Source organism: Wyeomyia smithii, chromosome 2 (genome assembly GCF_029784165.1).
Source record: "Wyeomyia smithii strain HCP4-BCI-WySm-NY-G18 chromosome 2, ASM2978416v1, whole genome shotgun sequence".
Taxonomy (NCBI): domain Eukaryota; kingdom Metazoa; phylum Arthropoda; class Insecta; order Diptera; family Culicidae; genus Wyeomyia; species Wyeomyia smithii.
In genome coordinates this window covers 193195554-193266303 of record NC_073695.1, presented here as the reverse complement: position 1 = coordinate 193266303, position 70750 = coordinate 193195554, and the positions used below count along the sequence as shown (strand labels likewise).

The window sequence follows — 70750 nt, the reverse complement described above, 5'->3', positions numbered from 1 at the left end:
TTGAATTGAATTTCCCATTCGTTCCTCGACCGGCAAAGCGGAAGGTTCTTTCTGGAGCAGCAGAAAGCGGGTGGTGGCAAAAATATTAGTCGCTTATAAAGGCGCACGCCATTGAATTGAATTTCTCATTCGTTGATCGACTGGCAAAGCGGATGATTCTAGAGCAATAGAAAGCGGGTTGTGGCAAATTTTGATCGCTTTTTAAAGCGCATGGGACTAAGCCTACGTTTGTGCACTTAGGCACATACCCTTTAACTTCTCTAATAGTTTTATACCCTTTACATGATCCTTTGAGAGTATTGTCTGTAGTTTTGCCACATCTGTTTTTATTTCTATGTTTTCACAATACGCTCTTCAGTTTCATTTGGATTTTCTTAATTAAATGTTGTAAGCAGTGAGAGTCTTTCTGTATTGGTCCCCAATTTCCAGAAGACTTTGCTTTGTTTAGAAGTTTTCTAGATTTTTTCCTCAATTTACTTAGAGTTTTATGCTAGCAGGGACCATCCCTAATTGAGTTTTCTTCCTTCACGGGACAGCTGGCTTCATATGCCTGAATTATTTTTTCAGTAATATAAATTGTTCTGTTGACAAAATTGTGAAGTTCTAAGTTATTGGTATTAAACTTTTCTTGAATATATTGGGGATTTGTGGGTAAAATGAACAGGAGTGGTAAAATGAACACCTGCTCAAATTTCGACTATTATGTTGAAAAAAAGTACAAACTCCATTGGCCCCTTATCTTAGATGCAATAGAAGTTATTTAAAACAAACTTTGCGACATGAAACAGTCAAACAACGAAAATAATAAACAAAAACAAAAAGCACGTGCACATTCGTGGTAGTGATGGTATTTTTGGCTCACAAGAAATAACCTTTTTTTAGTGTAAAACAGTTTTTCGTAAGGACTATTGTGCATATATCTGTACTCAGACTACTAACCACCAGAAATCATTAAAGGGTTGTTTGAATGATTTTTCATTATTTTTGAGTATTTTCCATAGCACGTACTGTGCGGGTAAAATTGACAGCCCATTGTGAAGGTAGAAAAATTGTGCAAATTTGCATTTGAAATTATAGATGCTTTGTGTTTGTATCGGAAAACGCAAAATTAAACCTGGACCGATGAACAGACTGCAACGGACAAGCGTGCCGTTGAATGCGGCATGTCCATGAAACAAGCTTCCACCATTCCCCAGTTTCTTGCAGATAAGGTCATATATTGTTATTAATTCTACGACAAACGGTGAAAATTAAACTGTAGGATGCATAACTTTGTCACGTGTAATCGAACAACATTTTGCTACCAGTAAAGCGATAATTAGCGTTCACGTCCAAAGTGTTCATATTACCACCTCTCTATGTTCATTTTACCCACACGTGTCCATTTTACCCCCAAAAACTATTTTTGAAAAAGCTCAAGAAAATCTCAAAAAATGCTATATTAGAGTATCTCTACCTATTTTCTGCATCAATCATTAGTTGCTCAGTTAATGTGCGCGATCGACTCATGGTTTTAGTTAAGCTCAGTCTTGGTATTACCGTTCAACCGGAGATTGCCTGCTCGTTGCGTTTATATAAGCGTGTCGCAAATTGAGTTCGGTTGATAAATATCGTGATTGATCTAATAACTTCGAAATGTATACCTATCGAAGAATCGCGTTTTCCGAAGTGCTTTCACTTTTTTAAGAGTATACGGGATTGGACATTAACAAATGTTAAAATATGTTGGACAACAACAACAAATATGTTGGACAACAAAAACCTCCTTCCTGTGACCTTTGTGGAGATGCAGAGGTTAACACGGTCGCCAAACAGCAAGGGTTACACTAACATCCCTTACCTCTTCCCACCTGATTGCAAGGACGTGGCCGGCGTCGTTATTGATCCTTCAAAGTATAGAGTCACTAAAACTTGTACAATGAGAATGGTCGGTCACTCCCAACCCCATTCAGTTGATTCACCGTGCAATTTTTCGGATCAATCACGGAGTGCAACCATTGATATGTGCAGTCAGTCAAGCTAAGCAAAGCAAGCTAAGCGATCGACTCATGGTTTTAGTGTTTAATTGCGGAGAAAATTGAGAAACAGCTTAGGGTGTCCATTTGATCACCTCTTCCCCTTCATTTGAATTGAAGATTATTTTTCATCAATTTTTTTCCATTTTCACGACTGTGTCACTTTCTTTCTGAATGATTGGTTCAAACGACGTGTAAATTTGTATTCCCATTTTTATTGAGTTACCTGAATGGGCGTTCGAATTGGGGGCCATCCACATACCACGTGGACAGATTTCAAACGATTTTGATCACACCCCCCCCAGCTGTTCACGTCGTATGTGGATGGCCCCTTGATTCCAACAAAAATGAGAATACGATTTTTGGATATGAGAATATAGATATGATGATACCTCCGTACGAACATGAATGAACGAAAACAAGAACATGATGTGACTATGTTTGTTGTCTTTAGAGATCTATTGCATATTGAGATTCATTTTTATAACGAGATTGATCAACAGTTTTAGTAAAATTCAATAAAAGAAATAACGTCAGTTTTGTAATTTTTTCAAAAAAATGTAGAATATCATTTCCGAACAAAGTTATTACCATATTTTTGAGAAACTTCGATATTTATTACTCAACTTGTGCTCATTATCCTACATTACACCAGGCAGAAGCAACAAATGAAACACTCAGAAAAACCGGCTGAATCTACTCCTCCAACGCCGACATCTACGCATTCGTCATCTCCATCGCACGCAGCAGCGCTAGAACGCGTGGAGGAAGATTTTGGTGGAATGAAAATCGGCAAGCAAAAGTTACATTCGTCCAGTCTAATGCAAGTGCTAGAGCGCCCCAACGCTTACGGAAAACAAGGAACTCGAATTAGGTTGGAAGTGAACTACATCGAGCTGCTTGTTGAAAAGCTCACTGGGACAGCTTATCACTACGATGTGGATATTAAGCCTCCTGCATCCCGCAAGTGGCAGAGGGCTGCCTTTCAAGCGTTTGCTAGGGAAGTGTTTCCTGGGTTCAATTTTGCGTTCGACGGTAACAAGAATGCGTACTCGGCCAAGCGAGTGGAATCGGATTTCTATGAGAATGAAGTGAAAGTGAAGGAAGATGGTCGAGAACGCAAATTCACTGTAGCCATGAAGGAAGCCGCTGTGCTGGATATGAGTAGTTTAAAAAGGTAGTATTATTCGGCATTTTTTTCTATTTAGCCTTTTACTAAATAATTTTTTTTGCAGCTACCTTAAAAGCAACAATTACACTAAGCCTATGGCTGCAATTCAGTGTCTAGATGTAGTTCTTCGCACCGCCTATGAAAATGATCCAAAATTTGTAAAGGTAAATAAAGTAAAGTGAGGCACAGTGTTTATTATATAGAAAGTCAAGTTCCGAATTCTAATGTTACTGTTACAATATTTCTATCATTGCAGTTCAAAAAATCCATTTACGTCGTCCCGAGTCAACCACAAAGTGTCGGTGAAAATCATGAACTATGGTACGGATTATTTCAGTCGGCTCTGCTAGGGTCTAAACCATTCTTGAATATCGACGTATCTCATAAAGCCTTTCCATCGGGTGGAAAAATACTAGACATATTACGCGATATGAACAGATCGACCCCAGTTTCGAACGAACCGCTACAACCTTGGTTAATGAATAACATCACAACCTACTTAAAGGGAATGGAAATAAGTTACACGGGTCCTACCGGAGCCAATAGAATATTCAAATTCAATAAATTTAAAAACGCTGCTAACAAAGAAACCTTTAAAACGGAAACCGGACAGGTTCTCACTGTCGAGCAGTACTTTCGCCAGCAAGGTTATCCACTCAAATATCCAAATCTACCTGTTATGCATGTGGGTAGCACAGTGCGGAATATACTGTTACCGATTGAACTTTGTAGTGTTCCTCGCGGACAGGCGCTTAACAAAAAACATCCTGACTCGTGTACTCAACAGATTATTAGAAGTTCGGCAACTGACACTGCAACGAGAAAGCGCAAAATAATTGATTTGTTCAGTCAAATCAATTACAATAATGCACCAACTATCAAAGAGTTTGGACTTAGTGTTGGGACTAAATTCGAAGAAGTTGATGGCCGCGTTTTGGAGGCTCCATATCTAGAATATCGCGGTAATAAGACGATTCAACCAAGCAGGGGAGTATGGCGAGCAGAAAAATATCAATTTTTGCTTCCCAGTACAGATATCGTCCGACGTTCATTATGTTGGACTATTTTGAATTTAGACCAGAGAACACGTCAAGATGCAATTGAACGTTTTGGAAAAATGATCTACGATATATCAAAAAGACAAGACGTGCAGCTTGAACCTTTTTCGATGGCACGAAATTGGATGGAGCCTCGTGTCATGAGAGAGTACATTCGAGAACTAGATAGTATTTTCGGAAAACTCAAAGCAGACCGTATGGATTTGGTAATTGTTATAATCCCAGGTATTGGCGATGCATACGCTAAGGTGAAACAAAAAGCCGAATTGGTTACTGGCTTACTAACTCAATGCATTAAAGGCGATACTATATTTAAAAAGGGCACCGACCAAAGTACGTTAAACAATATTTGGCTGAAGGTAAGTTTTAATAAACTCAAGATCGTTAATGGCAACTAACAAATATTTTCTCCGCATCTATTTTGCATTTCTAGATTAACGCTAAAACAAACGGGACTAATCATAAACTAGTGCAAAATTATAAACCTCCTTTCGCTAGGAAGCATGTTATGTTCGTTGGTGCAGACGTGACCCACCCTTCACCAGAACAAACGAATATACCCAGCGTGGTAGGCGTGGCAGCCTCGTATGATCTGGAGGGATTCCGTTACAACTGTTGTTACCGACTTCAAAATCCCAAAGATGAAATGATCCGGGATCTTGAAAATATAGTTTGCAAACAACTTCGACTTTACCAGCAACAAAACAATTCTTTACCAGAGCTAATAATGTATTATCGAGATGGCGTTTCCGAAGGACAATTCGCCGAAATTTTGACAATCGAGTTAAGAGCCATTCAAGATGCGATTGCCAAAATAAATCCTGAATACAAACCGAACGTTACTTTCATCGTGGTCCAAAAACGACACCACGCCCGATTCTTTCCAACCGGCGGGTTCCTCACAGAGGGGAAAAACAATAATGTACAACCAGGAACGATCGTAGATCGACACATAACAGCTCCGAACCAGTATCAGTTCTTTTTGGTTTCTCATGCTGCTGTCCAAGGAGTCGCTAAGCCGACTAAATACTGCGTTCTTTATGATGACGAAAAGTGCGATCCAGATCAACTGCAAGCCTTGACGTACAATTTATGCCATATGTTCGCGCGCTGTAATCGTTCAGTATCTTATCCAGCCCCGACTTACTATGCCCATTTAGCGGCTTATCGTGGAAGAGTTTATATCAAAGAGTGTGTACCAATGAAGACAATCGAAATCGAATTTTGTTTAAATTTCCTTTTTCTTTCAGTCGTCCACTAAACATGGATAATTTGTTGCACGAGTATCAACAATTGCAAATAAAAACCGAAATCATAGATGGACACCCGATGTTTTTCGTCTAAAATGTTTCGTTTTGATATAATATATGTAGAAATATCCATTGGTTGACCCCTCCACAGCAGTGCTGACAACTAAAAGACGTGCACAGTTAACTTTCTTAAATACCTCTGTATAATCTTTCTTTTCCAATCGAACATTCGAGCGATCAGGACACTAATAATAAAAACCATTTTTTTACCGTACTTGCTAGTTTTGATTATCGTTCTTTTCGGTGATATACTCCGTTTCCTTGTCGTCTCACAGGTTATCGGTCCAGCAACGCGGCGCGAGTGAAGTTTGAGTATTCCCGAATCGAAGATTTTTTTATTTTATCGAATTGCGTCATCTTTGTTTCATCGTCGTAAAATGGCGAAGGCAAATGTCGTCTTGGAGCGGCTGAATGATTTCAACTGGAGCAGCTGGAAATTCCGCATGGAATTGCTGTTGTTGAAAGGGGAGCTGTTCGATGTGACAACGAAGCCGAAACCGGAACCGGTGACTAATGTTTGGTTTAGTGATGGGAAATATCGCCCAGAACGGACATCGATAACAATCGATAATTCCGGGACTTTTATCGATATTATCGATAAGTATCGATAATTTGACTGCTAACGTTTGCGGTGAAAAATTTTTTTCAGATGATGAAAAAAAACTATTTCAGAAGGCGATGAAAAAAAAACTATGATAGATAATTGAGTTGGATAAATTTCCCATGGAAGGTTGTCATGTTAGCTTCCTCACAAAAAATTACGTCCTTGCGTGCAGCCTTTCGACAGTTAACCGGAACATTCGCCATGGCGGACGAAAACATGCGTGTAGCCATGTTTTTAAGCTCTTTCTTCGTTTTTTTTTAATTCCTCCTCCGTTTTCGAGACAAAATTGTTGGAATAGATCTTGCGCTTCAAACTTGCCTAGAAATTCTCGATGGGAAGCAGCTGGGGGACATTGAGCGGATTCGCCGACTTCGGTACCACATCAATATTCAGCCGCTCCATCTTCTCCAACGATCGCTACGAATAGTTGGCCGACGTCAAATCTGGCCAGAACACCGTGTCTTCGCGCTTATGGTATTTCTTGATAAACGACGCAACTTCTGTCAGGCACTTCGTACTCAGGGATGCCACATGTACAGATAATCTGTATTTTACAGATTTTTGCCCGAAGTAACGGTACAGAATCTGTATATACAGATATACAGATTTACAGATTTTTCGAAATTGACATTAATTTTAAAAAACAATCCAAATTTTATTTCATTAAATATTGAGCAAATTGAACATATTTTCAACTCCTCACACGTTTTAAGCTAAAAATTTCGTTTATGTACCATAAAAACTCAAAAAATACAAAGTTCTTTGTGTTTAAACAACACAGATTTTTTTTACAGATATTTTTGTTCCAGATACAGATGTTCAGATTTTTTCAAGGGAAAACACAGATTTAAATGTGGCAACCCTGTTCGTACTATAAATTTCCCCGTTCACGGCCAGCCCGGAGCGAAAGAAGAGCAATTTTGACATCCCTTTCTCGCTGATTGACAGCAACAGCCGCACCTTCTTGGGGAACTTGGCCTGTGAAATAAACCCTACCTCGATGCTCACTTCCTTCGTGGGGGAGGTAAAATACGGAGAGCCCTGCTAGTCGTTGCCATTCAGGGTGAGATAGGTCTAGTCGTCCAATACGACTGCCGCGTCGCGATTCACCGGGAAAATTGACTTGACCATCTTCAACCGCTGTCGCTGCGTCATTGCCTGCAGCTCCAAGACCAGTGGACGGGACTGCCGCTTCCTACATGTATGTCCATGTTCTCCAGATGCTTTTTCACTGTTTTAGAGCACGCACCAATCTCTCTGCCAAGTGCACGCAGCGATTTAGCCACTTTTCCCTCGGTCTTCCTCTTCAGCATCCTTGGAAGCTTCTTGTCGCTCAGGGTCGTTGGCCGTCCGGAATCGGGCTTTCTTTCGATGCTCTGATCGTTGTCCAATAGTGTCAAGATGTTGTAGATGCCAAAACCGACATACCCGGGGTCCACAAAGTGCCGCACGATGTCCGCTTTTGACGCGGCGGGGTACCGTTCTTTGAACGCGCACACTTCTGAACGGAGTAGCTTCACTTTTTTCGCCATCACAGTTAGAGTTTGACTGATAGGGCTGTCAATTTTTTTTGTTAACTCATGGGTTACTATGATTGATTTTTTTTACCGCAAACGTTATTCGACAAATGCAATTTTGCTATATAAATTTGTTAAAAACAGAGACAGTGATGGCCCAAACAGAATGGATACGTTGCGTTGCGTTGACGTCAATGTGACGGTAAATGTATGGGCTAACTGTCAAATTGCCGCAAACGCAGCCGCAACGTATCCATTGTGTTAAGGCCTTGAATGACAAATCTTACGATACTGCAAATGAAAATTCAAACAACCGGACGAGTTAAACAGTTTGTTTTGGAAAGGTTTCGGGTTTTACGCCGAGAGTGCTTTCTACGGAGTAGTTTCAAGCCGAAGTTTGTTTTGAAGGTTGTATAATAAGGGAAATAATTGAAGCAGGCAAAATTATGTCAATTTTTAAATGGCCAAAACTACACGAAAAATGAATCAATTCTGACAAAACAGCTTTCATTTTACTGGAAAACTGTCCTAGTTTCCTAGTGTTAGTTGAACACTGGACGTGACAAAGGTTGACTGGAAATGTTTCGGATTTCCGGAGTGTGTGCCAAAGTGTACATTTTTGCAACGCGTAGAACTTTTTATGATATTCTGTTTCACTTAGGTTTATATGTTGTCAATAAATAAGAATTTATTTCGGGTTCATTGGTAGCCAAAGATTGGAAATTCGCCAAGGAATCATCGAGGTATGAATTTATCAAGTATGGGTGTTGATTCTGGCGGTTTTTTCCCTGTTGGGTACTAATTTTCTTTGAGCTTGCAGCACTCTAGCAGAATTCAATCGAACATTGTGGGTGTGTAGGTCATAGAGCAATTTATCTGGATTAACATTTAAATAGATCAGATTATTTTCACACGGATTTTCTCTAAAGGGTTATTTATGCAGATTTTCAAATTAACGTGGTTTTTACGCGAATTTTTGAATTAAAGCGGTTTATCAAGCGGATTTTTGAATTAACATGGTTTTTTCACGAGGCATGTATCCCCCGTGTAAGAAAACATAACTGTATTTGAACCTTTTTCTTATGAATCAATATATCTTAGTAAAAATTATCTGAACTTTCCTTCGAAAATATAAAAAAATGAGTTTAAGATCCTACTCTGAAAAAAATATAATTTTAAGAACAAAAAAGGATTTTAGAAAATATCGGTGATCTCAGATTTTTTTGAATGAAGTATTTTAGATAGACAATTTAGTTGCCTAAAACGCTCTATGCGTTGCAAAAATGTACACTTTGACACACACTCTTGAAATCCGAAACATTTTCGGTGTAGGTAGGTCACACCAAGTTCCCAAGTAATACTAATATAATACTGTTTTCCAGTGAAATGAAACCAGTTATCAAAATTGATTCATTTTTCGTAAAGTTCTGGCCATTTAAAATCCGAGAGAATTCTATTTATCCCAATTATTTTGTCTACCTCCTGTATACATCAGGATACTTTTTTGGCGCAACAATTTCGTTGATTTGGATTTTTAGTGGAACTAAAAATTGTTTGTTGGGTAACAGATACTTTAAACTTAAACAGTTCCAAGTTAAACTAAACAATTACCAATAGACTGCCGCTATGCATGTCCATCATATTATAAGAGTTGGCGAGCCAAAGAAAATGCATTTTATTACAATTTCGTATCATTGCTTTTTATGAGATAGTGCAAAAAGTTTGGATATTTTTTCAAAGTTCTCCAGTACTAAGTTGTCGAATTCATCTGTTCTTAGGAAACTAAAAACTATCAATACCTTTTTAGTTACCTATATTTCTCATAAACTCAGTGACACCCGGGGCGAACCGTTACACTACCCCCAACAATGCTCAATCTTGTCGAATAGCAGCACCCAACAAATACCTAGCGGCAAAAGCAACTCCTGGGGTAGGGTAGGTGAGGTCTCTTTCTTTTCTTTTTATTACAATTTCGTATCATTGCTTTTTATGAGATAGTGCAAAAAGTTTGGATATTTTTTCAAAGTTCTCCAGTACTAAGTTGTCGAATTCATCTGTTCTTAGGAAACTAAAAACTATCAATACCTTTTTAGTTACCTATATTTCTCATAAACTCATTGACACCCGGGGCGAACCGTTACACTACCCCCAACAATGCTCAATCTTGTCGAATAGCAGCACCCAACAAATACCTAGCGGCAAAAGCAACTCCTGGGGTAGGGTAGGTGAGGTCTCTTTCTTTTGGGTCTCCTCCAGTAATAGTCAGCCTATACACCAGAGAGACGCCGAGACACTCACCGTTAAGGCAACTGTCAACATCAAAACGGGCGATCTGTATAATTTTGCATATCCGTTATCCGTTTTGATGTTGACAGTTGCCTTAACGGTGAGTGTCTTGTCATTTCTCATATCTATAGGTTCACTATCCAGTAACCAGCCGCACTGACTTGTGCTCACCCTTATAATATCGATAATTATCGTTAACGTCAAAAAATTAACGATAATATCGATGACCAGCATTTATCGATATTATCGATAAGTATCGATAAGTTTCCCATCACTAGTTTGGTTAGCAAAAGATGGAAAAGCGAGGGCAACGATCGGTTTGGCGTTGGAAAACAACCAATTGTGCCACGTAATGGGCGCTGATACAGCAATGGCAATGTGGCAAGCATTGAAAAAGTATCACGAGCGCGGATCACTGACGAACAAAATACATGTTCTACGCAAGCTGTTGTCGCTGCGATTAACGGAAGGTGGTAATATGTCAGACCATCTGCTGCAGGTGACAGAGCTGGTGAATCGTTTGGTAGGCATGGGTGAGAAAACAATGAGTGAGCATTGGATCATCGCTATTATTTTATCAAGCCTACCGGAAACGTACGATACGCTGATAACGGCGCTGGAAAGTCGGCCAGAGGAGGATTTGAGCCTGGAATATGTAAAGGGCAAACTTCTAGATGAGTGGCGACGTCGTAATGAAAACAACATGGCGGAAAAGGCATTGAAAATTTCAGCTCGTAGTAGTGGTAGCAACAAAAATAGGAAAACGTGTCATTACTGCAAGCAGGAGGGACACTTCCGGAGAGATTGCCCAAGGTTGAACGCTGATAAGCAGAAAAAGTTTAACTATTCGAGTCCACAGCAAAAAGCCAAAGTGACTGTAACAGAGTTAACTGAAGAAGCAGCCGATATATGTTTCTCGGCTACCGCGGATAAAGAGCAATGTTTTTCAGTCGGTTCAGCAGAGCCGGTAGACGGCAACTGGTATCTTGATTCGGGCTGCACAAAGCATATGACGGGAAAAATGGAGAACCTCGACAGAATAGAAAAGTCGGCGGATACCGTTTGTTTGGCGGACGGTAAAAAGATTCCTGCTAGTAATGTAGGCTCTTGCAAGCTGCGCGTGATAGGAGGAGATGGCGAGTGTAAAACTATAACCATGAAAAGTGTACTTTTTGTGCCTGGTCTTGCTGGAAATTTATTGTCTGTCAGCAGAATGATCGACGAGGGATTTAGTGTTTGCTTTGATAATGGTGGTTGCCGTATCATGAAAAATGATAAAGTGATAATAGCTGGGGAACGAAAAGGTGGCCTATATTGCGTGATGCGACCTACTCAGCAAGTGCTTCTTTCATCAGTTGGGCATTCTGTTTCATGTCAACATTTGTGGCATCGGCTTTTGGGCCATCGGCATATTGATGCAGTGAAGAAAATTGTTGAAAAGCAAATGGGTATGGACTTGAAAATAAGCGATTGCGGGGTGCGATCAGTTTGTGGAGTGTGTTGTGAAGGGAAGCTGACTAGGTATCCCTTTCATGTGTCAGAAACGAAATCGTCCGCTGTGCTAGACTTGGTACATTCGGATGTGTGTGGTGCCATGGATGTTTGTACGCCTAGTGGTAACAGGTATGTGCTGACGATGATCGACGACTATAGTAAATACACGCTGATATATTTACTGAAAAATAAAACGGAAGCTTACGACAAAATTTGTGAATACGGTGGCCCTGGTGCAAAAATCTGTTTGGGAAGAAACCGAAAGTACTACGTACAGACGGCGGTGGTGAATACTCCAGTATAAAACTGAAGCAATTTCTGGCTCGAAACGGAATTATCTTGCAACAAACAGCGCCTTATAGCCCACAACAGAATGGTAAATCTGAGCGAGCAAACCGCACCCTGATGGAAATGACTCGCTGCTTATTATCAGAAGCCGATCTGGAGAAAAAGTATTGGGGCGAAGCGGTTATGACAGCTTGCTATTTGTGCAATCGTCTTCCATCAAGTAACATAGATCGTACCCCCCACGAACTGTGGTTTGGGAAGATGCCGAAATACGCACATATTCGTGTGTTTGGCACTAAGGCTTGGGTGCATATTTCAGATCAAAAGCGAAAGAAGCTGGATAAAAAGGCGGTAAAATTGATTTTTGTGGGATACGCTGAAAATAGGAAAGCGTATCGGTTCTTGGACAAAGAAACTGATCGTATTATCATTAGCCGTGATGCGAAATTTATGGAGGTGGAAATGAGCTCGAACGAATCAGTTCGGGAATTGTCGAAAGTTAAAAAACCAAAAATAGTCACGACACTGGATAATAGTGAACCGAACCAAGGACAACCAGAGCATACTAATGTGGACCAGATTACACAGGATGAAATTGAACAGTCGGATGAATTAGATGATTCGAGATACTATTGCGCTAATGGAGAGGATGAGGATTTTGTGGGCGACTCGATGGGTGAATTACCTTTTCGCGGTTCGAAGGTCAGGACTTCGACGATCACAAAGGATCAACAAAGGAAATCCTCCAGAACGATTCGTACAACAAGCAAACACAGTTTGCCAAAGCGATGAATTCGAGCCACGGAATCTGCAAGAAGCAAGACATTCTCCCAGTGCGACTAAATGGGAAGGTGCAATGCAAGATGAAATGAGTAGTCATGCTAAAAACCAAACCTGGGAGCTGGCTGAGTTACCCTCTGGACGAAAGGCAATCGGAAGTAAGTGGGTGTACAAAATTACACGCAACGCGTCAGGAGATGTGGTAAAATATAAAGCACGGCTCGTGGCACAGGGGTTTTCCCAACAGTATGGGATAGATTTCGAAGAAGTGTTCGCACCAGTAACGAACAAAGTTACGTTTCGAGCTCTACTGGCTGTGGCAAGCGAGAAAGACATCCCACTTGTTCATTTAGATGTGAAGACTGCTTATCTTCATGGCAACCTCGAGCAAGAGTTATTCATGCGACAGCCCCCGGGATTCGAAGTCACTGGGAAAGAAAAGTTTGTTTGTCGCTTGAAGCGAAGCATATACGGCCTCATGCAGTCAGCTAGATGTTGGAATCAGCGTCTGAATAATGTTTTGATACGAATGGGATTCAAGCAGAGTACAGCAGACATGTGCCTCTACACGAAAGCAGTTGGGAAACATACAGCATACTTATTAATATACGTCGATGACATAATTCTGGGATGTGCTGATACTAACGTCAGGAAAAGCATTTACTTAAATTTGAGCAAAGAATTAGATATAAGTTGTTTGGGAGAACTGAAATATTTCCTGGGCATGGAGATATCACGAGATAACGGAAAATATAGTTTAAACTTACGGAATTACATTGAAAAACTGGCAGAAAGGTTTCAAATGAAGAGTGCGAAAACTGCGAAGACACCTATGGACATAGGTTTTTTGAAACAAAAATGCAACGACATGTTGAAGGATCCGACGATATACAGAAGCCTCTTTGGAGCTTTGCTCTACATTGCCGTTCACGCACGACCGGACATAGCAGTGAGCACATCAATACTAGGTAGGCGAGTTAATAATCCTACCCAGTTAGACTGGATTGCAGCTAAGAGGGTAATACGATATTTACTTGGCACCAAAGATGTTTCATTGAGATTCAATGGAGGAGAAGCAAATTTGGCTGGATTTGCCGATGCTGATTGGGCGGGTGACATAGAAAGTCGAAAATCAACCACAGGATTCACTTTTGTGTACCATGGTGCTGCAGTTTCTTGGATCAGCCGAAAACAGTCATCAGTAACCCTGTCGTCCATGGAAGCAGAATACGTGGCTTTGAGTGAGGCGTGCAAGAAGGCAGTATGGCTACGTATGCTGTTCAGTGACCTTGGCCTGAAAACACAGGATGCAACAACAATTTTTGAAGACAACCAGAGTTGCATTGTGTTCGTCAATTCGGAAAGAACTACTAGGCGATCGAAGCACATCGAGACCAGAGAACAATATGTGAGGAATCTCTGCTTCGAAGGTAAGATTTCACTGGAGTATTGTCCTACAGAAAACATGGCAGCCGATATTCTCACAAAACCGCTGGGATCACAAAAGTTGCGCGCATTATCACGCACGCTGGGATTGTACTAACAACGTTCGCGTTTGTATGAGGCCAACAATGAGGAGGAGTGTAGAAATATCCATTGGTTGACCCCTCCCCAGCAGTGCTGACAACTAAAAGACGTGCACAGTTAACTTTCTTAAATACTTATGTATAATCTTTCTTTTCCAATCGAACATTCGAGCGATCAGGACGCTGATAATAAAAACCATTTTTTTACCGTACTTGCTAGTTTTGATTATCGTTCTTTTCGATGATATACTCCGTTTCCTTGTCGTCTCACAATATAATCGTTAAATTTCCAACTCACTACTGCGTACTTCTGTATGACTAAAAGTTGTGTAGTAGAGATGGTCGGGTACGGGTATTTTTACCCGAAACCCGTACCCGACGGGTTCGGGTCGGGTTTCGGGTAACGCCAAAAAATATTCTACGGGTTCGGGTCGGGTACGGGTAATTAAAAAACCAAGGCTTCGGGTTCGGGTCGGGTACGGGTTTGAAAAATTCTCAATTGGTCGGATACGGGTCGGGTACGGGTAATTCAATTTTCGTGCATTGTGAGAATTCAATTTTTATCATTTCAAGCCTGGGTGTTTTCTGATTGTCGATAATCGGTAAGATCGGAGAGAAAATCGCCCATCATCACTCAACGAGAGATCGCCCAATACCTATTCTGACAGTTGTCTGCAGTCTATGCACCAAGGGAATGACATCATGCTATCGCTTTCTAAGGTTAGATTGAACAGTTCTTCCTGTAACGGTTTTGATTTAAATGGAGTTTTTGTCGGGCTTTTTTCATAACTGTCAGGAAAACCGCGGAGCATTGCACAGTGGGGCGACTTAATACAAATGCTTGCCAAGTAAAAAAAAAGTGTCGATAAATACGACAAAAATATGGTATATACTTAATTTTGGGGTGCTGAACACGAATCTCCATTCCACTTTTTATTTGGAGACGTTCATAAAGCACGTGACTTAATTTTTCATGATTTTTTAGCACTTCTCCCCTAACTTTTTTATTAAACAGAATTATATAATCTTCAACCACAAGCAACGCCACAGGGCGTCCTCTTTACAAAAACAGCTTACGTAGTTTTTGCACAACTCCTCAAATCAACCAAATTTCGCAAAAAAAATTGTTTTTATAAAAATTAAAACAATATTGTATATTATAATAGGTAATAAAAACTAACTACAAATCAACTTTTTCTTCTTCAAAAAAAAATCAAGCTATCATTGAAGCTGCAGAGCGTTTCAAAGTAATGATATATTTATTTTTAAATATGTCAAAAAACGTCAGTATGCCGTGTTTTGAAAAGTTATAAAAAAAATCAAATTCTATGATATTGCACCCATATTTTGAACTTAAGCACTTAAATATTTATTTATTTATTTAATATCTGTTTTTTACTGATTTTTAGAATTTATCAATGACACCGAATCTATACTCAAAATTACAGGTTTTTGGCAAATGCAGTGAATTATCAAATTTTTCGCAAGTTATAAACTATATTAATTTTGACCTTTTAAATTCGTTTGACCCTTTAATGTGTTTATAAAACTCATCGTTTATTTTAAACTTTACCAGACATTCACTTTTCATCGTGGACCGATTCCTTATAGTGGACCACCCGCCTGAAACTCTGGGTTCATTATCATTCGTTCACACGCACACTCGGTTCTAGCCTGGCTCCGGCCATCATCTCGAGAAACCACATATGACAAACAGTGCATAAAATGTACGAGGTACCCAGGCATGTTGAACAAAAAAAAATTAAAAAAAAACAACCAGTACGGGTCGGGTACCGTCAATTTCGGCGTTTTTTTTCTATCGGGTACGGGTCGGGTACGGGTAGTTAGAATAGATATTTTTCGGGTTCGGGTCGGGTACGGGTATTTTAAACAAACCAGACTTCGGGTTCGGGTCGGGTACGGGTTTGAAAATTTTCGATGAGTCGGGTACGGGTAACAAATTTCCCATACCCGACCATCTCTATTGTGTAGGAGTAAGTGGGGCATACTGAACCAGCTAAGCATTTGATTTTATATAAAATTAATTTTTAGGTATTTACTATAATACCGTGGGATGCATAAGCGTCATATAAAAAAAAAACGAAGTCACACTGGAACAAATAAACGCATAGGTATGTGAAACTTCAAATTTGTTTCTTTTATTTTGCATTTTTGTAACATGTGACGCTTATGCATACCACGGCAGTATAAGAGTGATTATATTTTATTGTTAATGAAATTACTACCAATCGATTTGTTTGGAACAGATGAAGAGATAAAATTTTTCAGCTAGAGTACAGTATGCTCTTTACGACGCACTTTTTTTTAACTATTTGCAATAAATAGTGACCTTTCCTGTTGGTTTGGATCACAACATAGCTAAACGAGCTATAAGTTTTGTCCGAAAAGTTTATAATGTTTTCGATTTAGGTGATAAATCAATAAGAGCTGATGCCTTGGTTGTCCGATGGTCGTTTCCCCAGTTTTCCGGAAAAGCATGATTTCGTTATAAATTATACACGTTAAAACCAACCTTTGTTGGTATGCGTGCTATGACCTTGAATATTGACTATCAAAACTGAAAACATGGTGGAGCCATTGTTGATAGGTTCGGATCGTATAAGGGATAAAGAAAGGTCACTCACATATGTTGATTTCTCAAAAATGTTAGAAATGTTTAATTGAAATTGTAAGGGTTTGTTTGCTTTCGTAATTAGGGCTTATCATTCGTAGGGATTCGAACCTACCAATCAAAAAAGGGAAATAATTTCACAGCTAACTTAATTGCGAAGTTTTTGACTATAAAGAGAGCTTTTCGTAGCAATTGAACTTTGTAATGAATTTTGATGAAAGATTTTGATCATGTCGTTTGATGTAGCTTCTAATGTGGCGACACCAGTAATTCGAGTATACTGAACCAAGGAGGGCGCTTCAAAATTTATATTTTCAATTCTTTGAATTATTCTTTAAACAGCGATTGGAGTTTCTGTTAATGAGCGTGTTGTAATAAATAGCCGATGGTTTACACAACATATCGTCCCATTAATGCTAGAACTAGATAACTCGAAATTTGTCAATTTTGAGTTGAGTATGCCATAATATTCATCGCGTCGAGCTCTAAAACATATCCAAGACTCGTTGAAACACGATTACAAGAAAAAGTGTTATTCATCAAATAAAAAACTAGATATCTTAACGAAAAACAAGTACATTTTGTAATAAAACTAAATAACTCGGCTTTTTGTCCCTGGTGGTTGAGCTCCTATCTCGGGTTCTTATAGCTTTACGGAATCCTAAGATGGAGTCACAAAACTATTGTATGAGAGTTTTGACAGCCCAAGGGCGCGTGCTCCCGGGTGGCGGATGGGAGCTAAGGGAGATGATGAGAGTCAGATACCTATGTTGTAGTCTTTCCTACTCTGATCTCGGCAATCTCCTATGTGAGAAAGTTTCTTAACAATATCAACACTAAAGAATTTTTCTCACACGTGGACCAGACTACTTAGTGCAAGCTCTTTTCTTGTCTATATCCATGAATGCATTACAGTCCCACATGATACTTCGTTACTTATTAGATAAAATGAATTAATGCTTTTACTTTTTTCTGGCAGTGTGACTCTTATGCATTCATGGATGGACTTTAGTTAAACATGAACTTAAATTCTTCACTTTTTACTGTTAGTTCCATGTGCAAAGTTGTATTGTTGTATGTAGTATTATTTAGTAAACGTGTACGTGGTTTCTTTATAGACTACATCGTTCATATATACATTCTTTTTCACTTTTCCTTTTTTTTTAATAACTTTCACGATTTTATTCCGAGTATCATAATGAAACTTCGAGTTTAGGTGTTTAGATGTGTGTTGAATTCACCAACACAGCGAAATTTGATCAAGGAACCACAGTTCTTCGTTTTCAAAGCTAAGTATTATTTTATCATGTTTGTTTTTGTCAATTGATTAGAACATGTTGTTATTATTATGTTCTGTTTTTATTTTGATTATTGTTATTATTTCAATTGTTACGATTATTATTGGTATTATCATTATTTTTATTATTATCATCATTATTTTTCAGCATAGTCAACTCAACAAACAAACAGACATACATTTACACATACATACATTTACACACACACGCACTCACACTTACACACACCTATTAACCTTCAGAGATCCTTGCCTTTCCTTATCCTCCGGCAGTTAATTGACTAGTTATAACTCAGGGGTCTTGCCAAGATGCTACCCTAACAAGACAGTATTTTTGCAACTTGCCCAGGGTTATTCTAGTTAATTACACAGAATTTAATTGACCAGCTGGTTACTGAGGCTGTGATGCCAATCCTCTCATCACTGGTATAGCATGAATGGTGCCTCATAACACCAGTGACACGGCCCTTGGCCCCCTTCTATACCTCACAAATACAAATACAAAAAAACTAAATAACTCGACTTTTTACTGATTTTTTCGTTGATTCGTTGTTCGTTGGGCCTGAAACGATATGAATGCGTTTCATAAAATCTGAACCTTTAATAATTACATTTGAATCGTCATCACCACAGTAGGTAAAATTTTCAAACTCATTTTTCTCGAAACGTCAATTTTCGAGTTATCTAGTTCTAGCATGAAGGGGACGATATATACTGAAATCTTTATTTAAAAAAATAAATAAAATGGTACGAAGGTGAACCACTGTGTGGATTACGACTCGTAGATGTCTTCTCTGTGCTGTCGACTGACAGCTCACTTCCTCGGTAGACGTCATCGCTCTTACCGAATGTGTTAGAGGATGAGTTCACCGGCATTCAAGTGGTGCACTGTTGGTTCGTAGGGTGGTACTCCCAACAGAGCGGATATAAACATCTCCTTTATTACAGTAAGTTGAAGAGCGTACTTCCCTGCTTCAGTCTATCTAATGTTGCGAACGCGACTGATGTCTCGGTAGCTCGCATGCACGCATGATTTCGATCCCTCCAGCCTAAAACGACTAAGCCCTATTAGATTCGTCAGGAAAACGTGTTCCAGTAATATCTTTTCACTGAGTCGTATGCCGCCTTGAAACCAACAAACAGATGGCAAGTTTGCAAGTTATACTCAGGGAACTTATGGAGAATTTGTCGCAGAGTGAAAATTTGATCTGTCGTGGAACGCCCCTGTCTAGAACCAGCCTGGTAATCACCGACAAAGGATTCCGTTAGGGGCCATTCACATACCACGTGGACAGCTTTGGGGAGGGGGGTTGGCTAATGTCCACGGTCCATACATTTTTTTTAGAATTCATATGGGCCGTTGTCCACGGAGGAGGAGGGGGGGGGTCGAAATGGTTAAAAATTTGTCCACGTGGTATGTGGATGGCCCCTTAACGGTCTCAATCTAAAGCACAGGACACGGGAGAACACTGTATGCGTAGTTGAGCAACATAATGCCTCGATAGTTGCAACAATCCAGTCGTTGACCCTTTTTATAGATTGAGCATATGAGGCCTTCCAACCAATTAGTCATTTCTTCACCCACTCAGATTCTCAGTATGATCTGGTGGATTGCAAAGTAAAGCTGCTCGCTTCTTGCTTTTAGAAGTTCCCAGCGACCTTTCCGTTTTTCAACTCACTAATTGCCTTTTTAACCTCCTCCTTCGTTGGTGGCTTCACATCGTCGGCTTGTATATGTCTTCCCTGCCGATCTGAGCATTCATGTCCTCGATGACGATCTTGATGCTTCTACGCGAGCAGCTATCCTAGAGTTTTTCCAGCTGTGCGTAGAACGCTTCTTTCTCTACATTGGGTCTTCCTTCTTGAGGGCAATATACATTGAGAATGGTGTAGTTGTAGAACCGGCATTTTATTCTCAACAAACACAATCTGTTTCTGATCGCCTGCCACTTGATCACACCACTCAGCATCCTGCCCAGCACTATGAAGCCGGTACCCAGCTCATTGGTTGTGCCGCCGATCTGGTAGTACTGTGCCCTGCGGCCACAAATTCTCCGTACCTTCTCTTCTTCAGGTAAAGCTCCTGGAGCGCAACGATGTCGGAATAGTGGGGTTTTAGCTGATCCAGCAGAATCCGGTCACCCCCCGGGACGTTTGGCGATTTACAGTTCCATGTACCGAGCTTCCCAATCGTCGTTCTTATTTCGTCGCCTATATCGTTGCCGATCGTTCCGGTCTGTATTCAATTCTTGCATTTCATAATTCAGCAGTCTGCTCCGGATCAGATGTTGTTTGAGCCGCCCCAAACCTGGAGAACAGACGCTCAGGCAAGCTGTCTTAGTAGGAGAACAATTTCCCCCTCGCTGTTAGCATATGACCAAGTAACCACCGGTTCACCGATCTTCCCTTGGTCGCTTCGTAACCTAGTGGTACCGCGTGGAGGTAGGGACAAGAGTCGCTGGGCATTCTACTTTGGATCACACTGGGGTCTATTTTATGCCAACTAGTACGGGTGTACTGCTGGTACGCACTGCCCACCCGTTTACCAATCGGTTCTAATCAGATATTACCAACGTACGCACCAATCGCGGTTAGTATATTGGTAATGGGAGCACCGAGTGGCAGAAACGACTAGTATGACGGGGAGTGCGAGGCAGCGGTGAATTAGAAGAATCGGACCTGGGCGATATATCTGGACAGGTCAACGAGAGAAAAGAAGGCCAATTACAAACGGGCACGGAACGACATGATCACGATTCTCATATGAATAAAGCGCCAGCAATATGGTCGTGAACTATATATGAAGGAAAAAAAAGATCGTGAACATGAGCTGGAGCAGCTATACTTCCGGTTTTACAAGCGTGGCCTGATTTTTACGCTGTACCTATGGCAATTTCAACAATGCAATGTATGGACAAATTGTAGAGATAGTGGTGCTTATTACGGGAGTCACTTCACGGTGAAATATATTTCACTTTCACGCTCACTTCACTTTTTGAGACCTATTCCCGATTCCACCTCAAGTGAGGTGACAAAAATCACCTCCGTGGAGTGAGATTGAGGTGCTTATTACCGGAGTCACTTCACGGTGAAATCAGAATGAAGTGAACAAAATCCTAGTACGGGACTCACGTAAGTGAGAAAAACGTCGCGAAGTGACATCTGCCGTGGAATCTGGGTTATTATGAGTGTCATATCAGTGAAGTGAGAACGAAAAAAGCGACGTTTCGCGTGGAATTATTTCACGACCATTTTGAACGGTGAAATGATTCCACGAAGCTGCCATAAGTCTTAAGTTGATTGATTTGTGATCTAATGGTAAATATTGGATTTATTCTTCAGTAACGAAGCGAATCAGAGTTTGATCCGTGCCTCAAAGCGGTCAATTTTTCATTTTTTGCCCGATCACACCACTCAGCATCCTGCCCAGCACTATGAAGCCGGTACCCAGCTCATTGGTTGTGCCGCCGATCTGGTAGTACTGTGCCCTGCGGCCACAAATTCTCCGTACCTTCTCTTCTTCAGGTAAAGCTCCTGGAGCGCAACGATGTCGGAATAGTGGGGTTTTAGCTGATCCAGCAGAATCCGGTCACCCCCCGGGACGTTTGGCGATTTACAGTTCCATGTACCGAGCTTCCCAATCGTCGTTCTTATTTCGTCGCCTATGTCGTTGCCGATCGTTCCGGTCTGTATTCAATTCTTGCATTTCATAATTCAGCAGTCTGCTCCGGATCAGATGTTGTTTGAGCCGCCCCAAACCTGGAGAACAGACGCTCAGGCAAGCTGTCTTAGTAGGAGAACAATTTCCCCCTCGCTGTTAGCATATGACCAAGTTCCCACCGGTTCACCGATCTTCCCTTGGTCGCTTCGTAACCTAGTGGTACCGCGTGGAGGTAGGGACAAGAGTCGCTGGGCATTCTACTTTGGATCACACTGGGGTCTATTTTATGCCAACTAGTACGGGTGTACTGCTGGTACGCACTGCCCACCCGTTTACCAATCGGTTCTAATCAGATATTACCAACGTACGCACCAATCGCGGTTGGTATATTGGTATTGGGAGCACCGAGTGGCAGAAACGACTAGTATGACGGGGAGTGCGAGGCAGCGGTGAATTAGAAGAATCGGACCTGGGCGATATATCTGGACAGGTCAACGAGAGAAAAGAAGGCCAATTACAAACGAGCACGGAACGACATGATCACGATTCTCATATGAATAAAGCGCCAGCAATATGGTCGTGAACTATATATGAAGGAAAAAAAGATCGTGAACATGAGCTGGAGCAGCTATACTTCCGGTTTTACAAGCGTGGCCTGATTTTTACGCTGTACCTATGGCAATTTCAACAATGCAATGTATGGACAAATTGTAGAGATAGTGGTGCTTATTACGGGAGTCACTTCACGGTGAAATATATTTCACTTTCACGCTCACTTCACTTTTTGAGACCTATTCCCGATTCCACCTCAAGTGAGGTGACAAAAATCACCTCCGTGGAGTGAGATTGGCAGTGTAGTGAAAACGAGAATAGGACAAGTGAAATGAGCGAGTTTCCCAGCTCAAAAATTTCTAAGTCCCGGAAAGTCGATTGAGCTAAAACTTTGTAAGAGGACATTTTTCGACAAGAGGAAACTTTTGAGCCCTACCGCTGAACAAAATTCGAAGGTCAATTTTTCCCTTACGTTTCATTGGCCGCAGCTCAAAAATTTGTAAGTCCAAGAGAGCCGGTTTTTTCAAGAAAAAAAAAACGATTCGCCTTGTTACTGGAAAATAAATCCCATACATGTTACCGCTAGATCACAAATCAATCGATTTTTAAACTTCCCTATATTCGTGAAATCATTTCACTGTTCGAAATGGTCGTGAAATATTTCCACGCGAAACGTCGCTTTTTCCGTTTTCACTTCACTGATATGACACTCAGAATAACCCAGATTCCACGGCAGATGTCACTTAGCGACATTTTTCTCACATGCGTGAGTCCCGTAGTAGGACTTCATCCCCTTCACTCTGATTTCACCGTGAAGTGACTCCGTAATAAGCACCAGAGTATCTCTACAAGTGCTTCATATATGACTTGTTTGAATTATGCCTCCTTCGCAAAATAGGTGCTTATTACGGGAGTCACTTCACGGTGAAATCAGAGTGAAGTGAATAAAGTCCTATTACGGGACACACGTAAGTGAGAAAAACGTCGCAAAGTGACATCCGCCACGGAATCTGGGTTATTATAAGTGGTGCTTATTACGGGAGTCACTTCACGGTAAAATATATTTCACTCTCACGCTCACTTCAGTTTTTGAGACCTATTCCCGACTCCACCTCAAGTGAGGTGACAAAAATCCCGATTCCACAGTGACCACAGCCTAATGAGCTGGGAAACAATCTCATTTCACTTGTCCTATTCTCAATTTCACTTCACTGTCAGGTGCTTATTACGGGAGTCACTTCACGGTGAAATATATTTCACTCTCACGCTCACTTCACTTTTTTAAACCTATTCACGATCCCACCTCAAGTGAGGTGACAAAAATCACCTCCGTGGAGTGAGATTGACAGTGAAGTGAAAACGAGAATAGGACAAGTGAAATGAGATTGTTTCCCAGCTCAAAAACGTCTAAGTCCCAGAAAGTCGTTTTTTCCCGTTTTTTTAGATAACACCAGATCTTGACGTGTTCTGCATTTCTAAGACATTTGGCATCAAAAACAATGTTTTTTTCGGTATCGAAAATTTCCTGAACTAGTTTGCATTTTTTTCATCGGGCAAAAAAATGAAAAATTGACCGCTTTGAGGCACGGATCAAACTCTGATTCGCTTCGTTACTGAAGAATAAATCCAATATTTACCATTAGATCACAAATCAATCAACTTTAAGACTTATGGCAGCTTCGTGGAATCATTTCACCGTTCAAAATAGTCGTGAAATAATTCCACGCGAAACGTCGCTTTTTCCGTTCTCACTTCACTGATATGACACTCATAATAACCCAGATTCCACGGCAGATGTCACTTCGCGACGTTTTTCTCACTTACGTGAGTCCCGTACTAGGATTTTGTTCACTTCATTCTGATTTCACCGTGAAGTGACTCCGGTAATAAGCACCTCAATCTCACTCCACGGAGGTGATTTTTGTCACCTCACTTGAGGTGGAATCGAGAATAGGTCTAAAAAAGTGAAGTGAGCGTGAGAGTGAAATATATTTCACCGTGAAGTGACTCCCGTAATAAGCACCACAGCCTAATGAGCATTCAAAAAGCAGAAGAGTGAAACCAAACAGAAAGCGACATAGAAGCGAAGCCAAACAGAAGCGAAGCAGAAACTGACCTAGGAGCACCAGCAGCAGATGGCTGAGTACCAGCCCTCGATGCTCGTGAAGTTCTTTGTAAAATCGGGAAACTAGAACAACAAAACCGCAAGAAAAGACGGACTGCCGAGCGAGCTCTTCAAATATGAGGGAAAGACGCTGGCTAAAGCGCTGTAATGGGTCATTTCCAGGATTTGGGAGGAGGCAAAACTGCCAGACGAATGAATGGAGGAAGTCGTTTGCTCCATCTACAAGATGGACGACAAGCTGGAGTGCCGCAACTACCGCGTTAACTTGCTTATCAATGCCGCCTACAAAATACTCTCACAGATCCTGTTTCGTCGTCTATCACCTTTAGCCAGGAGGTTCGTGGGCCAGTACCAAGCGGGCTTCATGGTAGCCCGTGCCACCACGAACCAGATCGTCTCAATCCGACAGATATTACAGAAATGTCGCGAGTACAACGTGCTCACACATCACGTTTTCATCGACTTCACGGCGGCCTACATGCAGGATTTCCGGATAAACTGACTCGACTGATCAAGACCACCATGGCGCAAGTGATGTGCTACGTGCGTGTTTCGGGGATATTCTGGAGCCCCTTTGAATCACGTAGAGGGTTAAGACAAGGTGATGGACTTTCCTGTTTGCTGTTTAACATCAACCATGAGGGTGTTATCCGAAGGGCGGGCATCGACACGAGGGGCACGATTTTCACAAGGTCTGCTCAGCTTCTGGGCTTCGCGGATGACTTTGACATCATAACACGTAACTTTGCAGCGGAGGAGGAGACTTAAGCCCGACTGTAAGACGAAGCCGGAAGAATTTGAATGCGGATAAATACGACGAAAACGTAATACATGCGAGCGAGAGGCTTCAAGGAGAACAACATCAGCCTCCCAACTAAAGTCTTTGTAGACGGCGATGAGCTTAAGGTGGTCGACGAGTTCGTATATTTGGGGTCACTGAAGACCGCCGACAATTACACCAGCAAATAAATCCAAATAAATCGTACCTACTTTTCACTCCAGAAGACACTTCGATCGAGTCGAGTGCGACGACGCACGAAGGTGACGCTGTACAAAACCCTGATAAGACCGGTGGTCCTCTACGGAATCGAGACAACAACGCTTCTCGCAGAGGAAGGTACTGCGGACTATCTACAACAACATGGCGACCACTTCTTGATACAGCGAACACGAGCCACCACGACTCTCGTCTACTTGGTAAGGTAACTAAACGATACAATAACAATATCGCACGCTTAACCTTGGGGCTAATAGCGGTCTCGATCAACTAGATTACTTGAGAGATTTCGTTATCGATATTGTTTTTTTGGCACATTTTTCATGTGTAGGATAAGTACAACGATACACCGTGCCCCAGTGCTGAGTCGAGAAAATTTCCAGCTCGAAAAGATCCTCGACTCGATCGGGAATCGAACCCGATACCACAACCGTGTGGGAGAGCTAGCCGACCGACATCGCTAACCACAGAGCCACGGGGACCAAACGATACTCGAAGGTCAATTTTTCTCCATACATCTCATTGGCGTCCTAATATCTATGTACCACGTATCCTTAAGATCACATTTCCTTTGAGAACAGTTTTAGTAATAATTGCAATGTGCACTTAATTTTGTATTAAAAAATCAAAAATCTCATTTTCATTGACTTTAAATGAGCGAGCATTCAAATCAAAACTTGGATTTGATTGTTTGCAGTCTTTGTTGAATTTCAATTATGAAACAATTTTAAGGGTAAAGTTCCAATCCAACTTGAATTACTTACTTCAAACATGAAGTTTGCCTACAGCAAAGCGTTCATAGGATTGAGCATTGCCTGTTGCAGAAAAGAAAGTGAAGCTGCCGTCGTAATTATAAACACTATATAGTTTCTATAACCGTAAACAGTCTCAGGCTGTTATTATTAGAAAAAATATTCTCGATAGCGAAATCTGATTTTATCACCGTGTTTTTGTTTTGTTAAAATTGCCTTGTTTTATGGGCAAAACGTTACTTACTACGATGGCATAAGTTTAACCCTCTAGTACCAAGTGCCGCCTTTAGACGGTCTTCAGTTACACCTCTAAAAAGCTTCAATTATTACTTTAAAAAACCTAAATTAATCAACCTAGCGGTCAGACTCAGCCTTTCTCATTCAAACTTATTATTTGTAAAAATAGATTTTTCATGATTGCTTAAATCCATTGGGTTCTAAACTATTGATGTTGTATTTGAAGTATAAAATATGAATTTGACGTAATGTTAGTGCTTAAGAAATAGCGAAATAAAAGAAATGACTCTCAATTTCGAACACTTTAATAACGAGCGATACCGGGAACGTTAAAATAGTACGATGCCACATTTAAATCATGTTGAGGCCATATATATTGATCAAAGCAGGTATAGTATTGGAAAGTCTTTGAATTTCTTTTCTTTCCAAAACTTTTGAACAGCATTTCAAATTGTTATGAAGTTTGAGAGATGACTCGTTTGCATGACACTAGTAATGTTCGAATAAATCGTGTAATACTTGAGATAATAGACTTTCGTTGTTTTAACAATTTAATACATAACGGTTGCTTAAGTTTGATTACAATCAAATGAAAAGAGAACGTATAGGGCAGCCAAACTTTGAAACCACGTGTTCAATCATAATTCTTCAGTAAACCCTTAACTAGCCCGTTCATCTGATATCAATATTGTTCAAATCGGTTGTGTAGTTTCTAAGATAATGAAGTTTCGTGATTTTCACATTTCGATACATTACAGACAAAGTTACAGTCCGATTGCAGCAAAACTCAATAGGGTGTTATGAGGCAGCTAGATCTTTCATTTGACACTTATTTAGTAAAAATCGGGTCAGCCATCTCTGAGAAAAGTGAGTGAGTCCAAGTAGTCTTCGGAATATGTTTTTTTTTCCATAGCTGGATTTCACATTTTTAAACATAACAGGCAAAGTATTAATCCATTTGCAAAAAAAAAATCAATAGGGTCTTATGGGGCAACTAGACCTTCCATATGACACTGATTTTATGAAAATCGGTTCAGCCATTTCTGAGAAACATGAGTGAGATTAAATAGTCTCCAGAACACGTTTCTTTCCATAACTTCTGAACCACATGTTCAATCTTCATAAAATTCAAAAGTTAAGGGTTTTTTAGGTAGCTCGTTCATTTGAAACCAATTCAAATCGGTTGTATAGTTTCTGAGATATTGATGTTTCGTAATACATTTTGATTGATAATCTCTAAACTAGAAATCAGATTACAATAAAATTCAATAGGGTCTTATAGGACAACTAGACCTTTCATTTGCAATAATTTCATTAAAATCGGTCCAGCCGTTTCTGAGAAAACCGAGTGAAATTGGGAGAGCGTTACACTCACACACACACATACACATACACATACAGAAAATGCTCAGCTCGTCGAACTGAATCGAGTGATATACGACATTCGGCCTTTTTGAGCGATTTGATACCTTTAGTTTTTGCAGTGATTGCTATACTTTTCTAGGAGAAAGGCGAAAAGTGAAATGATAGAAATGGCTTGTAATTTCAACTTCAATCCCGAGCAAGGCCGCAAACATTGAAATAGTAAAATATCAATGTGCGTCTTGAACTGTCCTACAGATCAGACGTGTTTTCGGTTGCTTGTGGACTGGTCTTTGACTGCCTATAGCTTCAAAGTTTGTGTTTTATCAGTGTGTCTTTTAAAGACTACCTGAAAGTTATTTCCCAACAGTTTTTCTCAAGACTACCTACTTTTGAATTTAACATTTGTTTCAACTTTTTTCGTATCACCTGAAATGGCAGGACGAAAAAAGAAACCACGCATCGCTGCGGGGAGGAAAAGAGAGGCATCTCTTTCTGACACTTCGAGTGTCTGTAGTGACAATCCTTTTGATATTTTGCCTGAGCAAGAAGCTGATGAAATGGAAGTTATTAGTAATGAAACTTTATGTGGTCCCCGTGGTTCTGTGGTTAGCGATGTCGGTCAGCTAGCTCTCCCACACGGTTGTGATATCGGGTTCGATTCCCGATCAGATCGAGGATCTTTTCGAGCCGAAAATTTTCTCGACTCAGCACTAGGGCACGGTGTATCGTTGTACTTATCCTACAACAGGCAAAATGTGCCGAAACAATATCGATAACAAATTCTCTCAACTAACCTAGTTGATCGAGACCGCAGGCTAGCGTGCGATATTGTTAGTAATGAAACTATACAAAATGTAAAATCTTTAAAAAAGGAGAAAGTTCCACCTCTTGTGGTAACTATTTCTTCTGAATTCAATATTTTCAAAAAGGAACTTTCAACATTTGTTTCTGACGTTAAAGTAACCTATCAAATTGGTCGTAGAGGCGAATGCCGGTTATTAGCCGACTCTATTAGGGGCGGAATCGTCTTATTCAGTATTTAACTGAAAAGATGTATAATTTTTTTACTTATGACACTAAGAGCGCCAAGTCGTTCAAGGTCGTATTGAAAGGTCTCACCAACGATCAAACCGTTGATGAGATCAAACTTACTTTAACAGAATTACTTGGCATAGCCCCTTCCAAAGTAATTCTAATGAAACAAAAATCACGAGGCGAAAACAGTCAGCGAACTGGAATTTCCCTTGTTAATTATTTAATTCACTGACATAGGAGTAAAGGATTGGTGTCTGATTTTGACAATTCTGCATGAAAAACTCGTACGTTCAAGGTCAAAGTTTTCACCAATTTTCAATCCCCAACATGCCAAGCAATGTTGGTAACTAGTAACTATTGTTTGGGAACAGCAATAAATGTTTCGGATATCTTAAGCATATGCACAGGATCAGTTTTCACTAGATTTTGATTTTTTTTACATGTCCATGTTTGCATAAAACCTAAACAACAAATAGGTTTGTGTAATTTACAATATAGCTATAATTTATAAGTTTCTGTTATACGTTATGCTTGGGCAAGGTGCGTGAATGTGTGATTAGTTGTACATCGCCATCTGCTATTACATCTGTATATTTATGTGTTTCTACTGTTGTGTAGGATCGTTCCTTTTTAGACCATTCATGTTTTATAATAACTTTTGCATCAACACACCGAGAGTAATAGTCTCGAATTCAACGTGTACTTCTGCACTTCCTTTGTCAGTCTTCTCGCTAACAAATGACCACTCGGTTGAAAGGAACGATGACCCCAACCAGTTGTACCGGTTGTACCATTTGGAAAGACATCTGGGTCGAGCAACAGAGAAAAATCGTTCTTCTAAAGTTGTTTTTTAGCTGTGCGCGATGGTTAAGTCTAAACTTTAATGTTTGCCGTTTTCGTTATGCTTGTCTAATGTAAAATTTCCTTGTGTACTAACTATACATAACAAAATCGGACTCACAATCACATTGCAAAACCAAAGCTTGTTCAGACTTTTGTTGTCCAGCAAACAAAAAACAATTGTTTGCAATCGGTGAACTACTAACTACACCAGAAATAAACACAGCAGAGTGAGTGCATTAGGCGAAACGAGCATTCAGTAGCTCTCATATTACATGGAGAAGTATCTACGTCAAACAGAAACTGCCTGGTTTTTGTTTTGGATTTCTAAATAGTAGTGACTATTGAATACAATCGTAAAAACAACAGCTAAACAAAACACATCACAGGATAAGTCGTTTTTTTAAACTTCAGCAGCATAATTTTAGGTCAATGTTAGCAAAAAAAAGTACAAAACTCAAGTGATAACAACCAACAAACAATACTTCTGTCACAACGAACGATCGAGAGTATGCTGAAGCGTCAACAGTCACTTTGCCTGTTTACAAGATTACAGATCAAAATGTATCGCAGTATTGCAAAATTGCAACGTTTTAAAGTGCTGGGCCCAAAAGATCGTTGTCGTCACTATCAGAATGAAAGTCTTCTGGATGACTTATATCGATGCGATCCATATTCTCGATCGTGCTCGCCATCATCCGCAAGTTATCCACACCGGTTAAAAGTTGCCTTTTTGATAAGAGAAATAACCTCAGGTTAGCACTGGCAAGTACTTCGATCGGTCGATATTACTCACCGTAAATTGTTTTCTGCTGAAACCGCTGCCTGGCGTAGCTCACGCGACAGCTCCTGAGCACGCGATAACGTGCGCCGCGATGTTTGTCTTCCACCGAAGCTTCGGCTGCCAGTTGTTCCTCCAGCAGCACTCGCACCACCTCCGCATGCACCCTCACTAATACCTGCATCAGCACCACCTACAGCACCTTCCTCTTTAAGGTTATCATTCTCTTGCCTTAGAGCTTCGATTTCCGCCTAACATGAAATGAAGTAAACATGTATGATAAAATTATTGACGATTTTTGATAAACGTAAAGTGGAAATTTGATATTGGCTGTTCTATAGCTAAGAACTTTATTTGTCAGACGCAGTTGTGGTTGCTGAAAACAAATCTAATATTATTATCTAACTAGTAATTTTCACGTCACAAATAGGTATTCGGGAAAATTTGTACAGTTGATTTTCTTTTCTAACAATCACCTCATACAGAACGATTTTCTAAAACAGATGGAAAACTGGCTACTCATTACCGCTTGCAAAGTGACTGCGATCACAAGTGATCGCGAAAATTGCAAATTACCTGTAACTAATAGGGATGTAACGGATATCCGCATCCGCAAATGCGGAACATCCGCATGAAAGTTGACATCCGCATCAACATCTGCATCCGTAATCACATATCCGCATCTGCAGATGTCTGAAAAATCACATCCGTAACATCCCTGGTAATTGATTAGGCGAACGTGAGAATGGGGCCCTAAGCTTACGCTAAGAGGTCTGGTCCACATATGAGAAACATTTCTCAACACTAATTGATAATTCAAAATGCCGACTCTCATCCTCTTCCTAGAGTTTTATTTTCCCAGTTTAAAGCTTGTGTAAAGAATAAAAACTGATTTTTTCGTGTTTTTTTTCTAGACAAACGGAAAATAAACAAGATCTTTTTTAGTTTCTAGACAAACGGAAAATAAACAAGATAAAGAAATGAAAATTTTCCTCAGCCAAAAATATGAATCCGATTTCTTGATAGACGGGCCGCTAAACCTCTCAATCCATAGTAGATGTAGTAAAAAGAACTTCCAGAAGCCAAGTACAATATACAAGCAGTTTTCAATGGTAATTATTTAAAGCAAAATATTAATTCTTAAGCATGTTCATGCTATGATGTGTTTAGAAATTTTCAGCTACACTAAGGTCCTTCGTTAATTATTCTATCTCGGTTTTCTAACGTATGCACTAACACTTCTCAGGTATTTAGAATTATGTTAACACTCACGTTTAATCGCTTGATTCGTTGCCTTAGTTTGATGACCTGAGACTCAGCAGTGGCAGCCCGCAGCTAAAAAATTGAAAAAATATCAGTTTTCTTGAAGTATCTTTTCCAACAAAAAAATCGAAACTTACGTAGCTTTTATCCAAATTTTCCCCAAAACCCTCGACGCCCTGCATCAAAGAAGCGCTGCTTTTAACCGATTCCAGCGTTTTTTCCAAATCTTTGATTCGACGAGCCTGTTCGGCTATCACGCGCCGGTTGTCGTCAACTTCAATCCTCAGACGATCATTTTCCTGGCGCTCGATTTGCAACCGTTGCAGCTGTTGCTGAGCATCGGCGTCTGGTGAGTTGAAATGAGGTGTATCGTGTGTAACATCAGCCAGCCGGCCAGACGAGTGAATTGGGCCATCAGATAAAAAGTCCGGCAAGCGATGAATTTTATCTGCAGCCGTGCTGGATGGCGGTGAGGAAAGATTACGATCCACGTCAAAACCAAAACGGCTCCCACAGCCCTGACCGGAAGCACTGTTTTCAGTCAAATCGGGTGGCAACTCTGGCACGGGCGCTTGCTGCTGTGGAGGGGTAGTTCGTCTCACTCGTGGAAGATCGAATGAAAAGTTTGGATTTTGGGGCGGCAAATCTAACGGGACGTTCGGTGAGGTATTACGCAACGGAGTTCGATTGCGATTCACTGATCCAATTGAGCCGGACCCCATACCTGCAGTCGATACTGAACCATACGTTAGATCAAACGGTATATCGTTGACGATTGCTCGATTTCCACTAGACTCCGGGTCTAGATTATTGACGGTGAAATCTGGCAGTTGCTCAAAATCTACCGAAACGGGCGAAGCGCTTTTTGGCGATCCCATGGTATTGTACCATTGCTCCATAACTAAATGATCCTGTACAAAGTCGGGTAGTGCAGCTGGAAACTCAGAACCTCCCATTCGATGGCTGGTCGTTAGGTTTTCGCGACTTCTACCACTAAAAATTGGAGAGTTGTGCAGATTTTGAGAACCCAATAATCGCGGTGAGTCAACTGAGCTAGGACTTTCCATATCATAATTTGAGTACGACCTGTGCACATATTGCGATCCACCGGACAGTGAACCTCCCCCTCCTAAGGGATAGTCCGAGTTGAACGAATTGTTACTTCTGCTGTGGTATATGTTAGCCATAAACTTATCGTCGGCTAGATCCGACAGACTTGATTGAGAATCGAAGGACGGAAATCGAGGCGAGCGTTTCATTTTTGACTCACTGCTAAGTGTATTGACCGATTGAAACTGAGGAATCTTCGGTTTCGCCCCGGTTGTGCTAGTGTTGTGCAGTGAACTAGTTGTGGCAGATTTCGAAGGTGAAGCACCATTCCCAACCGAACTATTGTTTACGGTATTGGTGCAATTGCTATTGCCACCATTGGTGAAATTAGTGCTAATACTAGGACTGCCGTTGTTGTTCCCGTTGATGTTAGAAGTGCTACGACTGTGGTTAATGTTTACAGTGTTGGAACCAACTCCGACATTAGGCGTATTGCAAGAAACTGCCCCTCCACCAAGCGATGAATCCCGTTTAAGAAAATGCTTAAACGAAAACGGATTTTCTTCGCGGCGGGGTAGTTCTGGAGTAGCTGCAAAAATGTGATTTTAAAATTTTATCCATTGTGTACAAAACATCGTATATACCTCCTATAGTGTCATTGCTCCCTTCTGAGTGATTCACTTGACCATTTGTTCTACCAGAATTTGATACATGTTGCTGTTGTTGGTGGTCTGCTCTGCAATTTTGCTTAATGAGATCGGCCGGAATATTGGAGCCAGATGTAAGTTCTTCCGTTATGTTGATATCATGGCTATCTTTTGCCATTTTCTTTTTAGGTAAGTGTACGAAAAGTAGTCTCTGATTTACACTTTGTTAAATGCTGAAATCTCCAAAGCAACAGGAAAATAGTTGCTCCTATCGCTTCAACCTTAGCTTTCGTCGCACCTTCCCTAAACAAGGATAAAGTAACTGGTACGTAATTACCCAATTTATTCTATGTATTTTGTTTTCTTTTACTTCACAACCAATGCTAGTAAAGATCAACGAATTATGTATTATATTCGAAGTACAGTTAACTGAATGGTTCGCAAAAGAATCTATTTTTGCAATTTTCTCCTGTCGTTTTCTTTTTGATTCAAAATTAGACTTTTTCCATTTCTTTGATACTTTGACATTGTCTTGAATCGAAGAGTGAGCTGACAGCCAATGAACTAAGGGATGAACCAAGTTTTGAGAAATGAATTATTATGATTCATTTAGGTACACGCTAAAGCAAAACGATTGATAGTTCAAAACTAGCCATACTCTGTGCAGATTAGGGATGGATGAATGCTCACAAAATAGTCATCAAAATCTGGGGTAACATTGAGCATCTCGTTTCGAGTAAATAACTCGAACAAAACTAAATGATCGCTGATACGCCTTTTTAAAGATAAACTCTAGTGAGATGGCGCTGCTGTGAAAAAAGTGTTGAGCAATTATGAATCTGTCAAATTCAGTGCAGAAATTTGTAAATATTAACTTGATCTGCATTCATCGCTTAGTGCACTCGTGTTTTACTTTAAAAAAAACTAAAAAATCGAAATAAAACATAAAATATGGTAAAGCAAAACTGCTAGTAAGTTACAAATTCACGTAAACTCTTAACAAAACTTATCTTCCATGTAGCAAAACTAAAGAATGTGAAATTACGTTGCGTAATTCATTCTTGCCGGACCCGAGCTCCAGTTTTGTATCCTGTACCTATGGAGATGCAAAAGATCCTAAAATTAGAGCGTAATCCAGCGCATCGAATATGCAGTAACCATTTTTCTCCAGATGATTTTATTACATATAAGCGATCAAAGTTAAACGCACAAGCAACACCAACGATAATTTCGAAAGGATGCATTGCCAAACAGATAGTTCCTAAAGAGGGATGCTGGGTGGTTGGATGCAATGTAAAAACCAAGAAGCGTTTGGTCAAAATTCCTCATAATGATGCCATTCGTAAAAAGTGGATATCATCGCTAGAGCTTACCAACAATATTGAAGACAAAGTATTGCGTGAATTGATGATATGCCATAAATATTTTCGTGAAGATGATTGGTCGTTAGGTAAATTTTCATTTTCTAGTAATGCATAACTATGTTTACGTATATTCTAGTATGTGTATGTTATTTATATATAATATAGTAACAACGAAGTACTTTAAGTTAACTGCTGTTCCACGGCGAGCTATCGGTGCGAAGATCAAGAAACCTCTACACAAGGCCAAAATATATGTACACTCAGGCTGTAATGACGATAATGTCACACCGGAGCATGGATACTCTTTTCCATTTACACTTCCTCGCAGTAGAACTATGTGTTTTGTTACTGGTTGCACTGCAAAAGCTGGGAATGGAATAAAACTACACATGTTTCCTTTCAACGACAGAAATGTTTGTAAGCAATGGAAGCATGCAATCCGTAGAGTCACGACCCCGACGAAATATTCCAGAGTATGCAGCCGACACTTTTTACCCTCAGATTACAGAGCAGGTAAGATTACTGACAGAAAAAAAAAACAGTTATGTTTCTTTCGTGGCTCTTTAATTTTTGTATGATTTCAGGAGGAAATCGCCTGAAACCGAGTGCGATACCATCGAAACATTTACCTTCACCAAGAACCACACATGATATAAAACTGAGTAAAATTGTTCGTGTGTCTTGTAGGAGACGCTTCTACCATGATCTATCTCTTTCAGGCATACCTGATGATCTTCGATCGTTCAGAGATTTCAGCGGTAATGGCGATAGAGAATTAAAAGAACATTCGAGTACTTTGGATGGGTTTCTGGCGAATAATGCTTCGGATGCTGACCGCAACAGTTTTGCATTAAATGCTACGTGCAGCTCGAGTAATCCAACATTGAACGACGGTCAAATATATGCTGATGCCTATGGTGGAATAAGCCATGTTCACAACTCTAATGAACAGGATAAAATTTATACCGACGTTCAATATCAGCAGGACGATCCAGTACTCCACTATAATCCGATCGATTTCATTGAACAGGCTCGCGAAAAAAACTTCAAATTTAGCAAACAAGCCACACTCACGAGTCTAATTAAATCAGATCGGGACGCAAGTGTTTGGACAGGAGTTGCTTCACTGAAGCAATTAGATGCCATTTGTATATCTGTTAAAGCATTAGAAGATCAAGTATACCAGAAGCGTTTCAAGGCACACGCTGTTGACCGGGTTATCTTAACTTTATCGAAGCTAAAGCAAAACATCTCGTTTTCAGCACTGTCAACTCTGGTTGATATATCAGCAGCAACTGCTTCGTATTATTTTAATCATACTTTACAAGTTTTAGCTCAAGTTTTGCGACAATTTATTTACTGGCCAAGCCGTGAAGAAATTGGTTATAATATTCCACTATGTTTTAGAGTGGGTTTCGAAAATGTTCGATGTATTTTCGATTGCACAGAAATTCCTGTAGGGACACTCAAGTGTATCAACTGCCGTATCGCATGTTTCTCTAATTATAAAGGAAGGAGAACAGTGAAATTTTTAATTGGAGTAACCCCTGCGGGAATGATAAGTTTTGTTAGTGAAGCATACAGTGGAAAAGCTTCAGATAAACAGATATTTAATGAACAAAACGTTGTGTCCTTATTCGATGCATTCAGAGATGAGATTATGGTGGACAAGGGCTTTAATATTGAAAATGAGTGTTTAGCTAAAGGTATTCGTCTACATATCCCACCTTTTCTGAGAACCGTGCGTCATACTCCTGCTGATGCCATATTGAATGAGAGAATTGCCAAAGCAAGGATTCACGTAGAGCGCGTAATTCAACGTGTTAAACTTTTCGGAATATTTCAAAACTCAATTGAAACATCCATGTTGGGTCTCGTAAATGAAATAATGACCGTTATATGTGGATTAGTAAATCTTTCAGCTCCTATATTACAAGACGATAAGTTTTAGAATGATTTATTTGTAAATAATTTACGACAATACAGATCAGCAATGTTCTGTATCTCTACAATTTGTCTTATTTAAAAAATTACAGCTTTTAGTCGAGTAACTAACAACCTTATGTGTTATGTGGCATGTGTCATCTACACATTATCCAGTACCTTTTCTCTGCTCTACTAGTATAGTATATAAATCAAAATTGCATTCACTTATAATTACACGAACGTGACCTCAACAATGAATCTCAACTTCAAATTCCAAATTTGTTTTCGTCTCGGTCTTTGTTCACCAGTTTCTATTTTCTATCCAGTATTTCAATGTTCATTATATTAAATTATCAGTTTAACCTGCACAAACATTAGTCACTCTACCCACTATTTGTGATAACATGTATGAGAAATAGATGATTTTCAATACACTTACTAGTTTTAACGCATACTCTTCATCGTAATCAACTTCTGTAATTGCGAAATCATCTTCGAACTTTGAATAAATAATAAAATCACATTTATGTAGCTTTTTTTGAAGTAGAATACTTCTCTCAGGAAGTTCGGCTACATAGGGATGTGAAATGAAAATCTAAAACCGAAAAAAGTGAAAAATATGTCCAATTTCAAATGCTGATAAATCGGTTATTATCCGATGGATTTCCTTCGTTCTTGCATCAATAGATTGGAAAATCGTCTAAGATTCTCCCCAAAATAAGATAATTGTAATTTTATTATTCACACTATTGTACTATTGAAAATTGTCAAGCCTTGTCAAAACGAAAAATTCGACCTCTGATTGGTCGTAATATGATTGCTTCCCAAGCACGGTCGACAGAATCATATACCTTGCGATTGAAAACATGCTATTTGGCCTATATAAGAGCCTGTTTCAGCCGAAGCCGCTCATAACAGTTCTATACAGCGACAACCGCAGTCGTCCTTCCTTAGCAGCAGCACTAGCCCTGTGGTTGGACACCACGTCTCAGGAGCAGCGCGGTTTTTCTCAGCGTGTGTCGCCAGACTGTGATTATTCCCCCCGTGTTGGGGCAGCATGAAGATTGTCATCAGGAAATCCAATTTTGGAAATCAAAATGCCTTTTTCATGGCAAATAAACAAGTCATTGAAAGTTAATATTTTTTGACAACGCAAGCAAGCATTCTGTGTTGGATCCTAGCAATTTAAATATGTCGCACCCGTTTACTGAATGTGAAATAGCTTCCACAGTGCATGTTGTCCGTGTATCTTAATTTCCCCACTGTTAGGGCAGCTCAAAGGTTGTGATCAGCAACCGATTTGAACCGCAAAATGCCTTTTTCAAGGCAAATAAACAAATAATTGAAGGCTAATAATTTTCTCGCATCAACACAAGCAGACATTCTGTGCGGGATGCAATCAAATTCTGTTGTAGTTGTCTAATTTTCACTTTTACTTTATTTAGTAAACCCCCCACTGTAGGGGCAGCGCAAAGGCTGCGATACGCATAACCGACTTTGAATAACAAACTGCCCTGTTAGAACGCATTCACAAAGACAGTTAGGCCTCTGCCATGGTGAACGCGAACGCGGGCGATGGGGCGAGAAACTTGCCGTAGGTGAATAAACCGCTCTCTTTGCGGCTGTTCGGCATTCTGGATTTTGGCAATCAAAACTTCTGCTGGCTGTCTGATTTTCAGTGTGAAAACAACCTTCCACTTTGTTGTCAGAGTGCCTGACTACGATTTGGTAATATTGTTTGAATTAAATGTTTACAAAATTTTACAATATTTTTCTTTCTCTCATTCAATAAAACAGGTAATACGATGCCTTCGTCATACGCAAGTTCACCATAACTCCCGATATCGGCGTAACACAAAGATGCAATAAGCGTCATATCCGATTTTAAATTCAACAACAAACTGTTCTTTTTAGGATAACGAAACAAATGAATTGAAGATTTAATATTTTCTCGTTCTGAGCTTTAACCAAAAATTATATATCTTAATTTGAATTCACATGTACATATACTCTGACTGTTAAAACTTGTTTGCGCCGTAAAGAGTTTGTTCTTTTCCTGTTCAGTGAGGTCGTATTTATATGTGCAAATTGAAATTAAGTAGTACTTCAACTTCATTTGCACAGAATTTTCGATCAACATTTATTTGCTAGGAAAAATGACTGACACGCAAGTATCCAGGTTATCTTTCTTGTAAAAGTATTCAACTTCAACATTGCGGTCGTGGCTTTGCACACAACCCTTCTGTGATTTTTTTTTTAAGGGGGGATTTGTTAGTAGCTTAAGTATTTATGATACATATTAGTAAATAATGAGTATGTGTGTCCAATCACAAATGGTGACTTCTCAACACTGTTAGAAATTTGTAATTTTAATTGTTAGGATTTGTTTGCTTTCGCAATTAGGACTTATCATTCGTAGGGATTTCAACCTACTTGTCAGAAAAGGGGAAGTAAACTTACAACTAACTTAATTGCTAACTTATTGGCTATAAAGAGAGCTTATCGTAGCAATTGAGGATTGCAACAATTTTTGTCGAAAATTGTTAATAATTTTATTTGACATAGCTTTTAATGGTTCAACACCAGTAAGTCTATGTAATTCGAGTGTACCAAACCAAGGAGGACGCTTCAAAATCATTTTCAGAATTTTATTCTGAATCCTTTGGAGCGTTTTCTTCCTTGTTGAACAGCAACTTGACCAGATCGGTACAGCATAAAGCATTGCTGGTCTAAAAATTTGTTTGTAAATCAAAAGTTTGTTCTTTAAACAAAGTTTAGAATTCCTGTTAATGAGAGGATATAAACATCTCGTATATTTGATGCACTTGGCTTGTATACTCTCAATGTGCTCTTTGAAAATAAGTTTTTTATCATAAATTAGTCCCAAGTACTTAACCTTGTCGGACCAACTTAAAATAACCCCATTCATCTTGACAACGTGATTATTGTTTGGCTTGAGGAAAGAAGCCCTAGGCTTATGAGGAAAAATTATCATTTGAGTTTTAGAAGCATTGGGAGAGATTTTCCACTTTTGCAAGTAGGAAGAAAAAATATCTAAACTTTTCTGCAATCGACTGCATATGACACGAAGGTTTTTTCCTTTTACGGAAATGCTTGTGTCATCGCAGAACAATGACTTTGTGCATCCTGGAGGCAAATCAGGAAGATCTGAAGTGAATATGTTGTACAGGACTGGACCCAAGACTGAACCTTGAGGTACACCTGCTCTGACAGGAAATCTATCAGATTTTGAATTCTGATAGACAACCTGCAGAGTTCGATCAGTAAGATAATTTTTTAAAATTTTGATTAGGAAAATTGGAAAATTAAAAGTTTGCAATTTCGCAATTAAACCTTTATGCCAAACACTGTCGAATGCTTTTTCTATGTCTAAAAGAGCAGCTCCAGTGGAATAACCTTCAGATTTGTTAGCTCGTATCATATTAGTAACTCTGAGCAATTGATGAGTTGTGGAATGCCCATGGCGAAATCCAAACTGTCCATTTGCAAAAATTGAATTTTCGTTGATGTGTGACATCATTCTGTTAAAAATAATTCTCTCAAACAGTTTACTTATTGAAGAAAGCAAACTGATTGGTCGATAACTTGAAACTTCAGCTGGGTTCATATCCGGTTTTAAAATGGGAGTATTTTTTGCATTTTTCCATAATTTGGGAAAATATGCAATTTTGAAGCAGCAATTGAAAATTTTCACTAAAAATTCCATTGTGCTCTCAGGGAGATGTTTGATTAGTATATTAAAGATTCCATCGTCACCAGGTGCTTTCATATTTTTGAAATTTTTAATAATTGATTTAATCTCATTCAAGTTAGTTTCAATTATTTCTGCAGGTAAAAAATTCTGGGAAGAAATTAAATCAAATTGACGTGTGACTTCATTTTCAATTGGACTCACAAAATTCAAATTTGAGTTATGAACACTCTCAAACTGCTGAGCAAGTCTTTGAGCCTTTTGTTCATTGGATACAAGAAAACGTTCACCATCTTTTAAAACTGGAATAGGCTTTGAAGGTTTCTTAAGAATCTTCGACAGCTTCCAAAATGGTTTTGAATATGGTTTCAATTTTTCAACTTTAGTCTCAAAATTTTGATTTCTCAGAAGAGTAAATCTATGTTTAATCTCTTTCTGTAAATCTTTATAAATAGTTTTAAAAACAGGGTCACGAGAACGTTGATATTGACGTCTGCGGACATTTTTCAAACGAATTAGAAGTTGAAGATTTTCGTCAATTATTGATGAATCAAATTTCACTTGAGCCTTTGGAACAGAATAATTCCTGGCATCAACAATTGCACATTTTAATGCTTCCAAAGCGGAATCAATATTCACTTCGTTTTGCAAATCAAGCTCATTATTGAAATTTCTCTCAATATAAGTTTTGTATCTTTCCCAATTAGCCTTGTTATAATTAAAAACAGAGCTCATAGGGTTTAAAACTGATTCATGTGATAAAGAAAACGTTATTGGAAGATGGTCAGAATCAAAGTAAGCATGTGTGATCAAATCACTACATACATGACTTTGATCTGTTAGCACCAAATCAATTGTTGAAGGGTTTCTTACAGAAGAAAAGCATGTAGGACTATTCGGAGACAAAATAGAATAGTATCCTGAAGAACAATCATTGAATAAAATTTTGCCATTGGAATTACTTTGAGAATTATTCCATGAACGATGTTTAGCATTAAAATCGCCGATTATGAAAAATTTCGAACGATTTCTGGTGAGTTTTTGTAAATCACCTTTAAAATAATTTTTGTGCTCGCGTGTGCATTGAAATGGTAAATATGCTGCGGCAATAAATAAAATCCCAAGTTCAGTTTGAACTTCAATTCCCAAAGTTTCAATAACTTTCGTCTCAAGATGGGGAAGAGCACGATGTTTGATTCGGCGATGAATAACAATTGCAACTCCACCGCCGGAACCCTGAATCCTATCATATCTATGAACCACGTAGTTGGGATCATATTTTAATTTAATGTTAGGTTTCAAAAATGTTTCAGTAATAATTGCAATATGCACATTATTTACTGTTAAAAAATTAAAAAGCTCATTCTCATTGGTCTTCAATGAGCGAGCATTCCAATTTAAAATTTAATTGTTTTATTTAAAATCATTGCTAAATTTTAAATTAGAAACAATTTTAATAGTAAAATTTGTGCCTATTTGAATGGCTTCAAACATTGATTTTGCCTGCAACATGGCGTTCATACGATCGAACATTTCCTGTTGCAAAAAAGAAAGTTTACCTGCCGTAATAGGCCCCAGGCAGTTGACATTAGAAAAAATATTTTCGGCAGCAATATTAGCTGGAGTAATAGGTGTACAATTATTTTCTAGCGTGTTTTGCTTACCCATATTAACGGTCATTTTCGAACTACCAACACTAGGCGGTATAATGTTCGAACTACCTGTAACCTGTGCATAAGTTAAACGGGTATGCAAAGGAGTAGGTAAACTATGCGTCACTGGTACGCTTGGAGAATTTTGTTTTGAAGTTGGTTTTAATTGAGAAATTGAATTTTGTTTACCTTGCCTTGCCTTAACAATTGCTAAACGGACTGGGCATTGATAAAAATTTGACATATGGTTGCCGTTACAATTCGCACAGCGAAAATTTTTACTCTCTTTCACAGGACATGTGTCCTTTTTGTGAGAAGAGTCTCCACAATTAAGACATTTTTGGTCTATGTTACAGAATTTGGATCCATGGCCATAACGTTGGCAAGTACGGCATTGGGTGATATGCTTTTCACCTCCGCCATACTTCCTATACATTTATGTAGCTTCAACACATACATAGCAAGCTGTACTTGTGCAAAATATTTATGATTCCTATTCAGCTGAAGCCCTGAGTTGGTTCTACGTAAATATGTTTTTGTGGTTTTACATTCGTTCATTACCCATTCTATATTATGGTCAGCTCCAAGCAATGGACATTTAATCTCGAGCAGTACTCCATTCATAGGATCTACACCATCAGGGCTTACACCTCTCCATGGTTCTATAAAACTTATCACAAAACCGCACCTTTTGATCAAAGGGTTACGTTTCCTCATATAACAATCTAATGCTAACTGTTCTACCTGTTTACCATACTGAATAGCTTTTGTATGCAAAGATTTGGGACATAGGTATAACTGTATCTTTTTTGTCCAATCTGCGTTTTTGTTTTTGTAATAAGTATATAACTGATAACAAGAACATCCAGTTATTCTTATTGATCGATGTAACCTCCAGCTGCTATTATCTTGCAACTTGGTATCTATAAAAATCCCTACAATTTCTGATAAGGGTTTGACTATATGTTTTTTGTAAAACAGTTTATGGTCATCTGAAACAAATTTTATATCTATTTAATGCGTAGGATTTTGATCCGAAATTTGAATTTAATCACGAAGCTCATAGTTTGTCAAAAACTTGTCCAAATTATTTGTTTGCAGTGGTCCTACTGGAAATCTATGACATGTTTGCTCTCTTCCGGTGATGTGTTTCTTGACAGCGGAATCGGGTGAAGCTGTAAAAATTAAAATAGGTAGTCATATTTCAACTACTCCAGAACCATCCTAAAATAATTTGAAACTTACCATCCATAATACGATCAAAGCCTTGTTTAAGCAATTCCCTCATGTTGCCAAGATCAATCACCGCAAGTTGCGAATGCTTCCTGGCACAGCAAAGATTCCTGACAACTTTGGCTTTCCATAAATCAGTTTTCTCGCTTTTACTAATTCCCCATGCTTGGCGAGAGTTGGTACATGTTAAATATTCTACAAAGCGAGTGCTGGAAATAGCGATTTAGATTAACTCTTAGTAATTATCAAGTATGTAGAAATATTACTTAGCGAGATGAAGCAAACAGGCGACAATATGTTTACATCTAGCGGTACCCGCTTTGCATACACATCGAAGAATCCAATGACGGAAATCGTAGCCAATATGCAGTTTAACTTCATGAGGAACGTCTCCTGGATGGGAACTTTGGAGCACAAATCCACAAATATCAATCATGGAATCACTTTCATTTGTATAACCGATGCACACAACATGACCTGATTCAAAAAAAGATTGCCCTTCTCGAAGCGGCCTAATGGAATCTCCTATGTAGTCCAAAATATCCCCTAATGTAATGTTCACCGCTTTTGTCACCGCGATTTCTCCTGCAAAGATAAACATAACCGCAATGAGCTAAAGCAAAAATGAAGAGTTATTATAAATGCCATATCCTACAACACTAGAATTACATACCAGTAGAATGGAAAATTCGTTTACTTCCCGATGACTTCATGTTAAAGCAAATCACCGACCGTAAAACTCAATAAAAATCGAAAAAAAAACACCCGGTCAAATGCACAACAGCAAGAAAACAAGTCTATGACACTTTTTAGTTAGTTCTTCGAAAATTAACCAGGTGGCGCACATGCATTACACGTTTCGATTAAATAGGCCTATTGGCGTCATGTTCTATTTTTCCTTTTTTTCTACTTTGTGGGTTGAATGAGCTAAAGAACAAATGACAATGACAGCACATACATATGACATGCGTAACACCCAGGAAGAAATCTTCCAAAAAAGCTGGTACAAAATGAACTACTCGAATGGTGCCATATACCATATATACACATACATAAGACATACGTAACACTGGCGTTTTTTCTGGTACACGTTGCACATAGTACTCCGTACCTCGCCCTGTCAAACTGCTCGATAAATAATGAACCAAATGAATTTTCTTTTTCTCGACCTTATCCAGCCCCAAAGAAAATCCCATAAGGAACTGTCAAAAAGTTATTTACAAAATCAATGTAGCATTTTTCGAGTAGGAACGAGACAAATGCAGGGCTGCGCAGGTACACTGCCTTCAAAAACAACTCAAACAGTGATTTTATTCAGGGTGTGGTACCATTCGAGTAGTTCATTTTGTACCAACTTTTTTGGAAGATTTCTTCCTGAGTGTTGCGTATGTCTTATGTATGTGATATATACATAACACACCAAAATTTCTCTTCATGGTTCAGCAAAATACTTTGCTGAAAGCATATCAGTAAACCATTCTTTCCAAAATGTTGCTGTAATTCAGTTCCAAAATTTACTGAATTTCATTTAGCAATTTTATTTCTTCTGTAAACCAGTATTGAATAGGGTGTTTTAGGGGTATGTATATTATTTTTTCTTTTGATAAGAAATGTCAAAAAAATTCATATTCTTCTAACTTTTTTTTATTTCAAATAGCAGAACTATTGAAAAAAATCAATTTCGAATTTTTAAAACTGTACGCAATTTTAATACAAACCCTGCCGTCAAAAAATCATAACACAGGGGTGCCAGGTCATTTTTAAAATGTCCTCACACTCCATAAAAAATGTCTCCACACATAAGAAATCTGGAAACACGGTCCCCCATTGAAAGTTAGCAAAAATCTCAGTGAAGACCTTAAATCGAGTACGGGTAATCAACCGACTATTAGGCTTCCACTTCTTCACACGAACTCTAATGTCTTCAAAATTGAGACATGTCTTCACATTTGGCATCCCATAACACGCGTACCAGGGTTATATTTCCACAGGCCAGCAGTATTAACACATACTTAGACATACGTAACACTGACGATTTTTTTTGGTACTCTTTGCCCCACATCACCCGGTACCAACACCAGTATGAACTGCTCGACGAAAATGAAAGGAATAAATTTTCTTCATAGCGCCTCTACTCGAGCCCTCAACAAAATCCCTTACGAAACTGTCAAAAAGTTGTTTACGAAATCAATGCAGCATTTTTCGAGTAGGAACGAGACAAATGCAGGGCTGCGCAGGCACACAACCTCCATAAACTACTCAAATAGAGGTTTTTTTTACAGAGGTTGGTACTTTCGAGTAGTTCATTTTGTACCAACTTTTTTGTATGATTTCTTCCTGAGTGTTACGTATGTCTTATGTATGTAGTATTATTGTCACTTTGTGCTCGGTCAGGGTTACATCACATACATAAGACATACGTAACACTCAAGAAGAAATCTTCCGAAAAAGTTGGTACAAAATGAACTACTCGAAAGTACCAACCTCTGTAAAAAAAAACCTCTGTTTGAGTAGTTTATGGAGGTTGTGTACCTGCGCAGCCCTGCATTTGTCTCGTTCCTACTCGAAAGATGCTGCATTGATTTTGTAAATAACTTTTTGACAGTTCCTTATGGGATTTTCTTTGGGGCTCGATAAGGATGAGAGAAAGAAAATTCATTTGGTTCATTATTTATAGAGCAGTTTGACAGGGCGAGGTACGGAGTACTATGGGGCAACGTGTACCAGAAAAAAAACGCCAGTGTTACGTATGTCTTATGTATGTGGTTACATTTTTCATAAGCCAGTAGCAGAAATGTCATTTTGTGCTCTACCAGGGTTATATTTTCCAGCAGCAGAAGTGTCATTTTGTGCACTACTTTCCAGTTAGTGAAAATTTAAAAAATCTAATTTTTCAATTTAAAAATCAAAGAAAAATCGTAGAGATTTAAGTAAAATACCTAGTGCCTACTGAAAGGTCGGTCATCGATTACTATAAGAAAAAGCAGGTATTTTCTCAAATTAAAACCCTCTATTGATTAATTTACTGAAAACCAGTAGTCGATTCAATGATTAACGAAAATACAGCAAAACAATTTGCTGAACACAAAACAGTAAATGAATGTTTGCTGGAAATCAGCAAGCAAATCGATGTGTCAAAAATTTTCACGTCAAGCTGTCATTAGTGAAATTCGCAAACTTCTGCGAAGCTCATACGTGATCACAGCTAAGTTACTGATAGCCGGTACGGAACCATAGCTAAATTACTGTTGAGTTAGATAAAACGTAAAAGCACATACATAAGACATACGTAACACTCAGGAAGAAATCTTCCAAAAAAGTTGGTACTAAATGAACTACTCGAAAATGTCTTACATACATAAGACATACGTAACACTCAGGAAGAAATCTTCCAAAAAAGTTGGTACTAAATGAACTACTCGAATGGTATACCAACCTCTGAATAAAATCACTGTTTGAGTTGTTTTTGAAGGCAGTGTACCTGCGCGGTCCTGCATTTGTCTCGTTCCTACTCGAAAAATGCTGCATTGATTTTGTAAATAACTTTTTGACAGCTCCCTATGGGATTTTCTTTGGGGCTCGATAATGCTGAGAAAAAGAAAATTCATTTTGTTCATTATTTGTCGAGCAGTTGCACAGGACGAGGTACGGAGTACTATGGGGCAACATGTTCCAGAAAAAACGTCAGTGTTACGTATGTTTTATGTATTGGTGTGGTACCATTCGAGTTGTGCATTTTGTATTAAGAGATTTACACAAAACTGAACGCGGTCTAATCCAAACATCGCGCTTGAATCAAAGGCCGCGCTGAGTTGCCAGATGTATGCTATTTTTATTTGTATCAACCTTCATTGGTAAAGAATCAGGAAAATCCTTGAAAAAATCACTGCTGGAGACAGTGGAGACTAAAATGGATTACTAATCACCAGGGGAATCATTGGATCATTTACTTACTTCGTGGTTTCCGTTTTAAGCATTATGATATCAATCTATATTAGAGTAATCTGTAAACCTGGCACCCCTGACGCCGCCTTTAGTGTGCTGCCAGAATCGAAAGTTTGTTTTGATTTTGGAAAGGGTTGCCAAGACAGGTAGATTTAATCTTGGCTGTTGCTTATAGTGTCCCGAGGAAAATGAAATCGATTCGGCAACCAAGAAGGGCATTTGGTTTCAAAATTTCGGTTTATAGCGCGGCGAATAAGTTTCAGCGAAACTCACAATACCGTATATCTTATGTATGTGGTTACACTCTTTTCAAATGTTACTCTAGATATATTCCGATTTTCAAGAATAGTTTTCCTCCGTGTTATTTTTAGATACGTTTCAAGCACATCTGACATCTCTGCTTTCACTGCCGTCAACGCGATTTCTGTTTCTGCCACGCTGCTTTATTTTAACTCTAATCTGATTAGGATCTACTCAGTTTGGTATTCTTATGCAAAATGTCAAAAAGTGAGTAATCGAGTACTGGACAATTGAGTAACATCAACCCAAATTTTCATAATTACCATGTTTATTCAGTTTTGAGTTATTATCCATGATGTTTACTCACCCCTGAGTATATGTATATGTCAAAAGTTTTCAACAGCAATATTATCGGTTTCCGAAGAACAATTGGTGTCGCTTTTTATTCGTTGGCTAGCAGTAAGTATCTGATCTTTCATCAAATCAATAATTTCTTAATCAATTAATAATTTCAGCCCTACACACTTAAAATTTTTTGCCGGGTCTCGGTTATTTATTGCCGAGAACGGCACCACTGAGTGCTCGGTTAAAAAAATAATGACAGCTGTCACATTTTTTCGTGAATCTCGGTTCACCTAACTGATATTTCGGCTCGTTAATATTTTGTGCCGAAACTTCAGTTAGGTTGAACCGAGATTTTCGAAAAAATGTGACAGCTGTCATTTTTTTTCTAACCGAGCACTCAGTGGTGCCGTTCTCGGCAAAAATTACCGAGATTCGGCAAAAAAATTTAAGTGTGTACATCAGTATTGCAGAGGATTTGAAAACACCTAAAAGATCTCTTCAAAATGAACAACCGCATGTTGTATGTTCTACGATGCCGTTTAAAGCCGGACTTTTATTCGTGATAACAAACGGAAACATTTGTATTGATGTACAGTGCTCAACAATCGATGCAATTTAAATCCTTCGCAGTATTAGGTGACGAATGATGACGGATTATCTGGCACAAAAAAGTAAGTCACAGTTCACGGGCAACTGTCAACCGGTTGGGTGCCGCATTCAATGAAGACACGGGAATGATTTAGTAAATTTTCTAATGTTTCGATGAAAAATAAATCTGCGTTTTTGATTGTTCTGAATTTATTTTATTTATTGAGTCAGATTTACAAAAAAACAGAAATCATTATATTTCCGTATTTAGGCAAACTGGGTAACTTGTACTCATTTTCGTTAATTTCTGGTTTGCATGAACAGAGTAGATTCTACTCAGTTTTTGACGTATGACGCCCTTACTCAGAAGTGAGTAACCGTAAAAGTACCCTAATTAGGGTACCTCCACTTTTTTTCAAAAGTGGGTGATATCTAACTCACTTTAGAGTAACAAAAAATGAGCGTATGCATTCTATTCACCCATCAGTTAATCAAAGAAGAGACGGATAGCAAAACTTCTTTCCCAAGTCGTAAATTACTGGTGACTAGACTAGAAATACTGTTTATGTTTCACTAGAATAGAAAATTACAATATATGGATGTTATGTGCCTGTTTTTTCAACCGTGCTTATAAAGATAAGAAAAAGAACGCATCATTTTCAAGTGAAGATAAAATATTGTTCGGCGATAGCGATTCTTAAGGTCAATAAATGGCTGTTAATAAATAAAAGTATTATGTGAAGCTTCGCCTTAAAAAGTAATTAAAATTCACTTCTAATTAATTTGTCCAGTGATTATCTGAACTGATCCAATGTAAGTTATGCCTATTAGGTCCAATTCAATTTTCTGTTTATGTGCGTGTGTTGCGTAGCGCTGAGCATTATTGTGTAATTTTTTTCGATTCATTGGCTCGCGAACTGTTTTTTTTTTTCTTTACGTTCCAGCTGCTGCACGCGAACAAAAGAGATTTATGCACGTACCAGCAGCACCTGCTGGATTAGACCCATTCGAAGCTTTGTTCATTGATTCAATCAATTTTATAGATTCTTGCTGAGCTGGAAACATGTCTTTGACATTCGAACAAATAATCCTGGACGCTAAACGAGTTGCTAATCGGCTCAAGGATAGGGAGGCATTGGGCGATTCACTTCTTCTAGAAACGGAGGCAATCAACAAGCAAATGGAATCAATGCGTCTTTTCGAAGATGATATCGACATTCTCAACAAGCTGGCCCGGGAAAGGTCCAACAATCAGCTGATTACGATAATTCACCAAGAAAATCCACAAATTCGGGAAATTCAGCAGGAAAACCGACTTCTCAAAGCCGCATTAGAAGATCATCAGCACGCACTGGATTTTATTATGAGCAAATATCGCGAACATACGCAGAGTAAGATCCTGAACACGAAAGTTAACTTTGTGGAAGCATTTAGCAAACATCAGCAATTCTCGGAGCGTAAGGATGAAGTGATTCGGCAACAGACGAATAAAATCCAAGAGATGGCAGCAGTTATGCAACGAGCATCGCAAATTGACGAGGAGAAATTCAACCAAGAGCAGGAATTTGTGAGCAAGTTAATGACAGAGAATAAGGTAAGGTAGTCCAAATCGATTATATTTTTTTAATCGTGAGTGAATTTCAGGGACTTCGCGAATTGCTAGAGATTTCCCAAAAATACGGTTCCAACGGGCAGAGAATTCTTGTCGATGAAAAGTCTACCCAAACCGATACCTTTTTACTGGACGACTACACAGCTTCTGACAGTGCAAGTTCTTTGCCAAAAAACAGTTGTGAAGCATCGACTTCCGTCGGTTCCGTCTCTAACACAGGTACAATAAAAATTAGCCCTTCAAGCTCTAAGACGACCACTGAATCAACAGCCACATCAACAGTTTCATCTTCATTACCAGTCAGCAAAGACGGAACCTGTACACCATCGATGCTATCGTGACGTGATTCAGATGATAATCAGACGTCCGCTTTCTTTTGCTGTCAATCGGCGTTACTCTAAATCCTTTGAATTGCAATTTGCACTAAAGATGTTATAATTTGACATCTTGATTGGTGTTTTTCAAGTCACCGAAAAATCAGCAGAAAATTAATAAGATAAAATTTCCGCACTTCGTCTTTTTTGTGCTTATGCATGATTTTTCCTAAAACAGTCTCAGTTTAAAAAAAAAAACATTGAAATTTCTAACACGTAGGTACCATTTTTTAAACACGAAAATTAATATTCCCTTCATATTGTTTGTTAGGTCACAGATAGCACTCGCTGGCTTCTTTTTGCGCTTTGATAAATTTCACACTGTATTTATACATGGAGCAGTAGATGAGTAAATGTTTCATAGGCATATCGATTCACCCGTATTTGTTTTTTAAATCCAGAACCAGCAAGTTCGTTATAAACTAAAAATAAACAATTGTTTAGAAAAATGATCCTGTAAAATAGCCTCACATTAATTTGCCTCGTATGGTTCGGCTGTGGTTCTGTTGTGGATTTAACTGCATGTGAGCTCCGAGTCAAAGTTTCATTTATGGCCAAATTTCATCATAAATCGTTTCTCAGAAATAAAAAAAACCTTGAAGATATATTTTTCGTTTACCTATTTATCATAGGAAGAAAACAACCACGAATGTTAGGCAGAATATTTTTATTCCAAACAAAGTCCATACAGGTCACCTATCGCTAGTCTTTCGATCACACTTTCCACTTTAGCGTTCGGAACATAACGACTGCTGTGTCAGACATTTTTGCTTAAACTAATTCGTTGAACTATTCATACTCTAGAATCTTTTTGTGGTAAAAAAGCAAATATCTGTAAAATAAATTCAGTTAGCTTGTTTTGCAATTCCGGTACGATGCGCTGCAGAAGCTCACCCTTCACTATCCAAAACCTGTTTCAAGGTGGCAGTCGTAATGATGTGGTCATCGCACTTAACCCATATATCCTTTTGGTGCCGCACGTAAGCCGTATAATGGCCAGCGTCCAGCGTTCCCACATGATTAATGACGGCATACAGCGAGTAACGAAAATCACTACTGTCATGCTGCGATGGACCAGCCACGTCTTCACTGCTGCCATGCTTCCGATCTGACGTTTTGGAAGATTTTGATACCGAAGACGACGATGCAGACGGAGACAACTGTTCGGTTTTCTTTTTGGACATAAATGGTGTCATGTCCAATTCCGAGGGGAATGAGATGAAGGTGGAGATCTTTTTGTCAATCTGTAAATATATACAGCTGAAACTTGAAAAACTGAGTTGATTGCATTAATCACTATTTACCAGACTAGAATGTTCGAATCGCTTTAGATGAAAGCTAGCAACAATGGGCAAGGTTCGCATCGAAAGCTGTTTTGTAGATTCCTGATAACTCTTGCAGCTGGAGCATTTAATTTTGGCACTCGACCCTAGATGTTCGGCACGGGTAAATCTTTCCAGACAGTCTATCAATGATTTTGGTGGTCCTCCATAGCCTTGATTTTGAGCTTCACCCAAATCTAATGAGATATCCCAAAATGGATCTATAGTTGTGGAAACACCATTGCATGCCTGACAGACCACGTCGCTCTGTAGACCACCAGTAAAAATTTGATCGATAATGCAGTTGCATTGCGTTGGGTTTGTATCTTGCGGCAGTTGCTGCTGCTGAGAATGTTTGGATTTTTCCGCTGCCATTTCATTCATTGAAATTTTGCAGTGCCGATGAAGAACGTCAAGCGTTGCAATAAAGAATTCGTGAGCATCCTGCTGCTCATAGCCGGCCAAATGGCGGGCGTGATTCCATATTAAATGTAACAGTCTGTGCAATGAAAGTGGTCCACGGGCTCCAGAGTAAAACTCCTGAAACAATCGGGACACCTCACACACCAGACATTTCGCCGACGTTTTGGCAGGACATTCATGTCTTTCTGATAAAAAGTAGTCTCTTAACAGTGGAGTATGGATCAGCGCCTGAACAATACAGTTCATGAAGCAGGTCGATCCTAAGTTAAGCAGCCCGCGTAGTCCAATACTGGTAAAAGCCGTAACATGACGACGTTTAGGATTCTTTAGCAACAAATCAATTTCTAGTTTTGAAGGAGACCATGGCCGCCAGGATAAACTTTTGTTTAGACTTCTAGCTTCCTTTTTAATGTGCTTCTCAGCAATCGCCTGACATTCACTGTTGTAGATAAAATCCTTACATTGATAGCAATATATCATGCCGTAGCCTAGTTCTAGGACAATATAATGCTTCGAATGCTTGCAGTGCTCATTAATGTGGGCTCCTTTGCAACCAAAAAAGATGCAATGTAAGCAGGAATACAGTTGCGGACCAGAACTTCCGCACTTGTGACACAAACAAGAAAGCGCTTTCCTCCGTCGTGCTTCCTTGTTAATACATGCACTAAAATAGGCATGAACTACGCTGAACGATTCTAGCCCAAACTCTTTCACAAAGGCAGCGAAATGAGCACAACCATGTTCCGACATACTTCTGTTTCACCTGTGTCACGAAACCCTCGACGTCAGTCTTCTAAGTATCTTTGTTTTACTATTTAAAAATGAACATAATATATTGTATAAGTAACCGTAGCTTTTTCTACCATTATTTTGATGCGATATTTCGAAATCACAGTAAACTACGTCACCAAGTTCAATTTAATATTCTAAAAAAAATACCTAATAAAACGATACTCTTGTGGTGCTGCGTCCGGAACGCCGAAAGCCGCAACCCACAGAAGTAATAGCAGTAACAACACCAGCAAACTGTCAAAGTCTATGCCATGCCGTGACAAAGCTATACGCTGATAGAAAATGGCACAAAGTCTACGTAAATTCTGCTGACATTTATAGCGATTTTCTTTATTCCACTGCGGCAGGGCAAACCTGTCGAGGAATAAAGAAACGACAATGCGATTTATGACGCAAGTAAGAAAGAGATGTTAGATAATAAGGCAATCCACGGGTGATGTTTCACTGCTTGTACGTTTGTCATTGTTGCTGTTTTTCAAGCTGCAAAACCAAAACACGACCATAATCGAAATCTTTTAATGTCGGAAATAATATCAAAAGTGGTTTTTTATTGTTGTATTTAGGATTGGCACTTGCGATACTATAAAGCTACCGATCGGATAACATTTGTTTTCACGCTTCTGGATCCGGATTGCATCCAAGTTGCGACCGATCGAACAAACATGAAGCTGTTATAAGTTGAAATCAGCTGATCGCAATTGTCTCGTGGATTGCCTTAGGCCTTTGCCATGGTGAACGCGAACGCGAGCGAGAGAACTGCCGTAGGTAAATGAACAGCCGTAAAGAGAGCTGTTTATTTACCTACGGCAAGTTTCTCGCCCCATCGCTCGCGTTCGCATTCACCATGGCAGAAGCCTTATTGTTTACGAACTAAGCACGTGCGGTGGTATGGTTGAAGCCGAGCCATTGGCATCCCTATACCGAGTAACAGTGAATGACAACGAACTCATGTCATGGGCTCAAATTATATTGTACCCGCTGTCAGCAGCAACGTTGCCAGTATGCCAGATAAATCTGTATTTTGCCATTCCCCAGGACTTTCAGAGACCATCTCTGACATTTGAAACCTAGTTGTCAAATTGGCGTTTTTTTTCATCGCTTATCTCTCTCTCTTTCTCTCTCTCTCTCTGTCTCTGAGTTGGTTGGAACACAACTGCCACCCAACTAGCGAATCGTGTTCGTTAAGCCTGTAGTACACTCTTTGTCTAATGGTCAAATATTTGACCTTCTGACATAATAGTCAAATTTATTTGACATCATGGTTGTTGTTTGCCCGTGTTTGCCCCATGTTATAATTGGAGAGTGACAAATAATTATCTTTGACCAAATTTTTATCTGTCAAAAAGTGGCAAATATTTGACGCTCGGTCAAAGAGTGTATTACAGGCTTAACATGGGGCAAACACGAGCAAACAACAACCATGATGTCAAATAAATTTGACCATTATGTCAGAAGGTCAAATATTTGACCATTAGGCAAAGAGTGTACTACAGGCTTTAGCGAATTTTTTTATTCCACCAGCTAACCTCGTTTTAATCTGGATGCGCACTAACTACTGTCAAAATCCTTTTTTTTTCGCTCGATTTTGACCCAGTTTCGACCTGGTGTGCTGCCCGAAGCGCACTGTAAAATTTGTCAGCTTCAACCCACCACCGCACGTGCTTAGTTCGTAAACAATTATCTGGCATTTTTTTTTACTTGCGTCGTAAATGGCGATGCCTTTTTTTAATTGCTCGGCAGATTTGCCCTGACGCAGTTGAATAAAGAAATTCGCTATCCGTGTATCTAGTTTACATATGGCACATGGGCCCTTTTCACATGTTTGGCGAGATTTTTGATTAGCTTGGTTTTTGACGTTTTTCCTAGATAAGAAAGAGTGAGGGTTTAAGAAAAACGAGAAAAAAACGTTCACGAACACTCAGAGCAAAACAAAACCAAGAGAGCTTCAGATTAGAAAACTATGAATGCTTCTATAATTCAAGTAATGGTTTAGAAAATTTGTCATTTTTGAGAAGTTTCATCTATTCAATCACTACTGACATTACCGTCCGTCAAAATGGAGCCAGAAGTTGTTATGAAATTAACAGTAACACCGGAAGAAATTGTAGCTAACAGAATTTTTACTTGCCAAATCAGTGATTGTGGAGAACGGTTTACAAATACTTCCAATCTTCAAATGCATCTCACGAAGCATCATAAGCTTTCTTCTTCTATGTGCAACAGCAGAGACAGTACCAAGAAACAATTTTATTGCCCTATCCAATGCTGTATGTATAATGTGCTGGCTAGTGGAATTAATTTCTTTACGTCATTCCGTAGTCTAAAGCAGCATTATTTGAAAATGCATTGCGAAAAGGTAAAATAAGTTCCCCAAAATTATAACATTATTTAGTTTATGTATATTTCAGCACTTTGAATGTAATCGTTGTCCAAAATCGTTCGCTACAGGATCACTGCTGCGAGCGCATCAAACAAATTGCGGTAATGAATTTATCTGTAAAGTTTGCAGTCATTCTTACGGAAGTAGGGAAGCTTTGTTAACACACACTAGAAGGAAGAATCACGGCTACAAAGAATTATTAGCGGAGAAGAGCGATAAACGAAAAGTTGAGGCTAAACAAAAACCTAATAAAATATTCAGGCATTCGTCAACACACTCCGTCAAAGCCAACGAAAAAGAGCAGATCTCTGTCCGGAAATCTAGAACCACTCAAACAGAACTGCAACGCAAGCTTAATGAATGCTCTACTCAAACAACAAAATTAGAACCCAGTTCCTCTTTTCCTACCTGCACATCGACAACGGACAGTTTTTGCCAAACAACCTTAGAACAATTGAGCTACTTTGATGATTCAAAAATGAATTACTTTGATGCCAAAAAAATATGCGAAGGTCACCAATGTGAAGCAGAACCAGTTGTTTGTGTTTGCAGTGAAACACAAACCGAGCTCATCTACGATACAATGTTTCCGAACGAAGACCGTGCCGATCCCATGTTGTACTCCCATATGTACACTCAAACATGCGATGATATTTTCTCGGAGCTCGGACTAGCGACCATTGAAACACAGACTAATTGGAACGGACTGGGGGAATTTTTGGTCTCAACGGAGACGCAAACTCTTAATCTTATCTGCGACGCATCAGAATCAAATTTGAACGCTGGGAATCAAAACGGTGAGGAAAGGATTTCATCTATTCAAACGCAAACCTCAGCCACTATGGAGTTTTTAAATGCCATTAGTTCCGAAAGTAACTCGATTCACACCCAAACTTCCTGATATTATACCGATGAGGATGACTATCTGCTGGATTTCTAGTTGGTATTCACCGAAAACGAGATTAAAGACAGGTAAATTATTTTCATTTTTTTCAGGATATGGTTATGAAATTACAGTTGGACTGTTTCTAGTTATAAGTCTCATTCTTGTTATCGCTCGAATCAAATTTGTACGAAAGTAATGTTATTTTGTATTCTCGTTTTCCTTTTATTAATTTCTCCAAATGTCTCCATTGTGCCCTATTAGAAATAAACACCTATTTGTATTTGTTCAAACCGATATTTTTCTATGAATGTCGGAAACGATCGTGACGAAGAATAGGGGTGTACGTCTTGCTAATTTTCATGTTTTACCAGTTTCGCAAGTCCTATCAGTGGTGGGCACATTACGCTAAATCGTTAATTAGCGACGCTGATTTTTGGTTAGTGGTTGAGCGATTTCGTAAATTTTTGAGCCAGTTAGCGAACTGTTAGCGTCGCTAGAAATATGGCCTTCGAAACGCTAATAGCTGATTCGCTTAATTTTTAAGAAAGCGGCAAAAAGTTATGATTGTGTGCTTGAAATATCTTCAAATTTTCTGCGAGAGTTACTTTCAAAGTATATGTTTCATTCAAACAACGTTAAATTGGCTAATGCTGTCTAGAGTTCCGCTCTTCTTATAAGACAATGGCAAATCTGTCTTTTCGTGGGTCAGCCGCGCGTTTTGGCAAAATGTACTGCTTTAAAACATGCCCCGCATGTATTCGAAATATGTCTCGCATATCATGTAGAAAAAATTTTGTTCATCACGGTGAAGATAAGGGGAATAAATCGTGAGTATTTGGGACTTTTAACTAAAAAATTCGCTATAAAGCTATGAAAGTCTGGTTGCTTAATTAAACCACATATTAACGTCGCAGCACTAAATCGAAATCGCGCCTTTCGTGCGCGCGATTTTTCGTTGCGACTTTAAATATCCTTCCGTGGGAAGTAGTGCGCTGTATAGCACATCAGATGCGCTATACAGCGCACTATTTGCGACGTAAGGTATAATGTGCGGCATGAGAGTAAAATCAATTGTCGCCAGTCGACAACTACAATTTTCAACTAAATGGATAATACTTAGACATACGTAACACTGGAGATTTTGAAGTAGAATACTTCTCTCAGGAAGTTCGGCTACATAGGGATGTGAAATGAAAATCTAAAACCGAAAAAAGTGAAAAATATGTCCAATTTTAAATGCTAATAAATCGGTTAGTATTCGATGGATTTCCTTCGTTCTTGCAGCAATAGATTGGAAAATCTTCTAAGATTCTTCCCAAAAGAAGATAATTGTAATTTTGTTATTCACACCATTGTACTATTGAAAACAGTCAAGCCTTGTTAAAACGAAAAATTCGACCTCTGATTGGTCGTTATATGATTGCTTCCCAAGCACGGTCGACAGAATCATATACCGTGCAGTTTTAAACAAGCTCTTTGGCCTATAAAAGAGCCTGTTTCAGCCGAAGCCGCTCATAATAGTTCTAGACAGCGACAACAGCAGTCGTCCTCCCTTAGCAGCAGCACCAGCAGTGCAGTGGATACCAGCGATGGCGGAAAGCGGCCACAGCTGTGACGTAGCAATGGATAGCACACTAGTTGCAGCGGTTCCAGCATCGATAGCGGCTGATGCAGTGAGGCACTTTAGTGAAATGCAGTCTCTATGCGATAGTGGGCACTAGTAAATGCATTCAATGAAAAGTTGACTCATTTTGACAACACGTGAGCCGTCTAGTTTTGAGTGTCAGATCAGCTTTTCACTGTTTATTTTATCATAAGGAATACTTTATTCGCACTGTCAGTGATAACGCAAAGGTGTGATCGGCATCTTATCCGATTCCGATACTAAAATGAAAAACAAATTGCCCTTTCCGGATGAAATAAAAACTTGATTGAAGAGTTAATATTTTCTAATGAGTAAATTCAGATGTTCAAATTTGTAAATGTTATAAATTTTACTTTATCTCCGTGTCTCAAAATTTAAAAACAAGCCCCAATCATGACAAGCAACTTACTATATTATTGAAAATGTTCAATCCTTGTTGAAGCGCAAAATTCGATTGATCTGATTAGTCAATGTTTATTTACTAGAAAAAAGGATTGACACGCAAGCAGCCGGGTTATCTTTCTTGTAAAAGTATTCTACTTCAACCTTGCGGTCGTGGCTTTGCACACAACCCTCCTGTTTTTTTTGTACTCTGCCCCACATCACCCTATACCAACACCAGTATGAACTGCTCGACGAAAATGAACGGAATGAATTTTCTTCATAGCGGCTCTACTCGAGCCCTCAACAAAATCCCTTACGAAACTGCTAGGTCGGTTGGTTTTCAACCGATTTTCTTCATTCTTGCAGCAATCGATTGGAAAACTATACACGCATCTGCCAAAATGCAGAAAAATGTTGTTTGAATCTACGAACTATTGCACTATTGAAAATTGTCAAGCCTTGTTGAAATAAAAATAACGTCCTCTGATTGGTCGCTTGCTTGCTGTGTGTGCATGATATGGTATGATGTGTGTATGGTATGATGATATGGTATGATGTGTGTGTGTATGATATGATAAGATGTGTGTGTGTGTGTCCCTATGATATGGTATGATGTGTATGCATCTGTATGATATGGTATGATTTGTGTGTGTGTAACAGCAACAATATCGCACGCTTAGCCTGGGGGCTAATAGCGGTCTCGATCAACTCGATTTTAGTTGAGAGAATTTTTTTTTTATTCTCGCTTATTTTCCGTCGGTCTATTTCCGCCACTGTTGTGGCCAATTACCGACGCCCAGGGAGGCGGACTCCACACCCAGGTCCCTAACTCACGACCCGTTTATTAACGGATCAGCGCCAACGGCTTTACTTCCTCATGCGATGGAAGGCGTGATCCCAGAGATTTTTCGCCTCAGAAAATCTCCCGGTGTCGGCTAGGATTGAGTCTAGACCAGTTGGGTTGGTTGTGAGTGGATCACGCCACCTCACAACCATCGCCACCTATGTCGGCGGTGGGATTCGAACCCAGGCGTCAAGCGTGGTTGGCGGAGACGTTACCAACCACACTAGGCCCCCGCTCAGTTGAGAGAATTTGTTATCGATATTGTTTTTGGCACATTTTGTATGTGTAGGAAAAGTACAACGATACACCGTGCCCCAGTGCTGAGTCGAGAAAATTTCCAGCTCGAAAAGATCCTCGACTCGATCGGGAATCGAACCCGATATCACAACCGTGTAGGAGAGCTAGCCGACCGACATCGCTAACCACAGAGCCACGGGGACCACACTGTGTGTGCTGTGTATGGTTTTTAACTCGGCACGTTCTGCTAACTGCTGAATCCGGTTCACGAAATTCACAACCCTTCATTAGTAGACATTATAACTCATTACCCAAGTAAAAATATTGGTTTTACCAAAGTTTTATAGCGCTCAATACAGCCAAAAAAGCGCTATGAAACTTTGATAAAACCAGTTGTGTTACTAGGGTAATGAAACACTCAATGCATTTGTTAATAGTGTACGTAGTTCTACGTCATTTATGCGGTCGTGTCTTGGATACAACCTCCTACTTTTTTACAGAAGTTGGTACTTTCGAGCAGTTCATTTTGTACCAGCTTTTTTGGAAGATTTCTTCCTGAGTGTTACGTCTTATGTATGTGATTAAACTACATATAGAATCAAGATTAATTAAACTACATATAGAATCAAGATTATTAATGCTTAAAGGAATAAACCGAAGCATTTCTAGCAGCAACGAAGCCAGTACAGCTGAAATTAAAAATTCAATATCATCATTTTTCGACACACCTTCGGACACCACATCAGCTGTTGAAGCAGTGGCCAAATCGGCAGCAACAGCAGCAGTAGCAACAATAACATCAACGTTTTTTCTGGTACACGTTGCCCCATAGTACTCCATACCTCGAACTGTACATCTACTTGACAAATAATGAACAAAATGAATTTTCTTTTTCTCGGCCTAATCGAGCCCCAAAGAAAATCACATAAGGAACTGTCAAAAAGTTTTTAAAAAATCAATGCAGCATTTTTCGAGTAGGAACGAGACAAATGCAGGGCTGCGCAGATACACTGCCTTCAAAAACAACTCAAACAGTGATTTTATTCAGGCTGTGGTACCATTCGAGTAGTTCATTTTGTACCAACTTTTTTGGAAGATTTCTCCTTGAGTATTACGTATGTCTTATGGGGTTAGTAACGAAAGGCTGAAACCCGAAAGGCTGAAACTCGAAAGACTGAAAAGTATGTTTCATAACGAAAGGCTGAATGCACAAAAGGCTGAAACCACAAAAGGCTGAATGAACGAAAGGCTGAAACTTTTATAACTTGAATCATAATCGTTGAAAAATTCGGACACATGGATAACCGAGCCTTTGGCATCCCTATACCGAAATACAGTGAATGACAATGAACTCATGTCATTGGCTCAAATTAATTTGTGTCCGCTGCAGCTAGCTGGCATCTCTATCTTATTTGCTTTGCTCCGTTAGGAGCTAACATCACTGCGGATCCGCAATTTGCGGGCCCCATTGACAGATGCTATGTTATGCGTATGAAAAGTGGCGGTGATATGCTATCTCGTTTACACACACGCTGAGATGTTAGTCCTCGAAACATGGCGGGATGCCAGCTAGCTGGTCCGCTGTCAGCAGTAAGATAAAGATGTATGAAAAGGAGCGGTGATATGCTATCTCGTTTTTACATATGCTGAGATGTTAGCCCTTGAAACATGGCGTGATGCCGAAGGGGTGTGGATAACAAACCTTTATAAGGTGACAAAGTTCAATGTTTGAGTATTAATTGGTTTGTGCAATGGAAAATTAATTTTCGGCAACATTTGAATCTATACACACTAGACTCTTACACGTTTCCTATAGCGAATTTCTTTATTCCATGGGGTTAGTGCCAACTTTCGGGTGGAATAAAAAAACGATCACGATCTACGATCTAAAGCCTTACGTTGGTGTGCGTGAGACCATGTGCAATGTAAACATAAATAAGGCAATCCACGAGACAGTTGCGATCAGCTGATTTTAGTCTGTTTTCAACTTATGACAGCTTTACGTATATTCGATCGGTCGCAACTTGGATACAACTCGGATCCAGAAGCGTGAAAAACAAATGTTATCCGATCGGTAGCTCTTGTATTGCGGATGCCAATCCTAAATACAACAATAACAAATCATTTTTGATATTATTGCCGACATTAAAAGATTTCTGTTTTGGTCGTGTTTTGGTTTTGCAGCTTGAAAAACAGCAACAACAACAAACGCATCCGTATATTTTTTTACTACGTCGATGACAAAATTCGCCATCCGACTCCTGCTTGTTTTCGATGGCATACTGAAAATTCTGATTAAAGCACTTTCGAAATCGGAATCGGAATCCAAATCTAAATCCGATTCCATTAATTCCATAACAAATACCTTTGCTGCAGCATTTATTTCTCTCTGCGTTCCATGATTTCACTGCACAGACGACAACACATTTTTCTGTTGTTTTCAGCATCACCCGCGTGTTTTGACCGTTTTGACAGATACGATGTAATAGTATTGGTGAACCCACTCGCAAAACTGACTAAAATCACAGTGCGAACCTGTCTGTTTTTGCAGGCGCTTCCAGGTCAATACTGGGTCAATATCGAGCGAATAAAGAAGGGTTTTGACAGCAGTTAGTGCGCTTTCAGGTCAAAACGAGGTGAGCTGGTGGAATAAAGAAATTCGCTACTAGATGATTCAGGGCAAGACGGCCGAAGGCCGCGAGTGTGCGCCGGTGACCCGCCGTCGGAAGCGCCGGCCACTGCGGGGGGCAGCTCTGGATCCCATAGAGTTCTCCAAGCGAAAACACACGAACACTACGACACGGCCCGCTTTACACTGTATATTGAAATTTGTGAGAGTGTGAATCAAACTCGGTATAGTTTTTTATCCTCTCTTTCATATGACAGTTCTCACAGGTGACCAAAATTCTTACAGCTAACAAAGAAAAATCGAATACATCGCACTAATACACACGCGCCTGGAGAACTCTATACAAATGACAAGCGTCAAATCAAACAGCGCACTCCATCTATTAAAGGTGGAAGTTTGCATCGCTGCGAAGACAGAGTGGGCGTATGTGGTGGTCCAACCAGGGGCCTATAAACGTCAACATTTTGCCTACAAATCATAAATTCATCACGGCGGTAATAATTCATTTCAAATACTTACAAAACTTATCTCATTCATTGAAAGTGCACATTGTAATAAAAACAAATGTTGAGTTCTTGTTTTTTCCATCTAAAACGACATTTACTCGAGAATAAGTCTACTGACAAAATGGGGCGTTTACTCTATTTCACTTGTTTTAGGGCAAACCAACCTAAAAGTGGGTACCAGAAACGCTGGTACCAGAATCAATGAGTGGTAGATGGAAAATGTATGGAGTTTGACAGCCACAAAAGCCCCCTGGGTCCAACCTGTGCGAACGGCTTGCATTCGCATCGCAAGCACACACACTAGCATGCCTCAGTTCCACTTTTACTCGAAAGACTGCGCTTCCAAAACTGTCGCTCAGTCTCAGGCAGAGTTCCCTTTAGCAAGAACATCATATCAAGAAGACTGGCATCTCTGGATTGATCCCATACAAATGGCAAGCGTCAAATCAAACAGGGCACTCCATCTATTAAAGTGGAAGTTTGCTATGAAAGTGCTGGTAATTACATCGCCGCGAAGACAGAGTATGCGTATGTTGTAATCCAGGCTGTGCGTTCGGTTTGCATTCGCATCGCCAGCACACACACACTAGTATGCGTCAGTTCCACTTTTACTCAAAAGACTGCGCTGCCAAAAGTGTCGCTCAATCTCAGGCAGAGTTCCCAGTCTTCTTGATATGATGTTTTTGCTATTAGACAAAGAGTGTATTACAGGCTTAACCCGTTCTCACTACAGCGGATATCATGTGATTAAGCGTGTATCATGTTGTTAAGCACGTTTACCCTAGAGAAAACTGTATATTAGGAAAATGACAAGGTACTCGCCGTTGAGGCTACTGTCACACCAAAACAAATAATGGAAATGCAAAATTATAGGCAGCTCACCCGTTTTGATGCTAACAGTTGCCTTTACGATGAGTGCCTTGTCATTTCCCTGATATACAGTTTTTTCTGCGGTAACCCGAACCCGAATGGGTTGTTAAGCACGTTTTATGGTTATTGATTATGTCGGATAGAAAACCGAAATGTGAAACACATTTTATGACGTGACTGAACCGCAAGTGTATTTTACGTAAACACGAAATGGTTTATATATTAGCACAGATGCAAGTGGAATAAACTGCGCAGTAACGTGTCGATTTTTTATAGTAAACCATACTGCCGCGCAGCATGTCAGTCCCACCTGCATTTTCAGCAAGCCGAGAAAAACGCGTTTTTATATGATTTTATAACATTGCTTCTTACGAGATGGGACAATATGTTTGGATGTTTTCCAGCACTTTTTCAGAACAAAGTTGTGGAGCTCATCCATTGTTACGAAACTATGCATTGTTAGTTCCCATTTACGCGTAATAACTCAACTTCACTGAAAATGCAAATGGGACTGACTTACTATGCGTGGCAGCATAGTACGGAACAAGAAGTGTGTTATTTATATTTAACTTGCAAAAATTATCCCTCACTCGTTTTGTTTACACTTGCGCATGCGACCTTTTGACATGAGTGTCGAGAGATGAATCCTAATAGAATTTACTCAACTCATGTGTTGTATTTCACGAGAGTGTAAATTTGACAAATGCACAAATATACACGCTCGTAAATAATAACTCTAAAATGAGTAACATTTGACGCATTTTCGTAAAAAGTGGAACTACTCTAAAATTGAGTAACTTCACAAATACTCAAAACTGAGTAACACTAGGCGTGAAAAATGAGTCATTATTACTCAAAATTTGAGTACGACATTACTCATTTTTTGGGTACAGTTCAGTTTCATTTTTGGCTAGAAATCGCCACGACCAATAAACAACACCACATATTCATCAATAATTATACACTCAAAATAATTTTCACGTCATAATTACCGGAAAAGTTATGTGAATATTTTCCACTGTAACTTTCACGTAGATTCTACGAAATTGTCATTTGAGTTCATCATGATCTGGTGAGATGATTTATCCTATGAATCTTATACAGTACTCATATGCATTTTATGTGAATTTCACGTAGAATTCAACTACCGGTAGAATGGAAAGCATTCGATTATCTGCTAGATACTACGTTTGATACAACGTAAAATTTCCAAATTTTGTTTCCCCAGTTCTTAAAAGACGGCAAATAGTTTTTAGAAATTATAGAAATATGTTGCTTGATAAATCGCACGGGCATGCGAAATCGCCGATTCGTAAATGAATCAAACGACATAAAAACGGACAAATATTACATTTGCCGGCGATAACTATTGTAAGCTGCAACTGTTTATGTATAGGAAACTCCTCGACCTTTGAACTAAATCTGTGTGAAACCTGTAAGCTCAAGGCTCGATGTCAAATTCGTACGGTTTTTCGAAAGCTCACTTATAGGCAAGCCGTCGAGAAATTCTATTTTATTGTTAGAGACTGAGTTAGACAACAGCTTCGCCATTTTGATTTCTGTGTATTTTCACATAGAGAGTTCACGCGATACTTCTTCTATGACATTCTGTTTGACGTTGCCAAGTTCACGTAGATACTACGTGATAAAACATAGTATACATGTGATTTTCACGTAGATGTTATGTTTGTCACATAAATCATGCAAAATGACAGAAAATGAATAAGTACAGGAAATTTCACGTAACAATAATGTGAAAAATATTTTGAGTGTACCTTGAAGCATCTTATACCTTATATGAAGGGAACTCAAAAATTGAGTCAAAGTTACTCAAAATCAAAAAGGACTTCTACTCAATTTTTGACGTCTACGAACATCGTTCTAAACTGAGTCAGAGTTGCTCAGTTTATGAGTTATTATTTACGAGCGTGTATACCTTTCTTGTTTTTCTCATGTAAAAAACCTAAAAACAGAAATACCATCAGCAACCAGGGTTGCCACATTTAAATCTGTGTTTTCCTTTGAAAAAATCTGAGCATCTGTATCTGGAACAAAAATATCTGTAAAAAAAATCTGTATTGTTTAAACATAAAGAACTTTGTATTTTTTGAGTGTTTATGGTACATAAACAAAATTTTTAACTTACTTGTACCGTTACTTCGGCCAAAAATCTGTAAAATACAGATTAATCTGTACATGTGGCATCCCTGTCAGCAACGTTGACAGGGCCATTATTGACCGGCGTGATTTCACCGACGGTTTTACTCAGCGACACATTTATCCGACCGCAGCGCACGGCGTACGGTAGCGGCGGGTGTCGGAACTAACTGAAACTAAATATTATTTTTGAAATTAATAAAATTAATGATATTTTTAATAGATTGCGTGTTAATTTATTGTTACGAAAGAAACATTATACCATTGAGAATACAAAACTACAGATAACGGATTCCCAAAAGGGGAATTAAACTAGAACCTGAACTATAGGATAACCAGATCCGAAAAGTTGAAAATTAAGTTACATTCCTAGAAACATGAAAAATACCCATCACCAAACCATGCCAGATAGTTAGCATGCATGCTAATCTACTTTCTGACAAAATCTCCCGATGGGTATATGGGTCTGACGGAAGTTATAGGGCAAAACGTGTGCATTTTGTCAACAACATTTCGGTAATGCTCCAGGTGATATATGAAGCTTGAAAAATACCCATCACCAAACCATGCCAGAAAGTTAGCATGCATGCTAACCTACTTTCTGACAAAATCTCCCGATGGGTATATGGGTCTGACGGAAGTTATAGGGCGAAACGAGTGAATTTTGTCAACGACATTTCGGAAATGCTCAAGGTGATATATGAAGCTTGGAAAATACCCATCACCAAACCATGCCAGATAGTTAGCATGCATGCTTACCTACTTTCTGACAAAATCTCCCGATGGGTATATGGGTCTGACGGAAGTTATAGGGCAAAACGTGTGCATTTTGTCAACGACATTTCGGAAATGCTCCAGGTGATATATGAAGCTTGAAAAATACCCATCACCAAACCATACCAGAAAGTTAGCATGCATGCTAACCTACTTTCTGACAAAATCTCCCGATGGGTATATGGGTCTGACGGAAGTTATAGGGCGAAACGAGTGAATTTTGTCAACGACATTTCGGAAATGCTCAAGGTGATATATGAAGCTTGAAAAATACCCATCACCAAACCATGCCAGATAGTTAGCATGCATGCTAATCTACTTTCTGACAAAATCTCCCGATGGGTATATGGGTCTGACGGAAGTTATAGGGCAAAACGTGTGCATTTTGTCAACAACATTTCGGTAATGCTCCAGGTGATATATGAAGCTTGAAAAATACCCATCACCAAACCATGCCAGAAAGTTAGCATGCATGCTAACCTACTTTCTGACAAAATCTCCCGATGGGTATATGGGTCTGACGGAAGTTATAGGGCGAAACGAGTGAATTTTGTCAACGACATTTCGGAAATGCTCAAGGTGATATATGAAGCTTGGAAAATACCCATCACCAAACCATGCCAGATAGTTAGCATGCATGCTTACCTACTTTCTGACAAAATCTCCCGATGGGTATATGGGTCTGACGGAAGTTATAGGGCAAAACGTGTGCATTTTGTCAACGACATTTCGGAAATGCTCCAGGTGATATATGAAGCTTGAAAAATACCCATCACCAAACCATACCAGAAAGTTAGCATGCATGCTAACCTACTTTCTGACAAAATCTCCCGATGGGTATATGGGTCTGACGGAAGTTATAGGGCGAAACGAGTGAATTTTGTCAACGACATTTCGGAAATGCTCAAGGTGATATATGAAGCTTGAAAAATACCCATCACCAAACCATGCCAGATAGTTAGCATGCATGCCAACCTACTTTCTGACAAAATCTCCCGATGGGTATATGGGACTGACGGAAGTTATAGGGCAAAACGTGTGCATTTTGTCAACGACATTTCGGAAATGCTCCAGGTGATATATGAAGCTTGAAAAATACCCATCACCAAACCATGCCAGATAGTTAGCAAGCATGCCAACCTACTTTCTGACAAAATCTCCCGATGGGTATATGGGTCTGACGGAAGTTATAGGGCAAAACTTGTGCATTTTGTCAACGACATTTCGGAAATGCTCCAGGTGATATATGAAGCTTGAAAAATACCCATCACCAAACCATACCAGAAAGTTAGCATGCATGCTAACCTACTTTCTGACAAAATCTCCCGATGGGTATATGGGTCTGACGGAAGTTATAGGGCAAAACGTGTGCATTTTGTCAACGACATTTCGGAAATGCTCCAGGTGATATATGAAGCTTGAAAAATACCCATCACCAAACCATGCCAGATAGTTAGCATGCATGCTAATCTACTTTCTGACAAAATCTCCCGATGGGTATATGGGTCTGACGGAAGTTATAGGGCAAAACGTGTGCATTTTGTCAACGACATTTCGGAAATGCTCAAGGTGATATATGAAGCTTGAAAAATACCCATCACCAAACCATGCCAGAAAGTTAGCATGCATGCTAACCTACTTTCTGACAAAATCTCCCGATGGGTATATGGGTCTGACGGAAGTTATAGGGCAAAACGTGTGCATTTTGTCAAGGACATTTCGGAAATGGTCCAGGTGATATATGAAGCTTGAAAAATACCCATCACCAAACCATGCCAGATAGTTAGCATGCATGCTAATCTACTTTCTGACAAAATCTCCCGATGGGTATATGGGTCTGACGGAAGTTATAGGGCAAAACGTGTGCATTTTGTCAACGACATTTCGGAAATGGTCCAGGTGATATATGAAGCTTGAAAAATACCCATCACCAAACCATGCCAGAAAGTTAGCATGCATGCTAACCTACTTTCTGACAAAATCTCCCGATGGGTATATGGGTCTGACGGAAGTTATAGGGCAAAACGTGTGCATTTTGTCAAGGACATTTCGGAAATGGTCCAGGTGATATATGAAGCTTGAAAAATACCCATCACCAAACCATGCCAGATAGTTAGCAAGCATGCCAACCTACTTTCTGACAAAATCTCCCGATGGGTATATGGGTCTGACGGAAGTTATAGGGCAAAACGTGTGCATTTTGTCAACGACATTTCGGAAATGCTCCAGGTGATATATGAAGCTTGAAAAATACCCATCACCAAACCATGCCAGAAAGTTAGCATGCATGCTAACCTACTTTCTGACAAAATCTCCCGATGGGTATATGGGTCTGACGGAAGTTATAGGGCAAAACGTGTGAATTTTGTCAACGACATTTCGGAAATGCTCCAGGTGATATATGAAGCTTGAAAAATACCCATCACCAAACCATGCCAGAAAGATAGACATTTCGGAAATGCTCCAGGTGATATATGAAGCTTGAAAAATACCCATCACCAAACCATGCCAGAAAGATAGCATGCATGCCAACCTACTTTCTGACAAAATCTCCCGATGGGTATATGGGTCTGACGGGAGTTATAGGGCAAAACGTGTGCATTTTGTCAACGACATTTCGGAAATGCTCGAGGTGATATATGAAGCATGAAAAATACCCATCACCAAACCATGCTAGATAGTTAGCATGCATGCTAATCTACTTTCTGACAAAATCTCCCGATTGGTATATGGGTCTGACGGAAGTTATAGGGCAAAACGTGTGCATTTTGTCAACGACATTTCGGAAATGCTCGAGATGATATATGAAGCATGAAAAATACCCATCACCAAACCATGCTAGATAGTTAGCATGCATGCTAATCTACTTTCTGACAAAATCTCCCGATGGGTATATGGGTCTGACGGAAGTTATAGGGCAAAACGTGTGCATTTTGTCAACGACATTTCGGAAATGCTCGATGTGATATATGAAGCATGAAAAATACCCATCACCAAACCATGCTAGATAGTTAGCATGCATGCTAATCTACTTTCTGACAAAATCTCCCGATGGGTATATGGGTCTGACGGAAGTTATAGGGCAAAACGTGTGCATTTTGTCAACGACATTTCGGAAATGCTCGAGGTGATATATGAAGCATGAAAAATACCCATCACCAAACCATGCTAGATAGTTAGCCTGCATGCTAATCTACTTTCTGACAAAATCTCCCGATGGGTATATGGGTCTGACGGAAGTTATAGGGCAAAACGTGTGCATTTTGTCAACGACATTTCGGAAATGCTCGAGATGATATATGAAGCATGAAAAATACCCATCACCAAACCATGCTAGATAGTTAGCATGCATGCTAATCTACTTTCTGACAAAATCTCCCGATGGGTATATGGGTCTGACGGAAGTTATAGGGCAAAACGTGTGCATTTTGTCAACGACATTTCGGAAATGCTCAAGGTGATATATGAAGCATGAAAAATACCCATCACCAAACCATGCTAGATAGTTAGCATGCATGCTAATCTACTTTCTGACAAAATCTCCCGATGGGTATATGGGTCTGACGGAAGTTATAGGGCAAAACGTGTGCATTTTGTCAACGACATTTCGGAAATGCTCAAGGTAATATATGAAGCTTGGAAAATACCTATCACCAAACCATGCTAGATAGTTAGCATGCATGCTAATCTACTTTCTGACAAAATCTCCCGATGGGTATATGGGTCTGACGGAAGTTATAGGGCAAAACGTGTGCATTTTGTCAAGGACATTTCGGAAATGGTCCAGGTGATATATGAAGCTTGAAAAATACCCATCACCAAACCATGCCAGAAAGTTAGCATGCATGCTAACCTACTTTCTGACAAAATCTCCCGATGGGTATATGGGTCTGACGGAAGTTATAGGGCAAAACGTGTGCATTTTGTCAAGGACATTTCGGAAATGGTCCAGGTGATATATGAAGCTTGAAAAATACCCATCACCAAACCATGCCAGATAGTTAGCAAGCATGCCAACCTACTTTCTGACAAAATCTCCCGATGGGTATATGGGTCTGACGGAAGTTATAGGGCAAAACGTGTGCATTTTGTCAACGACATTTCGGAAATGCTCCAGGTGATATATGAAGCTTGAAAAATACCCATCACCAAACCATGCCAGAAAGTTAGCATGCATGCTAACCTACTTTCTGACAAAATCTCCCGATGGGTATATGGGTCTGACGGAAGTTATAGGGCAAAACGTGTGAATTTTGTCAACGACATTTCGGAAATGCTCCAGGTGATATATGAAGCTTGAAAAATACCCATCACCAAACCATGCCAGAAAGATAGACATTTCGGAAATGCTCCAGGTGATATATGAAGCTTGAAAAATACCCATCACCAAACCATGCCAGAAAGATAGCATGCATGCCAACCTACTTTCTGACAAAATCTCCCGATGGGTATATGGGTCTGACGGGAGTTATAGGGCAAAACGTGTGCATTTTGTCAACGACATTTCGGAAATGCTCGAGGTGATATATGAAGCATGAAAAATACCCATCACCAAACCATGCTAGATAGTTAGCATGCATGCTAATCTACTTTCTGACAAAATCTCCCGATTGGTATATGGGTCTGA

The 70750-nt window shown here is 39.4% G+C and overlaps 7 protein-coding genes across 12 annotated transcripts in view; 4 read left to right on the top strand and 3 right to left on the bottom strand.

Moving 5' to 3' along the window:
• LOC129722152 (protein argonaute-2) overlaps positions 1 to 5768 on the top strand; it is a 16690-nt gene extending 10922 nt beyond the window's left edge. For both annotated transcript variants that reach the window (XM_055675406.1, XM_055675408.1), the window contains 5 exons: positions 2671 to 3192; positions 3251 to 3350; positions 3443 to 4603; positions 4678 to 5435; positions 5495 to 5768. In XM_055675406.1, coding sequence (XP_055531381.1) covers positions 2671 to 3192; positions 3251 to 3350; positions 3443 to 4603; positions 4678 to 5435; positions 5495 to 5588 — 2635 coding nt within the window. In that variant the 3' untranslated portion in view covers positions 5589 to 5768. The remainder of the gene's footprint in view (positions 1 to 2670; positions 3193 to 3250; positions 3351 to 3442; positions 4604 to 4677; positions 5436 to 5494) is intronic.
• A 23343-nt stretch (positions 5769 to 29111) lies between these two features.
• Positions 29112 to 33827, bottom strand: LOC129724547 (uncharacterized). 2 transcript variants are annotated; one of them, XM_055679535.1, is made up of 6 exons: positions 33654 to 33827; positions 33281 to 33605; positions 31724 to 33225; positions 31596 to 31658; positions 30339 to 30574; positions 29112 to 30271 (listed from the first exon to the last, which is right to left on the bottom strand). In XM_055679535.1, the coding sequence occupies exons 2-6, from the start codon at positions 33459 to 33461 to the stop codon at positions 30136 to 30138; spliced, it is 2118 nt and encodes a 705-aa protein (XP_055535510.1). In that variant the 5' UTR covers positions 33462 to 33605; positions 33654 to 33827; the 3' UTR covers positions 29112 to 30135. The 2 variants fall into 2 exon arrangements, with proteins under 2 accessions (XP_055535510.1, XP_055535509.1); XM_055679534.1 differs by having other exon boundaries at positions 33281 to 33586.
• Positions 33828 to 34381: 554 nt separating this feature from the next.
• On the top strand, positions 34382 to 36598 carry LOC129720290 (uncharacterized). Its single transcript, XM_055671754.1, has 3 exons — positions 34382 to 34733; positions 34813 to 35160; positions 35232 to 36598. The coding sequence occupies exons 1-3, from the start codon at positions 34382 to 34384 to the stop codon at positions 36596 to 36598; spliced, it is 2067 nt and encodes a 688-aa protein (XP_055527729.1).
• A 6332-nt stretch (positions 36599 to 42930) lies between these two features.
• Positions 42931 to 43972, bottom strand: LOC129726119 (uncharacterized). The gene is made up of 4 exons (XM_055682768.1): positions 43844 to 43972; positions 43437 to 43755; positions 43183 to 43379; positions 42931 to 43112 (listed from the first exon to the last, which is right to left on the bottom strand). Exons 1-4 carry the CDS (start codon positions 43881 to 43883, stop codon positions 42985 to 42987), a joined length of 684 nt encoding a protein of 227 aa, XP_055538743.1. The 5' UTR covers positions 43884 to 43972; the 3' UTR covers positions 42931 to 42984.
• A 4790-nt stretch (positions 43973 to 48762) lies between these two features.
• LOC129722383 (FGFR1 oncogene partner 2 homolog) lies at positions 48763 to 50881 on the top strand. 4 transcript variants are annotated; one of them, XM_055675782.1, is made up of 4 exons: positions 48763 to 49101; positions 49233 to 49260; positions 49332 to 49882; positions 49933 to 50881. In XM_055675782.1, exons 3-4 carry the CDS (start codon positions 49352 to 49354, stop codon positions 50239 to 50241), a joined length of 840 nt encoding a protein of 279 aa, XP_055531757.1. In that variant the 5' UTR covers positions 48763 to 49101; positions 49233 to 49260; positions 49332 to 49351; the 3' UTR covers positions 50242 to 50881. The 4 variants fall into 4 exon arrangements, with proteins under 4 accessions (XP_055531757.1, XP_055531760.1, XP_055531759.1 ...); XM_055675785.1 differs by lacking the exon at positions 49233 to 49260 and having other exon boundaries at positions 48763 to 48990; XM_055675784.1 differs by lacking the exon at positions 49233 to 49260 and having other exon boundaries at positions 48763 to 49045.
• A 43-nt stretch (positions 50882 to 50924) lies between these two features.
• On the bottom strand, positions 50925 to 53059 carry LOC129722381 (ubiquitin carboxyl-terminal hydrolase nonstop). Its single transcript, XM_055675779.1, has 4 exons — positions 52959 to 53059; positions 51579 to 52830; positions 51169 to 51518; positions 50925 to 51106 (listed from the first exon to the last, which is right to left on the bottom strand). The coding sequence occupies exons 2-4, from the start codon at positions 52767 to 52769 to the stop codon at positions 51064 to 51066; spliced, it is 1584 nt and encodes a 527-aa protein (XP_055531754.1). The 5' UTR covers positions 52770 to 52830; positions 52959 to 53059; the 3' UTR covers positions 50925 to 51063.
• A 1603-nt stretch (positions 53060 to 54662) lies between these two features.
• Positions 54663 to 65571, top strand: LOC129722382 (ATM interactor). Its single transcript, XM_055675780.1, has 2 exons — positions 54663 to 55167; positions 55220 to 65571. The coding sequence occupies exons 1-2, from the start codon at positions 54868 to 54870 to the stop codon at positions 56090 to 56092; spliced, it is 1173 nt and encodes a 390-aa protein (XP_055531755.1). The 5' UTR covers positions 54663 to 54867; the 3' UTR covers positions 56093 to 65571.
• The last annotated feature ends 5179 nt before the right edge of the window (positions 65572 to 70750 follow it).

Coding starts and splice junctions, on each gene's coding strand:
- LOC129724547 (XM_055679535.1), bottom strand. CDS start 33,461: ATGGCAAAAGATAGCCATGATATCAACATAACGGAAGAACTTACATCT. Junction 30,575..31,595: donor AACGAATCAAGCGATTAAAC/GTGAGTGTTAAC, acceptor ATTTCATGTTAG/GCGGAAATCGAAGCTCTAAG. Junction 30,272..30,338: donor TCAGCAGAAAACAATTTACG/GTGAGTAATATC, acceptor CTTATCAAAAAG/GCAACTTTTAACCGGTGTGG.
- LOC129720290 (XM_055671754.1), top strand. CDS start 34,382: ATGGAGATGCAAAAGATCCTAAAATTAGAGCGTAATCCAGCGCATCGA. Junction 34,734..34,812: donor TGAAGATGATTGGTCGTTAG/GTAAATTTTCAT, acceptor TATATAATATAG/TAACAACGAAGTACTTTAAG. Junction 35,161..35,231: donor ACCCTCAGATTACAGAGCAG/GTAAGATTACTG, acceptor GTATGATTTCAG/GAGGAAATCGCCTGAAACCG.
- LOC129726119 (XM_055682768.1), bottom strand. CDS start 43,883: ATGAAGTCATCGGGAAGTAAACGAATTTTCCATTCTACTG. Junction 43,756..43,843: donor ACGAATTTTCCATTCTACTG/GTATGTAATTCT, acceptor TTATCTTTGCAG/GAGAAATCGCGGTGACAAAA. Junction 43,380..43,436: donor TGTTTGCTTCATCTCGCTAA/GTAATATTTCTA, acceptor CGCTATTTCCAG/CACTCGCTTTGTAGAATATT.
- LOC129722383 (XM_055675785.1), top strand. CDS start 49,352: ATGTCTTTGACATTCGAACAAATAATCCTGGACGCTAAACGAGTTGCT. Junction 49,883..49,932: donor AGTTAATGACAGAGAATAAG/GTAAGGTAGTCC, acceptor AGTGAATTTCAG/GGACTTCGCGAATTGCTAGA.
- LOC129722381 (XM_055675779.1), bottom strand. CDS start 52,769: ATGTCGGAACATGGTTGTGCTCATTTCGCTGCCTTTGTGAAAGAGTTT. Junction 51,519..51,578: donor GATTCGAACATTCTAGTCTG/GTAAATAGTGAT, acceptor ATATATTTACAG/ATTGACAAAAAGATCTCCAC. Junction 51,107..51,168: donor CAGGTTTTGGATAGTGAAGG/GTGAGCTTCTGC, acceptor TTTATTTTACAG/ATATTTGCTTTTTTACCACA.
- LOC129722382 (XM_055675780.1), top strand. CDS start 54,868: ATGGAGCCAGAAGTTGTTATGAAATTAACAGTAACACCGGAAGAAATT. Junction 55,168..55,219: donor TGAAAATGCATTGCGAAAAG/GTAAAATAAGTT, acceptor TGTATATTTCAG/CACTTTGAATGTAATCGTTG.